General features: G+C 46.6%; 3 protein-coding genes and 1 pseudogene across 8 annotated transcripts; 3 read left to right on the top strand and 1 right to left on the bottom strand.

The window, feature by feature from the left end:
• Window positions 1–4,531: 4,531 nt before the first annotated feature.
• Window positions 4,532–11,781, top strand: LOC147957450 (glutamate dehydrogenase 1, mitochondrial-like). Of its 6 annotated transcripts, none has more exons than XM_087535723.1 (8): window positions 4,533–4,996; window positions 5,717–5,932; window positions 6,091–6,166; window positions 6,264–6,383; window positions 6,905–7,042; window positions 10,589–10,727; window positions 10,874–10,986; window positions 11,079–11,778. In XM_087535723.1, the coding sequence occupies exons 2-4, from the start codon at window positions 5,826–5,828 to the stop codon at window positions 6,348–6,350; spliced, it is 270 nt and encodes an 89-aa protein (XP_087391849.1). In that variant the 5' UTR covers window positions 4,533–4,996; window positions 5,717–5,825; the 3' UTR covers window positions 6,351–6,383; window positions 6,905–7,042; window positions 10,589–10,727; window positions 10,874–10,986; window positions 11,079–11,778. The 6 variants fall into 6 exon arrangements, 3 of the variants coding, with proteins under 3 accessions (XP_087391849.1, XP_087391847.1, XP_087391848.1); XM_087535721.1 differs by having other exon boundaries at window positions 6,264–6,326; window positions 11,079–11,777; XM_087535722.1 differs by having other exon boundaries at window positions 4,534–4,996; window positions 6,264–6,448.
• A 6,719-nt stretch (window positions 11,782–18,500) lies between these two features.
• Window positions 18,501–20,043, top strand: LOC147957449 (uncharacterized). Its single transcript, XM_087533152.1, has 5 exons — window positions 18,501–19,064; window positions 19,138–19,283; window positions 19,354–19,360; window positions 19,440–19,796; window positions 19,888–20,043. Exons 1-5 carry the CDS (start codon window positions 18,501–18,503, stop codon window positions 20,041–20,043), a joined length of 1,230 nt encoding a protein of 409 aa, XP_087389278.1.
• A 1,857-nt stretch (window positions 20,044–21,900) lies between these two features.
• LOC125548721 (protein FAR1-RELATED SEQUENCE 5-like) lies at window positions 21,901–24,645 on the bottom strand. The gene is made up of 3 exons (XM_087535928.1): window positions 24,555–24,645; window positions 22,146–24,284; window positions 21,901–22,064 (listed from the first exon to the last, which is right to left on the bottom strand). Exons 2-3 carry the CDS (start codon window positions 24,276–24,278, stop codon window positions 22,041–22,043), a joined length of 2,157 nt encoding a protein of 718 aa, XP_087392054.1. The 5' UTR covers window positions 24,279–24,284; window positions 24,555–24,645; the 3' UTR covers window positions 21,901–22,040.
• A 23,692-nt stretch (window positions 24,646–48,337) lies between these two features.
• LOC147957448 (tryptophan decarboxylase 1 pseudogene) lies at window positions 48,338–50,040 on the top strand (annotated as a pseudogene).
• The last annotated feature ends 10,908 nt before the right edge of the window (window positions 50,041–60,948 follow it).

Raw genomic sequence — 60,948 nt, 5'->3', positions numbered from 1 at the left:
GATAGACCTGGAGAACACAAATCTCACAATCTCCTCGACAAGGCCAGACTGGCAACCTCGGTGGGAACTGGAGCCGACATATTGAAACACACATCCATGTTGTCTGCGCCATAGGAGCAGGCGAACGCCACCTAGACAAACCTACTGGAAAAATAAAGACAGACCCGGAGAACCAGATCTGGGAACAGACCATCTTTCACATACTTCATCTCACCACCGTCATTGGGATACCAACCCCTACAAATCCCTAACTGGTACCACCACTGAGCCGAAGCACCGGGGTCCCCGCCACTCCCATCACCGGAGCGACAGGCGAAGAGAGAGGAGGGGCCGTGGTCTCTTGGGGGTGGGGGGTGGGGGGGGGGGGGACTTGTAGTTCGGCCGCCACCGTCCTGCCTATGTTGAATGACCAGAGAAAATGAACGACCCATAAATGCACAAGCTCTTTTTTGTTATTCATATTAGTTACTGCTATGGAAGTGAGTCTTCGACGATGTCTCTGACCATCCAAAGCACCTTCCTCCTCCTCGGCCAAGTCACCGCGTAAGTTGCTCACTTTTGGAAGAAACACACCATAAATATCATCTTCCTCAATGCTTATCTGAACTTTAGGTTTGTTTCAACATAACTACCACCCATTACACCCATGCATTTTTTATTTCGTGAATAGAGTTGGCAAGCTCCTTGCCATTAGCACCAACTGGAACCCCCAACCTAGCTGCCCTGCAAGCTATAATCTCATCCAGAATTGACAAAACGGACCAACATCTTGCTAAACTGCATTCAGATACATCATGCCCAAACCGGTGTGTGGCTGCTCTCATTTGCAACTGCGTGTTTTACCACTAAAATTACAAGTGTGCACCAATGTAAACCCGGAAGATGGTCCATATTTTCTTTCATTATCTTCTAAATTCTCAACTCCTCAAGTGACACACTATAAGTTCAGCGCAGAATTTGACACCTTGTAGCCTGACAACTAGCAGAAGGCGAGCGAATACCAACATGTTAAATGGTCTCGAGATATATATAACAACGCACGGCAGGTGATGACCCAAACTCGCATTTGCCGTTATTCCAGCCAATCTGAAGCCCTTATTCCGGCCAATAATTACTCACACTTTCTTTGTCAGTGACAATCCGAGGAATTAAGCGAAAAATGCGACAATTCTGCTATAAGTGCATCTATCCAGCTCATGCCAATCCTCCCCGCATCTTGACGGTCATTCTAAAAATATGTTACACCGTGCTGCATATTTGTACATAATCATTGGATGTCACATGCCAAGAGCTTGGTATGGTGAATCTGGATACATCATGCACGAATTGGTCTATTGTTACTCTGGTAGGCACCATTGTGTTTTACGGTCAAAGTTTTGTGAAGTGTGCACCACTCCAGTGGAGATCAAGAGGATGGTCCACATCTTCTTTCAGTTTCTGCTAAAGTCTCAGCTCTTCAAGGAGGCACCACAAAACTGAAGCATCAAATCTTGTTCAACACCTCGTGGTCTTACAACAATGGGAAGGCAGTACCCGCAAGAAAAACCGAAAAAAAAACTATGGGAAGGCAAGAGAACAGAACAGAAGCATATAGCAAATGGTCTAGAGATATATAACAGGCCAGAGTTAGCGACCCCCAAAACCTTTGTTAAATAAATCACACAGTAAGTGTGATGTTGCAGAATTGTGCAACTCATGACTTCTGAAGTAACAGTAACAAGCATGAGCAGTTGACCATAATGCAGCAAGGGCATGAAGGATCATACATGTTATACGGCAGGGCACTACTGATGTGAGCAGTAAAGGTCTAAGGCAACAATAGTTGTTATCGTCTAGATTTACATGCCCAAGAAATTAATTAAGCTCCTGGCCAATGTGCACGGTTAACCGGCAGCTGCCGTTGCATATCACGTACCTTGGGTAAGTAGTAAGTTGAAATTCAAGCAGATCGATGCGTACGGTCATGAGCCAGAGACCAAACCTCTTAGTTTAGTCTATAATGAACCACTGGTCAACCATTACTATGATCCAAGTAGGACGTCCGTAACGAGAACAAATGATCGCATGTACATCTGGTCAGTGAAGTGAAATTAAGATCAAGGAAACTCATCACAGCAAAGTGGGCTAGACTTTGTTTCTCGTCTGGCTGTGTGCTTGCTCACTCTCGAGTCTTGAATGCGACACACAAATTGTAAGTGTGACCCGTATGTTTCAAGTTCTTTATTTTTATTTTCCTTATTTTATTTCACGTTTGTAAATATGTTCTCTATATTTGTGAATTAAAAAAATATCTTCATAATTTTTAAAAAAAATACTCACATCTTCTTTTTGAAACTAGACCCCATGTTCATAGTTTGAACAAACTTTTTTATAGGAAAAGCGGGAAATCAAAAACACCAAAAAACAGTGGGAAACCGGAGATCGGACAAAAAAGAGAAAAAATGAAGAGCCAAAAACCAAAAACAAAACATAGAAGCCCAAAAAAGCCGGAAACACAATTGTGCTTTTGACCTATTTTTAAGAACATTTGTAATTTTCACTTTTAGGGAAGCCGGAAATACAATTGGGCGGCTTGGGGCTTCTCTGACGGCGGTGGGGATGGGGTTGCGGCCTTGGTTGGCAGCGGCCGATCCGGGGCTCCTGCGGTTGGTGTAACTAGTTGCGGGCTATTTCTGTCGGGCAACGTTGATCTGGCCAGTGGTAGTGGATGGCGTGGACGGCACGCGAGCAGAGGGCCAACCTCGTCCGCGTTGGTGCTTGCCATCACATTTGTGTGATTTTGTCTTTCTACTCCGTTGTGTTGCCGGTCCGAGTTGGTGCCCGTGTTGCTACAATGCCGTTGGTCAGAGCGATGCCGGTGGCCTCGGGTGTGGCGGTGTCTGAGCTGGTCTCGACCAAGGTCGGGAACTAGTGTTGGGGCTTTCTCGGCGATGGTCGTTGGTAGCTACTAGGTTGTGTCCCCCGGTCCATAGGGACTGGCTGGGGACGCTGGCGTGGACGCCTCCTACTGTGGAGGCGGGCACCTAATCCGGGTGGCTGATGCTGGGCTAGGGGAATGTGTCTTCCGCTCTTCCCAGCATGGTCTGCACGATGCAATGGTAATGGCTGGTAGCAGCCCCGTGGGGAGTCTGAAACATGAAGGTTGCGAAAGGTGGCGAGTCACAGCAAGTGGAAGTAGCGGCACATAGAGGTTGGAGAGGATGTGGTGACACACAGGGGATGAGGGGAAGCGACGGTAGATCGCCGAGGACCTGGCTAGTCGTTATATAGGTCTAGACGGGAAGAGAGGAGCAGTAGTCGGTGAGAGGAGGGTCAAACCCTAGCTATATAGGAGCGCGAGGGTGCTGGGAGGGGTTACATGCAAAATAATTTTTATTTGTTTCCTCACGAGTTAATTTGCCAATAACGATTAATCAACCCGATAACTGATTAATCGGTTTGATGTGAGTTTATTGGACTGGCAAGTTAACGCGATGTATAGGTGTTACTCAATTCGGCCATCCTACGTGTAGCGATTGACTGGTCCATTAGCTGATTAATCGGACGAATGCTTGAACAGTGTAATTATCTTTGAACCCCAAGTGCCACGGCCTTCGAAAATACTCCCTTGAAGTAATATAAACGCTCTTATATTTCTTTGTAGAGGGAGAACTATCTTCTTTGGCCTCGCATCTGGTACTTGATTCCATATCCATTCAGGAAGCTCACAAAATAATATTATCGGCTCTGAGATATAAGAGAGAAACTCCATTATTATCCCCTCGCATATAGATTCTAGACACTAATCCACCTAAGTGGTCGTATCTGTGTCCCACTTCTTTTCAAAGTATTTCGATCACCATAGGGCTTTGTGTTTGCTTCCAGCTTTAGGTGCATGTCAGCAAAAATGGTACAAAGACATCTCAGCTAACGATGAGTCGTAGGGGGACGACATTAACAGGTTCTTGCAGAGGCTCATCGGCATCGTTTGACCACACATGTATCATGGAGGCGAGAACAATAGCAACTGCAAGTAGGGTTCATACATTGTGACGGAAGCATAAGTTGATATTGATGGCTTTAGCAATCCACCACGAAATCATCACAGCTGCATATACAAAGGAGTCAACTTGGCGAAAATGTCCTCAAGCATATATCATGAGGGGTTAACACCTCCCTCCATTGGCAGCCTTCGATTTCAGTTTTCTCCAATATCTCATATGTTATTGTCACAACATATTTTTTTTTTGAATGAAGCAACTCATCGAGCTGGCTATACTTAATATATACGTAGCTACAACCATGTGACCAAACAAAATACCTCAAAACTGGTAAAAAAAATTACAACTGTTAAGGTGATTGGCGATTTTACGAACCGTCCATCCAGCCTAATCTAACGGTGGGAAAATAGGAGTTACAGGAGTTATAAAACTAAAATTACAGGAAATTACATATAACGTGGGACCAGTACATAATTTTAGTAGGACCAATTAGAATTTTAAAGGGTAGATCCGTCATTTCTTTATTTCCGCTCGCAATATATCCATTCGTCTCAACCCCCGATCCAGTCTCATCCCCGATCCACTCATCTCCTCTCACCACGGCGTCCGCCGCTTGCCACGCCATGGACTGCCGGTTTCTCCCCGCCAAGTGCCCCACCACGCCGGCCGCCGGTCTCCACGCCGTCGACTGTCACAGTCCTTCGTCGCCGGATGTGCCCCGCGAAGAGCCCCGCCCCGCGCGAGCCCTCCGCCGCCGGATGTGCGTCGCCAAGTGCTCCGCCCCGCGCCAGCCCTTCGTCGCCGGATCCCCGTCCAGCGTGGCCATGCCCGCGTCGCTGGATCTGCGCCGTCAAGAGCCCCTCTGCACGGCACCGCAGCCGGATCCCGGCCCCGCGGCAGTCCTCCCCCGCCGGTTGTGGCCCCGCCTGGAATACTCCCACCCAGCAAACCTCCCGTAGCGCCGAGCCGTCTTGCTCATCGGTGCAGCGTCCATCGCCCAAGTGTCGGCTCTTCAGGTCAGCGCATCCCCCCATTGCTAGTTTCCATCGTGGTTTGACACGGGGAGTTCATGACATTTTGTTTATTTACTTATGTGGATTAGGTAAACGTGATTAGGACCAGTGGATGAGTGAGCTGACTTGGAACTCGCCGGATTAAATTCATTTACACCGATTTTGTTTACATTTTCTCTGCAAAGTCAGTATGGATTCAGAACCTACGCGCTGTGAAAAACAGTTACAATAGGAGATTCAGGCCATGTTCTTCTGATTCTGATTATGCACTGGACTATAGCCATTTTCCCACAGCGGCTCATGCACTATTGGATAACCACCATGTAGCTTGTTCACTTTAGATGACCCTCTTGCTGATTTCAATAGTTCTCTATGCTGAAGCTTCAAAATGGGACTAATCTGTATTGGTGAATGTAAGATTCAGAGAAAGTGAATATCAAGTTGTTGGTGACTGCAAAAATTTGAAAGAAATGACTCTGATTTCTTCTAGTGAATGACATTGTTGAGGTTGATGTTGGTTTGTAATCTGAGTAGTTCCATGTGTGATTCATGCTGCAGTTTGGTTTACAAGTCTCATGCTACTGACAAACTTTTACACTTCATACATGCTACTTAACTGCAGCAACAGACCAAACAACTGATGAACTTGTGAACTCAGTGTTTACACAAGGGAATAAACAACTCACAAGATGGCTCAGTTTCTTATACATGCATTTCTCGTAGGTGATAGCTGGTGATAGCTGCTGATCGTAGGTATGAAAAAAGATAGATGTTGTCAAGAACTCCAATGGCATTGACATAGCCAAGCTGATCAAGCACTCGGCAGAGAACCATGGGATCAAGGGCTCCGACAAAAGGCGACGCCGTCGATCCGACCTCGCTGCTCACGGAAGAGTGCGACGTGCTCATCCCGGCAGCTCTGGGAGGAGTCATAAAAAAGTAATCTTCTTCTTCCTCGTCCCAGCTCACTTCATCCTATCTTCTATCAGATTAATGCTCTGAAGTTCAGTTAGAGTATCCTCCTGGCTGCTATTTTTTTCTGTATCTGAAAACATTTTTGTTAATAAATAGTCCTTTCGATTTTCTTCTTCTACTAGGGACAATGCTGATGCCATCAAAGCAAAGTACATCATCGAGGATGTTAACCACCCAACAGACCCCGAGGCCGACGAGGCAAGAACACCAACATTTTGCCAGAAAACTAAGCTGCATTTGTTGACACATTCACACATTGACTGACAGCAGAGAAATGTTCATGTTCGTGGTGCAGATTCTAGCAAAGAAGGGCGTGCTGATCCTACCGGACATCATGGCCAACTCCGGCGGAGTGATGGTGAGCTGCTTCGAGTGGGTGTAGAACATCCAGGGGTTCATGTGGGATGAGGAGAAGGTGAATCGGGAGCTCAAGACATACGTGACCTGCGCCTCAAACATAGTTCTGAATATTTAGGAAATGTATGGCACTGTAGAAAATGGACAGTAGTTATGTAAAGTATATCTTCGAAAACTAGAATTGGCTCAATTTGGAAGAATGCCCACTTCATATGAATTTCTTGCCCGCTTTGCACGTGTTGCTACATGTGCATTATCATGCCTCAGCCATATCATTGTTTAGGATCTGTTTGTTCTTTGATGATCTTATGCTGGTTGCCTGGTTCTCATTCTCGTCCTAGCTGTCTAGTTAGTAAGCATAACTCTGTTAGAGTAAACCTAGCTGGGACATCTGTTTCAGTATTGTTACCCAAGAGACTTAGGCCTAGATTTATTAGTTGTAAATTCGTTAGCTCCATGTATCGCATTAGTTTCGATGCAAAACACAAGCTGCAATGTACCAACTCTTGTCGACATGTCTATATCAGTATAAAAATGGTACATGGTGTTCCTGATGATATTCCTTCTTATTTTCTGCAGGAGAGGCTGACATTTGACAATACGGTTCTGTGTGTTCATTGACTGCTGGTGCTGCAGCCTGAAATTTTTCTTGTGGAGTCGACTGAAGTAATCCATCGAGCTAGCTGCATTATTGATTCTATTCTTTTTGCTGGCGAGGTAATAATCTCCCACTCAACTCGTGATGTGAGAAATAGTAGTGTAACCATGATATTTACATTGCTCATGTGTTTTATATGCTATGATTTTTCTTCCTTAATTACCCTGCCTCAGCCATAATCATCATCCACTTAAACCAGAACTGTATACTTACGCAGTGTATGGCGCCGTTAGAATGGGGAGCATGCGTTTGTAAGTAGTCACTTATGCTAGTGTTTTAGATGTAAGGTTACTCCGATGCAGAAAGGTATGGATCAGATGGTGCAAATGATAGAAGTGGAACTTGCAGCTCATTAGCTGGGGTTTTTCTAAAAAGAACCAATGAAAAGTCAAGCATTTGGATGTACATAATCATACAAATAATATGCAAAAACATTAGAACATAAGTGTAGTCTTTAATTCAAAGAACATGCTATGAAGATCAATCATTATGATCTGCCCTTGAAGTGCCTCTCCGTGTAGCCCATTCATGGCTGTACGAATGGGCTGGACACGACGTTTGATGGTTTGCGCTTGCGTCTTTTCGACTCCAGTTGTTTAGCGATAGTCTCTGTGTCAAATTGTTGTTTTACTGGATTACTAGGAGGGGCATTCTTCCTCGGGCGTCCACGTTTACGCTTTGGGGCACCGAATGTGTCTGGTTTGTTTGTAACATCAGGGTTGCTGACAATCGTGACGTCATCTGCACCTTTTCGTTCCTTTGGAAAGCTGGCTTCATACTCGTCCTTCTATAGAGGAAATAGTGGTGCGTTACATGCAATCATGAAAGGTAGGAACTACATGACATGAAATGCTAGTTGTGTAGAACTTACCTCTATAGGATTCTTGTATGATTTTTTCCGAAGCTTGTTGCAATCCGACCGCAGCAGGCTTGAACATATTTGCCAGCTGAAAATATGTATTTCTGCCTGAATTAGATAGCGACACATAGGTTAGGATAGCGGTGAAGCATAGGTAGTGCATGATTGCAAATGTAATTTATTGTTCGGCAGACCTGTGTGAAATCCTCAATAATTTTGTCTCCGTCCCATGTCAACATGTATTTGAGTGTGTACGCCCCACATGAGTAACTGTGATGTAAAGTTGAAGTCAAGTATTGTAATGTAGGTGAGGAATCATGTTGCTGCCTATACGTACCCATCCGTCTGTTGTGGTATGTTAGTATAGCAAGTGGTTTTCCACTGGGTAATATTGATGGGTTTAGGCGGTGTTACCAAGCCATCCTCGACCGCTTCGTTGATACATGCCTGAATGGACTCCACCTGGTGTATGAGGAGGAATTCAAGGGATTGCGTCAGTGCTTTTCAAAAAGTGTCACATGAGGTAAGAGGAAGCAAGAGAGCAAGCTTACCAGTGCAGTTTCCTTGGCAATGTCACGATATGCTTGGATGGAGTTTAGGACCTGGATCTCTTCTTTATCTAAATTAAACACGAGTAATAACCAGTGCATGTTGTGCACATTCATTGGGACACGTACCTGGCAGAAAATTAAAGCGGACTCAATTTAGGGAAAATCAAGATATACAATTAAATAAGTCAGGAACCATGCATACCATTTTGCGTCCTACAAATTTCGTTGCTACATTAGCAACATGTGGGCTTTTGCATCCCATTGGAATACCCCCAAATTCGCCTAGCAATCTTCTGCTTTCTATGGTGGAAATGAATGATGTAGCATCAGTTGCAACATTGCTAATGTGTGCATATGCATTAATAACCTACAAAATTTGTAGTCATGTAATATGGCACAATTTAGAATACTTGATGTAGATTGCCGTATACGGGCCATATGTCATCGACGAAGAATAGTTTGCTAACATTTGGCTTGAGTTGATGAACTGTTAGCACAATGTCTTCGATGTGAACTAGCTCAACAAGGTCGTGACTCCCTCGGATGAAAAGTGCAGCCTCATAGTCTTCATCTGTCAATATGTAAGCATTGTTGAATACAGGCTTCCATGGTGGGATGTCTTGGTCCAACTCCTTGTTTTGCACCACAGGTTTTGCACTAGGTGTACCAGCAGAAGTCCGTGCTTTCCATGCGTCAAACACAGGAGTTGATGAAAACTTGTCATTGCTTGGTTGCTCTTGTTCCTAAAATTAGAAGTTGGTCAATGAACAGAAATTAGCTCATGTTAGCAAGATGATGGGCCATAGTTATCACCTGTACGTATGCATTCCTCTTCGTTGATTGTTTGTTTGTTTCACCTAGGGATCTTAATTCCTGTAACATGAAATGCATAGAATGAAAATATAGGAAGTTATGGGTAAAATTGATGTTGTAGTGTCACTTACCTAGAGTTCCCTTTTGAGGTCTCCAACTTCCCTTTTGAGATCTCCAACTTCGTCCTCCAGCTTGGACAACCTAGCTTGAGTGGCAATTTTACCCCTTATGTTTATCACGTCCTCGGTCACGGTGATTATTCTTTTATCTAATTTGTGCTCCACTTCTACTACTTGTTTGACCAACTTTTTCTCTTGTTCTGCAAATAGATCGTTCTGGGTTTGAAGTATCATGTCCATCTGCATAAAAGAAATGTCAACTCGTTTTGTTAGAAGAAAAATAAGTATGGTTAGGTGTGACCTTTGTTGTGTTATTTAAAAGGATGTGTCTTGGAGCAACTTACTTGTTGGCTACTCATAGTTTGACCTCGTGGTTGTGGTCGATAGCTAGCATCTTCATGCGCATGTGTATCTTTGTTGGTATGCTGGTCATTTGTAATGTTGGTTGGCTCCAGATCGCCGATCTTCATGATAACCTTTGATAAGATATAAAGAATCAGTACTAACAAATAAATATGGTAAATAAAGAAGTCAAGTCTAGAAAGGTACCAATCCATTATACATGCCTCCTTTCAAGTAGGCCTCATGTCTTATTTTAGCTGTGGCTTCATCCCACCGTGCCATCAGCGGACGAGGTATACGAGAATACATAAGCGAGCCAGCACGGATGTGTTCCCAATACCAAAACTGCAGGAAACATTAGTTCAACAATGATAGAGATATATGCATCATATGAATAATAGTAGAATGACAAATAGTGTTGTAGCACTTACTTGGAGCAAAGCTAGATTTCCTTGTAGATTCACTTGGTCCACATAGTTAAAAGTATTGATGGATGTCAACAGATGGTTAAGTGTGAAACATCCCCAGTTAAAATAGGGAATTCTTGCGACGTCTTGTACAAGGACGAAATATTTGGCGTCTACATAATCCTATACCGTGGGTGCTAACATAGTGCCAATAGCATACAAAACAAACCGCCTGATGAAATGATCGTCTGGAGTTTTGGAGGCTTTAATTTTCTTCTCAAGGTCACTCAGCTTAAGTCTTCCGTCAGTTTGATAAACGCTTAACAGGTTTACATCTATTGGTTTTCCCATTTCCATATATATATATATATATATATATATATATATATATATATATATATATATATATATATCTTCCCACTCTATCGGAAGGTCCATTAATTCATACACATCTGTTGGAGTTATAGGAATGTCCTTACCAGCAATGTGAATACTCTGCTTTTTTCTGATGTAGCTCTTGGCTAGCAGCACCAACGTAATACGTCGGAGAAGCACTGACTTCATTTGCGTTAGCCCTCCAAGACCAGTTTTAGTGCAGATGGCCTTTTGGTGGTCGGGATCTAATCTGTCGATCATGTGCACAATCCTTGAAGGTGAGCACGATAACCTCATATTTGCATGTTTCACACTGAGTTCTTCCAAAAAATCCTGAAATATGTGTAATTGGTAAAAGAACTATGTGTTTTCAAAGATTTTAACCTAACTGGGATTAACATACCTGATTGGTTACGTCTGGTAGTGGCAATTCTGTGTCAGCATAACTACTGGAAGAACTAGCCATTCCTGCAAACTATGCACAAAGATAGACTGAATCAATTTTCTCTACTGTCGTTCATGTGAATATAATACCTGGTATGTACTGAATCATTCTGCCATTTGATATTTGTATACAGTTTTGGATTAAGTTGACCTCACTTGTTGACTAAAGGGTGTAAAAATATCAGGCGTTCTGATGCTAATGGGTGGATGAAGAGGAAGCAGTACCGTCGTATCACACAGGCCAGATAGGTGGTTGACACCGGCTCGGATCCCCTGGGTGTGCCTGGCGGCTCTGATCGCGCCGGTGATCCCCTGGGTGATCCTGACGGCGGCAGCGGCGTTCCTGTGGACGTACGACAGTTGCTGGGCGCTCCAATTTTGATTGTCCACCTAATTCATGTAGCTGCGGGCGGTACCCATGGCGCCAAATAAATGCACGTTCCAACATAATCATGTACGAGCCTGTTTAGATGACAAGAGCCGGCATTCTCACCTTAAATACGAAGTGTCGATGAAGAACAAGCAGCGACGTCGTATTCCGCAGGCCAGATGGGCGGTTGCCGGCGGCTCCGTTCTCGTGGGTGAGGACATCGGCGTTCGATGGGACTGGCTTTGGAGGAGAAGATCGCGTGTGCGGCGCATGGAATATGAGTGGAAAATGGCGATCAAGCCGGCTAGGCCAGTTGGATAGGAGGTTGTTGCAGATAGTGCGGGAGGTGGGAGGTGAGTTTGGAAGGGCCGATGGATACGCACGTGATAAGTGTTAATCCAATTCTTTTGGCACGTCTGCTTCTTTTTTTAGAAGGGCCCATGGATGGGTGGTCCCACTAGTAACAATACAAGTAGCCCTTTTCACAAAATAAAAACAACAAAGTAGCATTGACGTGCAAGCACTGCTACTCACTATATTAGTATTTGTGGGTCATCCACTAGGGGTATTCGCCGGCTGCCGAGCTCCAGCCCACGCCCGCCTCCCTCCTTCCCATACCACCTACGCCCCAGACCCGGTAGGGCTCTGGCTCCTACCAATGATGGGTTCGTCCGGTTCCTATAGCCCATTCCCATGTTTAGTTAGTCGAATGGACCGGAACCCACCAATCCCAAAAAACAGAATATTCGCTCTATATGCGGAACCGAGGGATACCTCTGATTCGGCCGGACGACATGGAACGAGCCCCTCGCACGGACCCAGCCCTGTCCCCTCACGCATCGCCCCCCGATCTTGATCTGTGCCCTCCCCGCTCCCTCTCTGGCGTCGCAATCCCTCTCATCCCCATTGTCTCGCCTCCATCATGGCACGCATCGGGATCTTGGCGGTGACCTAGCAGAGGGTGGGGACTGGCAGCAGGGTGGGGGACTGGCAGGGGCGACAATTGGCGGCGACCTAGCAGGGGTGGCCACTTGCAGCAGCAAGGTGACCTGCAGCGGGACGGCGGGAGAGCAAGGAATGACCGGTGCGGCTGCTGCATAGCAGTGAATGAGCAGTGAAGGCGGAAACTGGCTGCTAGCAGTGAACTTGGCTCCTCAACCAAACACACCCTACATGTACTCCTGAGCAGTGAATGAGCAGTGAGGGCGGAAACGGGCTGCTAGCAGTGAACTTGGCTCCTCAACCAAACACACCCTACATGTACTCCTGAGCAGTGAATGAGCAGTGAAGGCGGAAACTAGCTGCTAGCAGTGAACTTGGATCCCTTTTTGCACAATGGGTCATTCGGAAATGGTAACACCATGAGTTGCCCCCAACGAGTAAGACCGATTATCATGACAACAACTGGCTATCACCACTATGGGTAGTCCGAACCCAAAACTACTTTCACATGGGTGGGCAGCTGGGCGCACAACAAAAGATTAGGCCTACTGTGACGAGCCAACAAATGTCATCGAACAACTAATAACGTCACAAATTACACCCGAGTGACGTTGTATGGGCGTCACAAGCATCGTCACGGAATCCCCGTCACAGATTACTCCTGGTGACGGCGCATGTAAAACAATGTCATTGAAAATGGGACCTTTGGTGACGTTTTCGAGAACGTCAACAACTTGCTATTTCCATGACGATGGATTAATGTCACAAGTTAGGAGCAAAGATGCCATATTGTACAATATTTAATGATGGAGCAACGTCACTGACTTTATGCCATGTCAACACCCGCACAGATTACCCTACTACTAGCATCACTACTTTCATTATTGATGAAGATGATATCATCAAACTATGTTTACTATATTTTGAATAATTTGCAATGAAATATGAGCTCCACTATATTGCAAATGCATATCAAAGTATTTAATTCACATCACATTTTATAAATAAGTTATGAGCCAAATCACATTATAAATTGAAATGGGAGACAAATCATATTATATATTCAAACTCTTAGCCAAATCATCCTCCAAATAGAAATGACAATAATAAATAACATTGACTCAAGTTTGACACGACAATAGACAAGACGATGGATTCTTGCTGAGTTGCTCGAGCCCTTAAGAGAAAAACCAATATCATGTTGCTTCTTTCCCCAAGCTTCATTCTTCTCTTGTTGGCTCTTCTTCACAGCTTCCAATCCTTCTTGATGCTTCCTTTGAATCTCTTCAAATGTTGTCATGTGCTTCAAGTCTCACGGCTAACTCCCCTCGATGCCTATAAATTGAGGAAACACAACATCGTGTTGCATCTTAATGAGATGAAAACATAAGATAAAAACATATAAAAGTACCACTAAGAAGCATACAATCTATCAAATTATGGATCTGTGTACATTATTAACTAGATTTGCGGGTATGCAGATGGGACAATAAAATGGTATATTAGTTTGGCAAAACAAGAAGACACAAACTAGAATAAAAAGTTGTCAGTCAAAATAATTTACATGGACCCATGCTGCACTTTTAAGTAGCATGTGAATGACTAGTGAGTCCACTAGGGCGGCGTATGACAATGAATTATAGTAATCTACTGAACATATTTCATAATTAGTTGCATAAGTATAGTTGTTTGACGCTTTGGTTACTACAAAAGTTTAGATCGGCACATCACTAAGAAAACATATCAGTAATGTACTAAAAAACCGCAGACCAAAACACCAAAATGTTTCTTTTGTAAGGAGTGACATCCATTCATCCATTCGAATAATGCAATATCTACAGGTAATCACCCAACCACTACAGGCCACCTTATTCCTATTAACTGTGCGTTTTCTCGTTCTGAAATGATTTGGACATGCTATGAATTTGGTTGTTCATCATCTCATGTAAAACTAAGTTCCATAAGCAACCACTGTCAGTACTGTCTACACTATTTTAGTCAGTTGTGAGCTTACTCACCTTCCCCAGCAACTACAGCTAATTGTGTACTTGCACTGCAGTTGTACGATGCTTCCTCGATCTAAATATAACAATAAAAATACAAGTTATGCACAAAGGAAGGGCACGGTGAGATTAAATCCAGGCATAGACAACCACGTAAGGAATTGTCAAGTACTGGACTGGAAGGAAAAAAAGTGGAGAAGCAACAAGCAAGTAGAAAAAGATTAAGCTTCAAACTTTACCAACATAGCAAGGTCAATACAATTATCCTGATATTGCAAACCCAGTTCTGCTACCTACAGTGAGCAGTCGATTAATGCGCCTGCGTTATAGGGGAAAAACAGAAGAGAAGCAATATACTAACAAGTGTTCACATGGATAAAAATATTACAGAATAACATAATCATTTCTCTTTCACTGAGCAGTATTAGCATCTGAATGGAACTTTTAGTATATATATTTTTCAGCATCTAGCAACTACGGTATGTCCCATGATACGAGCCCTCGACATATCTTTACCTTGTTAACTATTATCACAGAATATTGACTTCTTGTGCATAGTAACTGATAAAAGGCTATTAGTACAGCTTCACTGTTAATACTCTGAATGTAGAGTCTAGTCACATATTAGATGTTCTTGAGCATGCTGGAGATTGCATAATCTTGCAGCTTAAAGGGGAAACTTGAGTTGAAATCATTCATTGTAGAAATTTAGAGACAGTCAACAACATATAAGTATAAACCTTAGATAAGAACAAAGGACATTGATCTTACTCCTGATCTAGATGAACTACAACTAGAAAAAGGAGATTTCAAGTAGGTGGTTAGAAGAATCAAATTTCCAGATCACAAATCTTACATCAGGAAATTATGGAAGAAAAAGGAAGCAGCAAAATATTACCCTCGAGTAGTTGGAAGGGGAACAGATCTAATGGTGCTGTAGCCGAGTTACTTGTAGAGTTTTCGACTCATTCCCTAGCCTATCTGCATCATCGGCTTGCCTCTCCCAAACCTGGTGTCTCCCGCCGCCGCCGTCTTGTTGGTCGCTGGACGAAACCAATCTTCTAAATCACCATATACATCTCAAGTAGTGGGTGAGGAAGGGGTGGTGAGGCAGCGTCCAGATCTTGGTGAGGCACGAGGTGAGAAACGAAGCTGGTGAAGGCGTCGGAGATGGAGTTGGTGATGGTCGACAAGCCATTGACGCTGGAGGCAGCATGGAGGTCGGACCAGGCAGCAAATGGGGCAGGTCGGCGTCGGTGTAGTGGTGGCTGGGGATGGGGAACCGGACATAGAGGGTGGGGCGGCAGACTAGAGGGCAGCGACGGGGAGAGAATTCGGGTGGAGCGGCTGGCGGCGAGTGATCTGCAGCTGCCGCCGGTGAGATGAGATTTGAGTTAGGTGCGAATGTACAGGTGTATTTGGGGATTTTTTTTGGGCTAGTGTTTTATATGGAGGCACACGGCGTGGCGTGAGACCTAGTGCCAAATGGGCCGACCCACGCACGAAGCTGATTTTTGTTTTGTTTTTTCTCTGTGGTTGTGAATTCTTGGCGTGCCATCGTTTTAAAAGGTGGGTGATAAGAATTAAAAAAATCCAATCAACTCTCATATTTCCTTTTTAACTTTTGAGATAGAAATGTAACAACATTAGCTCACGAGTGCGCCATTGAAGGTTTTTTTGCATACGCACTAACTATTTATTATATTATACAACATGAAAGTAATGTTCACTCATTTCCTCTTGGCTCCTATTTTCATTTTTATATTCGAGATAAACAACATCAGCTCACGGACGCTCACTTTGAGTTTTTAGCCCAACCACTACCTATTTATATTAGAAAGAAGAAAATAAGTTTTACCTTTATAAATAATAATGATTATTAGTATTTCCACGGCCATTGCCTATTTATATTATATCAAGAAAAATTACAACGCTCGCTAGCTTTTGAAAAAACTATGGCAATCTCACTGCCAACACTGACGCATGGACCCAGTCACTCAATAACCCAAGAACTAGCTATGGTTGGTCTGACTACTATACGTAACATGACAAAAATGATATTCACACATTCATAGTACTCGGTGACTCTAGCGGGCTCGTCATGGAAATTACGAAGATGTCACAAAAATTGGGAGCCAGGTGTGCTGAAAGGTCGAGGCAATTCGGTGACGCTTATCGTCACCGATTTGCAGTAATTGGTGACGCCACCTATGACAACATCATACATTAGGAATTTATGTGACGTTGTCCACCATCGTCACGAGGATTTTCGTCACAGTATGTCAATTTTGTTGTAGTGGCGGTCCGACTGGTAGTTGCGGGTCATCCGCTACAGGTAGTACCACGACCATGGCTCTTTACGTCTAGTACTATGGGTCATCCGGATACTCGTCGACGTAAACTTTTCACCGCGATCTGTCCAAGCGCGAACCTTCAGCTTCTTGAACGCTTCAAACGCGCCATCTTTAGATCGTAGGAGACGTATCTCGAGTAGTCATCTACCACAAGGAAGAAGTACTTATTTTCTCTGTGATATGTTGGGGTGATAGGGCCACATAGATCACCATGGAGCTGCTCGATTGCATCACTTGCACGATAGGTAGACCGAGCAGGGAACGGCCTACGGTGTTGTTTTCCAACCAAGAACCCGTCACATACTCGATCAATATGGTCGATAAATGGCATCTCAGATACCATGTCCATCTTCGACATCTTCCTCAAGGCGTAGAAGTTAACGTGTCCAAATCTAGCATGCCATAACCACGAATCATCATCACTCTTAAGCCAACACCATGACACGTTCTGGCTCCCGGATAACTGCGGCATTACTTTTTTCTCATGAAGTAGCACCTATCGGTTTGGTTTGACAACCTATCTTTGGACGAGATCACAAACTTCGGCCATTAGAAGACATGGATGTTCGTCTTCCTGCTTCGTCAAATTTGTCTTGATCTCCCGCTTGTTAGGCTCCGAATAATCCTTCGCACGCTGTAGTTGGCGTCGGTAAGCATCGGGTACTGGATGAGGATGTTGTGATGCACCAGTACGTTGGCACCGCCCGTCCTCCACCACTGGTTGCTGACTTGCCGCCCTTCTTCACCTTGTTGCCATTCTTGTACTGTCGCCGGACTTGACCGACTCCTGATCGCCGTCCCCCATCATTGATCGTAGATCGTCGAGGCTCTAGATACCAATGTTGGATTTAGAACGCTAGATTAACTCGTCGGCAACTACACATACACATGGAAGCACACAAGCAGGCTGCTTAATTGATTTCTTCTTTTTTTTAGTCCATACACACTCTCATTTATTGATCAATATCCAAATACATAGGAATACAAGATAAATCCGGGGTATTAAGTAGCCAGAGATGGCATCCCGGAGAGAGTCCCAAAGTGTGTTTGGCGAGGTTGTGCACCTCAAAGTTTGTCTCGCGCCCTTCGAAGATGAAGGAGCATGCTGGAAACTGCAAACCTTGGGAGATGATCTCTTTAACAATGCTCGCGTAAAGGCCGCCCGTGCCCTTGTGTATGTCCGCGACAACCTCCTTGCAATCTGAGGCTACCAACACATGAGATAGTGAGAGGTCGAGGGCAAGGGAAAGAGCTTCTCTCCACGCCAAGGCTTCGAGTGTCGCTGGATCGTTAATACCTGTGTGTCTTACTGCTGATGCACCAAGATACTTGCCCATGTCATCCCTGCTTAATTGATTTCTTCTGAATCAAGAGCACATGCACGTACGATATTTGATCCACGTGAGCACAAAAGCCCATATAGTACTTACGAGCCCAATCCAGATACGTAATATAATTGCCCATATAGTACTTACCAGCCCGACTTACCAGCCACGTTCACACGTACGTAAACCTAGCCATAGAGGCAAATCCCATCGGGAGCAGTTCATCAGGCGGCGGCGCCCTCTCCTCCACGTCCGGCGACGTCCTCTCCTCCTCGTCGGCCGGCGACGTCCTCTCCTCCGCGTCTGGCGACCGGTGCCCCACAACCAAACCGTATATACACCTATGATGTTTCCTTCCCTCTTAGTAGTAATGCGATTCAATTAATACGGTGGACGCGGATGGTGCCGCGGCGGCCGATCTTCGGATCCTTCTAGTGGCACATAGCATGCACTGAACTATAAATCAGAAATCTACTACTTTCTCTAAATTGCATGCTCGTACGTCTAGTGGCACATAGCAGTATGGGAGTTAGTAATTGGATTTAATTAATAGGTATTCCAATTTCCATACATATTGTAACTAGCATTGTTATGTCAGGCTGCTGTAGGGACCATGGATGATGACAAGTACGTGCATCAAATGCGTCAAGAGATGGACAAGAATATGCAGCGAGAGCGAGAGGTGATGGACAACAATCTGAAACTGGAGCGTGCAACCGTGGACCGCATGAGGAAGGAGGATCGTGCAGCCATGGAACAAATGATGACGGCGGAGCGTGCAGCCGTGGATCAGAGGTTGAAGCATTTCCATGATGATATGGACCTAAAGTTGAAGAAGGAGCGGAAGGACCTGGACCGCACTATACAGCTCGAGCGTGGCAAGATGGAATTCAATATCATGCAGGCGCGTGCGAACAGGGATCTTATCTTGCGGCAAGAGCGTAAGGACATGGATCACAAGGCCAAGATGGATCAGATCCGCTTGGAAGGGAATATGATGCAGGACCGCGTTGTACAGCTCGAGCGTGGTAAGATGGACGTCAATACAATGCAAGCTCGTGCGGATATGGAGCGAAAGTTACAACAAGACCGTAGTGATCTAGATTACAAGGCCAAGATGGAGGACATCCTCATGGATGGGAGTATGATGCAAGACCTTGCTAGTACAGGCACGAAGGTACGTTTCATTATGTACCTATTATTCATTAAATTATCCGCAGGAGCAATCTGTCTCATCAGCACCTCTACAGGCACAACGAGACATCCCTAGACCGAAGGAATCTATCTCATCAGCATCTCGACAGGCACAACGAGACATCCGTACACCGGAGCAATCTGTCTCATCACCACCTCCACAGGCACAACGAGACATCCGTACACTGGAGCAATCTGTCTCGTCACCACCTCCGCAGGCAAAACATGACATCCCACCACCGGACAATCTGTCTCAACACCACGTGGCCCAGTAAGTATGTTTTACCAATGGTAGGCACATCCTATGTATGAACAATTTGATATTGTGCAAAAACTGATGTCAACTAGTCATATGTAGGTAGTCGTAATGCAATTTATTGTTCATGTGGACTATGAACTTTCTCATGTTCCTCACGCGTACCACAACGGGAGACCTGGTATGACGACAATAGTTGAACCCGGCAAGGTGGACTGGCAGCTAATGGAGAAAAATTTGCGTTGCCAAGGGTACAAAGGGAAAGCAGATTTGTACTACATCAAGCCTGGGTGTGTACCACCAGAAGGAATGGTACAGATTTCAGGCCAACATGATGTAGATGAAATGCTGCATGCTTTAGAAGGGCTAAAGAAATGTCATTTGTACATTGTCAAGAATTGTGCAACCTCAGATGATGCACAAGTCTCATATGATAGTGACGATGACATGTCTGAACAGGTTGGTTATATTGCCAAGTTCACTTATTATACAAAAAATGGCCACATCATTTGCATGTTAATCTAAATACCTTTGGTATGCTTTTGGACAGGACATGTGTGAGGAAGACATATATTCGTGTGGGTACAAGGATATCGGCAAGAGGGACATGGGCGAATATGGGTCATCGCCCAAAAGGAAGAAACTTGCAGATAACAATTCGAAGAAAGCATTGGATTTCGGCAGCAGTGACGAGCCTCTTCAGTAGGCTTTTGTTTTTTCTACAATTTCAAGCTTTGGAGCTGAATTATTGTCCGAAGTAGTGTTTATATCATTTTCCATCCAACAATCACTTCATTCAAGTGACAATTGTGAGACTATGTTTACAATAATAGGCTTTCAACTTTGAGTTGTTGCTCAATTTTTAGATGCCACATACTAAATTGTGGCTTTTACTATTTTTTTACTGCATATGCTGCACTAGTCCAAACCAGTGTTATTTCACGCAACAGTTTGGTTATTTCTGATGCTTTAGCTTATTGAGAACCAAAGAATCTGTGATACGGCTATTCTGTGTAAAGGAAAGATATTTCCATGGTCTGCACATTTATATAACAGAATTAAGAGATGCTTTTGTATGGCAGTGTTAATAATTACTCCAGCCGTAAACTAATATAAGAGCGTTTAGATTGCTATTTTAGTGATCTAAACACTCTTATATTAGTTTACAGAGGGAGTAGATATCAAGTGTCATATTGTCTGGACAACTTGCATTAAGGCTTTAAGATGTAGTAACAACGCTTGGTTCGCAGAAAAGCCACGGCTTCTGACTCCAATGCATTCCAAAACCGTAAGGTTGTATTTGTTTCGCTCGCAATGTCTTTCATAGCCATGGTTTCCGATACAGGACTTAACGAAACTGAAGACGCCCAGATCGGAGCTGATTGGAAAACGGGAACACATCTGCGCCAACCAAACGAAGCGCGGTTTCGAGTTAAATTAGTGTATAGGCTAGAATTGTCTTGCAGAAGTTGTACTAAAGTTGTTAGGCTGATTATCAAATTAGGATATGTACTGTAAAAACTTCAGAAAATTTGATAGGATCATATATAAATTTCTGTTCACCACTGTCACATGCGCAGGCTAACTCAAACATTGTGTACATACATCTGATATAATATACTCCCTCTGTCCCATAATGTAAGACGTTTTTTGACTCTACTGTGGTGTCAAAAAACGTCTTACATTATGGAACGGACGGAGTATTTTATAAGGATAGCTTTGTTCTACAACTCTTGTATCTCACATTTTTATGTCCAAACATAAATCAACCGCTTTACTAGAAGAGATGCATTACAACACAGAACTTTCAAATTCCAGTATATCCTAGCTTACGCAATAGCTTGAGCGCCATCCAGCTCCAATCATCATCTGAAGATATCTTGGGCTGCAGAACAAGGCAAAAGTGGATGCAACTTCAACACTAGCTTGTACAACAATTTATTTTCTCTACAGATGAGCTTGCAGCTGAACATGCAGACAAGAATACCTGAAAAAAAATAGGAACATCAACTATTTTCAGGTGCATATCCAAGACAAAAGGTCAACAAAATTATCTTGTTGGATAAAGTTTAATTTATGCTAAAGGCCTTGTGAACGATACTACTTAAGATTTGCATGCTAGATCATGGCTAGAGTGTGGATTTGCAACAAGAAAATAAATCATGAACAAGATAATGACTAGTAATGCTTTCAGAAATTTCAGTTGGGCATCAAAAGTGGAGTTTCATTTTGAGACCAAAAAAGTGAACCAGCAGAAAAACACAACAAATATAATCTACTCCAGGCGGCCACCTAAAATGGTTTTACAAGGTCCTTTTTGTAAAATGTACCGGCGACCACCTAATGATAACATCATGTCCATCAGCTTTTCATCCAGTGGCTCAGAATCGCTCGGAGCATTCGTAGCACGAGTTCAACCATAGCATTGGATACGTTCTCGTACTGAACATGCTATAGTATACTGACGACCAGCAAAGAAAAAAGACTCATTCAGGTGCTTCAAAATTATCAACCGAAGAAGGAAAACAATCACAAAAATGCACTGTTGCTTACATGTGCAGGGCTACGAGGAGGTTGAGGCATCGCAGGGGACGGATCGGCAAGATCGTGGAAAATGAAATACTTGCGGAAATTAATATTTGAAAAATGGACCACAAGGGCAACAGTTTCCTACCATGAAACCCCTTGCAGAGATAGCTGTAGCTAACAGTTTGCTGCCATCATTTCCTACAGAGCACCAAATATAATTAGTGCACTATATTAATGAGTAAAGCAGATGCAAAAATTAAAAATGGACATATTTGACACCTCTTGCAGTTTAGTGCAATTACGCCGATCATGACCTGTCACCCCACAGTAGCCACATTTCCTCTTTGATCTTTGCTTCTTCATCTTTGCCTGCAACCTTTTCTTCGGTGCACCTCGGCCTTGCACATGCATTGGGTCTAGAACCTTTTCCAAATCTTCACAATCAATTTCCGTCATCTGTGGCAGCACCGGACCAAACCTAATGCATTCCTCCTGACCACGGCTTGATTCCTTGCTGCCATCTTGTCCATTCAAAACCATCTTCAGACGCTGATACTCCTCACTGGATTGACATGCCCGGAAACATGCCGCGTGACTCAAATTCCGCAACTCACGGTACCTCACAAGGCTTTCTGAATAGTCATACATCTCGCTCTTTCTGGTCGGAGGGAATGCAGTCTTTGCACTCATCGTCCACCTCATGGGAACACAACACCTAGGCAGCAGTTCCACTTGACGTATTCCCAAGATGTAGAATATGTGAGAGCATGGTGTTCCCAAGCACTCCAGCTTACGACAAGAGCAACTGATCCTGTACAGAGAACCTTCCTTCAGCTCACAACGCACTTCGAACTTCTTCTCTCTTCTATCGATCTTAGCCACAACATATGTAGTCAACTCCAATGCATCTAGTATATCGCTGATAACATATTTGCTGACGGCATTTATGCTCCATCTGACCAACTCAAACATACAAGGAGTGAAAACTCGGGCAGCATGTTTCTCAAGACTTGAAGCATCCGCGTCTGTAAATGGAACGGACTGCAAGGCCACGATGTCTAGGATCGCCTCATTCAAGCGTCGTCCCGAAAGGCAACGCTCATAGTGCTCTAGCATATCAAACAATGTCATCTTACCCTCAAGATGTGTATGTAGCACGGAGTTTAGGCTCTCACTCCGCTGATTGCTGCTCAATCCTAAGAAACAACGCCCCACCAGGTATGGAGCACACCACAACTTCCTCATCTGATACATTTGATGCAACCACGACTCCTCACTTGTCACTTCATTCCTTTGTAAGAACTCTATCCATTTTCTCTCATGCTCTTCAATACAAGACGAGTCATATATGAAAGATCTAAATTCTTCCCTAACCTCGTCATCATGCAAATGGCGTACGATGTTCTGTTGAATGTGCCATACACACAGTCTGTGGTATGAGTCAGGCCACACCACCCTGATCGCTCTCTGCATTGCAAGGTCCCCGTCAGTGATTACAGATATCGGATGCTTCTGCGCCATGGATTCAGAAAATATCCACAACATCCACTCGTACGCCTCATTAGTTTCATGAGAAATGATCCCGCATCCAAAGATAACTGTGCTGCGGTGGTGATTCAACCCGACAAACGGCACAAATGGCAAATTGTACTTATTGGTCCTGTATGTGCTATCAGAAACCACAACATCGCCGAAAGCCTCATAGTCAAGGCGAGATTGAGTATCGGACCAGAACAATCCCTTCAGATGCCCATCTTTATCAACCAAGTATTTGAAGAAATAATTTGGGTCTCTCTCTTGCCGCGCCATCATGTGACGGATCACCGTCTGAGCAACACCAGCAGCGACTGTTTCCTGCTTGTAGTGATGGCAGAAGTTATAGATGTCCCTCGTCGTGCATCCAACCTGGTCATATCCACCATAATGCATGCACAACACATCCATGATTTTGTGTTTCTGGATTCCAACACTTTCCATCTCTATAATGTCCGCTTTCTGCTCGTCGCTGATTCTTCTGTGGGAACGCAAAAAGCAAGCAAGGTCTCGTGGGGCCAGAGGATGGTTGTGTTCATCGATGAAATCCTTCACAAACCACCGCCCTGTTTTGGCGACTCTTGCAATGACAAATTTCGCTTTACACCCCACACGAGTGATATTTCGTGGCTTCCTATTCCTATCTTCTCTCTTCCTCTTCATGTGCTTCTCTTCATGGCAACCTTCACGACTACAGACAAATTTCCTCAGAATTATCTTCTCGTTCGCTTCATCCCACTCAACATAGCCTTTTCTCACACTAAAGCCTTTCTCAAGAGCATACTTGTTATAGAACTCAAAACCTTCATCCTCGCTATGAAACATCCTGCTGACAATGTTTACGTACACATCCAAACACTCAGCACTTATATCGGCCATCTATTCCTGCATATCACATACAAATTAACAACTGGTCTCAATCATGCACCAGAAGTAAAAGAATTTTCATACTCACATATTCCCCTCAAGGTAAGAGCTTCAGAGTTTCAGAAATTCATCAAGGCTTATTTTGTTCAGCATATCTTCGGAAGTGAATTAATACTATGGTGTACAATGAAGCTAATTATTCTAGTCAACTGGCCACATAGTCTTTTTACCATCAGAATCAATGATAAGAGATATTCAGTGGGTTGGAACATGTTTATAATAAATTACCTTTAAAACAAGCTCAAAGTATCCAATATCAAAATCCATTTTAGTCGGAGTAAAAGGCTTGACTACTTCCTCACCAGTACCATCCTTCCTTCTGCAACCGGTTAACAAAATACAAAAAACGGAATCAGAATATTCAACTCGCTCCATGTACCAAAAAGAATGACCATAACTCAACATCATAACCGTACACCAGGATATGAACAGTACAAATGGTCAGACCTGCATCTTATATATTGGCCAATTGCAAGGCCCGAAACAGAAGTATGTCTAGGGAAACAAATTTGAACTTGGCCACATTATGACTGATCTGTCTCTTCTGCACAAGATCATAGAGCATCCATTCATTTTTATAGTATACACAAACTTCAAAAGCAGTAACCTTGAATGCGGCAAATAATTTTGTATCCACGAACTGATTAATTAAGCTGGCATGCTCGCTAGCTCACCTAATTTAGGCTGCTTTTTTCATGGTGGGGCTAGTTAGTACTGATTCTTTAGACTATATATCTCACGATTATTCACAACAAACTGATTGTGTGTTTTGTACTCTTCATGTACTATTGGTTAATTAAGTTAGGTCATTTGGATCCTATGATGTCATATGAAGTTTGACAGCAAATTGAATAACACTGCAACTGTTATGTGATCACTTCAGTTTGTTTTCTTCTGCCTCTAAACTCTCTAGCTAGCTACTTATTGACATTTTTGCCATGGACAGGAGTTGATGTTGAGGCCATGGTGGATCAGAATGTTTGGAATGTTGATCGTCTTAGAGACCAGAAGCGTTTAGCACCTTGTAAGGGTCCTCTGGATCTCTTCCTTTTTCGTATATGTATGTATATATGCCTCACAATATTCTCACACACCTCTGTTTCACAAAACAGGCTCTACTCCTAGCACCAAGGATATTCGAGAGTGAACGCGGCTGTGAAAGGCTTGCGGAAGGAGTAACTTGTGTTGTGGGCGGTTGCAATAATCCATATACTACTACCAAGTCCGCTGTGACCTTGTCAAGCTACCGTCTCGCTAGCTACCTGAGAACTGCAGTTTTATCAGAACAGGCGCATGTACATTTATGCAGATGTCAACTAGATAGATAGAACAACACGAAATACCACTGCTCTAGAGTCTCCAGAATTCTTGCAAGACCTGTGGATAGTGCTTGACCCCATCCCTCTTACCATTTGTTGCCGCTGGACACAATTTAGACAAACAAATCAAAACATCTATACCAAACTGTCCCAAGGTTGTTGGCTTTTAATCAGAAAAATCCTCTGACAGTCGGCGGACTGTCTGACTAGCAACGCACGGGGCGGGGGGCGGGGGGAGGGGACGGAAAGGCACCTGTCCACAAAGTGCTCGCTGGCGTTGCTGGGCGTCGCCGGCTGCTTCACGGAGGGAGGCGTTGCAGTCGGCGGTGGGGTAGGGGAGACTTCGTCGGGCTCGGCGCGCCGCAGCGGACGGACAGCAGTTCCTGGCGTTGGGCAAGGGCGGCGGAACACTGGTGCTTGATTGGATCGGGGCCGCCGCCAGATCTCTTGATCGGAACGGCGGAAAGGGCGGCGGTGGCGGCTATGCGAGCAGAAACGTGCGGGGGCGCGGGAGGTGGGGTGGGGGCGGACGAGCTAATTTTCTTTGACCATTCTACCCTTTTGACCAAAAATTAAATTTTTAACTGATTTTTCAGATCCGACGGTTAAGAAAAATCAGTGGTGGAGTTACTCAAAAGTACAACTTGTAACCCGCCAATCACCCTAAAAGAGCTCTTTGCAACGGAAGCAACCATGAACGTGTGAAGTAGAATGGAGGAGCCCATGAGCAATGTGATCAAGTAGCATGACCAGGAAATAGAAACAACATGAAGAAAATCACGATGCCTTCCATTTTTGCATGAAAAATACTATAACACTTTGATTTTGGTTGCGAGGCTTCTAGTGTCTAGCATTATTAATGGAACATTTTTTCTGTTTTGTAAAGTACAAAGCTTGCACTGATGTATTCCATAGAAGAATTAGTTCGTTATATGACCAGACACCACATCAAGTAAAAAAAACTTGTGGCACTAACAGCCATGCCTGACGACTCTTGTCTGGTCCTCCCGTTCTCCAATATGCACACATTTAACGTCCTTGCTCCATGGACCACTTCTGCATATACATGTTTTGACCCAAGAATCTACGTACAATTATACATTTAATAAAGTTACAAATAATGCAAATAGAAAGAACAAAGGTCAATTGTTATACGTATCACTTTTGCATCTTGCCATCGTGAAAAAGAATGGAATCAGCAAAAACTGTTGACGGTAGTAACAAAAACGCACACAGTTGCAGCAAAAAAACATCATCTCTCGCAGTCGCCACTGCCTCGTGAAGAATGGAAGTAGCAAAAGAAATCTTCAGTAGTAGCAAAAGACGACGATTGTTGCAACAAAACGTCGTCGCGGGGTCGCAGCTACCATGAATGATTGCAGCAAAAAAAGTTGCCGGTAGTAGCTTCATTCATCGAAGTATTGCAACATTCTTATTCGCTTGTTCCCAGCAGAACGTCGCGGCCGTCGACCTCTCTTTATAGCAAAATCTATAGACGATACTAGAAAATGGCGTTACAGGTTCCAGCAAAACAAAATGCCAGTAGCAACACGTGGCCCGCAGCGGTTGCAGCTTGTAAACAAAAAAAATCGTGGTCCCCTCCCTGAACAACAGCTCGCGGCCATGGCCGTGGATGCAGCACGCAAACACGCGAGTTCCAGCGACGAGAGAGACAGTTGCAGCATTTGTGGACTAGTGGTAAAAAAGCTCGCTGGGCATGCCCACGGGGGTTGCGGTGATGGAGGAGGAGTAGGCCATGACGACGAGCATCGGGAGAGGGGAGGATGAGTGTGGCCATGGTGGCACACATGAGGAGGGGGAGAGGAGTCCGCGACAGGAAGAAGAAGAAACGAAGCGGAAAAGCTGTATGTGTGGGCCCGCGAGAACGTGTGGCACGCTGGCGTTGGTGGGTGTGTGTGGCTCCACTACTAAGGAAAAGGCTAGCAGTAGCGCCGGTTTTAGGTATGTCAGTAGGGCTGCGTGGCGCGCTACTGATTCAGCGCTACAGCTAAAGTTTATCAGTAGCGTGTGCTTGCCCGCTCTACTACTATACGTGCTTAGCCATAGCGCTTTTGGTGCACAGCGCTACTGGTAGTTACTAGCAGTGCGCCTCCCTACCCGCGCTACTACTATTGTTGGGTATTTATTTTTTGTTTTATTTTGTATTCATGCGTCATTATACAAGTTTTCATACAGTAGCAATTTAGAGATTGTTTTTACATCAGAATGAGTTACTACATCATTGGGTGAAAGAACCGTGTATTAGTTTCAAGTGCTTGGATCCAAAGTGACCGTGTATACAAGTTCTTTCACCCAATGACATAATATCTCATCATCATCATCATATCATTAACAACTTATCATCATAATACATCATTGTCATATAACACCTCCTCATGATCATCATTTTTATCAATGAGACATCATATAGCAAGTTGGTCAGTAGTCATAATCACAACTCCTCCTCATCATCAACTCTAACACGTTGTACCACATAATAACACATTGTACCTAGGACCTACTTCTCTCTCATAGGACCTACTAGGTTCTCTTTGGTAAAATAGCACAAAACAAGATAGACCCTGACTCTCCATTATAGAGAATGGAGATTATCCTGTCTCCAATTCTTACCCTTCACCTAATGTTGCTTCCAAGTAGCTCCCTACGAGTGACCATACATTTTTTCCAATCTTTAATTGGCATGTCTTCATTGGTTTTAGAAATCCGATATGAACAGGAGTGATTCGTAGGATCACCTGGCTGTATATTCAAAACATCAAGGCGGCCTTTCTGAAACATCAGATGAGGCACACACTCCTGCGGGATTATCTGTTGAAAAAATAGTAATAACTTCGTAGTTAGCAGTGTAGTTCAGTTTTAGAAGAATTTATGCAAAAGATGCACAAATGTTGTAATACTAAAAATCTTACCATGACATCTCCATGGATGTTAGCATAGTTCAACACGTGCACTAGTGGCACATATTGACCATAATGTGGAGGAGTTTGAAAATAGATATTGTAGTTCTCAAGATCAGTACAAAATATGACCAGATGATTTTTCTCCTGATAAGTTAACTCAGAGCCATCGGTGTAGTAGGTTCTGTCTACCATCTTCCGCACATTCTTTGAAGAATGAAAATAAGCTGTCAATAGAAATAAGCTGTCAACTATTTTGAAATAAATAATATAAATTACTTAATAACTATGTTTGAGAAACTCACAGTGCGGGAGAATTGGAAGCGTATCAACAAAGACCCAAATGTCCAAATTGTCTTACTCGATGTCAGGATCACCAAGATCCATGGTGACAAGCATACCCTCTTGAAAATCATACATCTTACAAAGTGCTTCCCAATCCGGGCAACCAAAATGGAATATGCTCTCAAAATTATATAGATTTACCTCAAAATTCATATCATGATGGATCCTTGAATTTTCTTTGTTTCCATACACTCATGATCTTCAAAATCCATCCTCTCCAAGACATAGCGTCTTGCATGGCATGAGATAAGCTAGTCGAATTGAAAAGGACGAAAGTTACACGTTGAAGTAGTAGAAGTCGAGCTTAATTACGAAAAAAACACTTTGCGTCATAGAATACCGTTTCAACATCGAAGGCCTCCTGGAGCCTAATGCTGAAGCGCCGACCTTCTACCAAGTGAGGCCTGTCGCAGAAACCCCGATTGTCGCCGCACCAGGAGCACTCCGCGAGACTTTCGTCCGACGACATTTCCTATGTTCATAATTCAAATATTAAACTTCTAAAATTCAATATATGTAATACAAAAACTAAATTAGATCATTATTATTCAGCACGGGTTGACTATCGGTCCGTCGAGTCTTTTTTTTAAACTCTCAGCTCACGTGGTGTATATATTCGATCGTTGGTGATGGTCGCTCCTCCCTTCGTCCCCGAGTGCATTAAACCAATATATGATGCAGACTTTCTCCCTCACTCATTTTTTGATTGTCATGTATGGAGCCTCGATAGACTTAATGTCAACACGAAATGTCGTTTAATTATCTTTCTAGAAAATCCAGTTCACTCGATATTTTCTATATATTCTAGCACAAGTCATGCCAAAATTCACGGAAAAATCTGGCATGACCTTTGCTAAAAAAGGACGTATTGAGCGCCTGAAATTTGCCGGAACGGAAATTAATAAACACTCCGGCAAAACATAGGCCACTAGTGTTACCTGCAAAGATGGCCACTTGGGCAAGCACATGTCCTATTTGCATTCAAACTTGATGATCATTGCATTCAAACTTGATGGTCATTGCATTTCAATGGTTAAAAATATGAACAAAAACATTTCAAAATATCTTATAGGACTCATATTGACATGGAGATTTGGCTAGTCTCACCTCGTGGTCGGAGGGGGCCTGTGACGGGGATGACAGCGGCGACGACATGGAGATTTGGCTGCAAAAACAAAATAGTATTCAAAATAGTGCTCTCCAATTTGAGCATTCAAAATAAGAGTAATTCTCCAATTTGAGCATTCAATAAGCAAAACTAAATCATAAAATAAATTAGTATTCAAATTAGCATGCATTCAATAAGCAAAACTAAATCATCTCTTGCATCCGTACATCATCAAATATTATCACTAATACATCTCGAATAGTCTCATACATATATCCTCACTAATACAGGTAAAACCCTAGCGAACGACGGGTATCGGCCCGGGCGGTGGACACCCAAAGAGAAGGAACCATCACAGGATCATAGCTCCAGTGAGATCCCTGAAGAACCTGCCAGGTATTGGAGAACCTGCCCTCCAACGCAACCATGTAGCGACGGACGTGCTCGTCCTCCTCGCTGACAAGGTGACGTACCACCTCCACGGGGTCCTCAAGCCTCCACGCCGTCACTGGCCCACGCGACCGCCACCAAAGAAGGCTCGGGTCAATGGCGGACTGGCTCCTCACCAAGCTGCGCCTCCCGGAAGGTAGCACATCCCAGTACCAGCCCGGCGGAGCCCAGTCCCGGACATGGCCCCTCTAATCAGGCAGACCTCCTCCGCCGAGTCGATGACGAGGATGCAGGATAGGCATCGTCGACGTCGATGCGGGAATAATTGTTTTAACTAAAAAAGTAAACTAGTTCTATTAATTTTCGTACTAAAAATAAAATAGTTGTATTAATTCAACTAGTTCAGTTAAGCACTTACTAAAAATAAAAATAAACCAGTTTTTTTACTAAAAATAAACTAGTTCAACTAGTTCTATTAATTTTCTTACTAAAAATAAACTCGTTTTAATAATTCAACTAGTTCTTACTAAAAATAAACTAATTCAACTAGTTCTATTAATTTTCTTACTAATTCTATTAAACACTTACTAAAAAAGTAAAAAAACTAGTTAGATGAACTCTAAAATTTAACCCTAACTAATTTAATGAACTCTAAAATTTAGCCCTAACTAATTGGATGAACTCTAAAACTAATTCTATTTAACAACTACAGCCCTAATTAGCATCTAATTTGATGAACCCTAACTAATTAGATGAACTCTAAAATTTAACCCTAAGAACCCTAGCTAGGCAGAGGTAGGGGAGGAGGAGGAGGGCGTGCTCACCTAGGGCGCCGGCGGAGTTAGGGAGAGGGGCACGCGGCGTGGAGGTCGGGGACGGGGTCGGAATCGGGGCGGCGGGCGCACGTCGGAGGGTGGCGATGTAGGGGGGCGTCGAGGCCGGGGTCGGGGGCGGCGTCGACGGCGTGCGGAGGGCGACAGGAGAGCGCGCGGCGGCCAGGTGACGACGGCGGCGACAGCAGATGCGCGCGTGTTGGATTTGGGGGAAGTGTTCGTGGGGAAGAACCGCGCGTGGTTAAGTCAAAAGTAGCAGTAACGCGTTCGAGATAAAGCGCTACTGCTACATTAGCTATAGCTAAGTTAGCTGTAGCGCCGGATAGAAACAAGCGCTACTGCTAACTTAGCTATAGCGCCTGTCCAGAAAGCCCGCTGCTGCTACGCATTTCTTCTTTATTTATTTTTTTCATTTATTTTCATTCATATTTTCCTTTTTTTCCTTCCCCTTTTTCTATTTCTTTCATTTTCATTTACTTTTCTATATGTTTTTCATTTTATTTTCCTTTCCTTAGCAGTAGTGCTTCCTGTGTATAACACGCTACTACAACAATCTTAGCACTAGCGCGCTTTCCTTAGGCGTGCTACTACTATAGGTAGCCTGGCGAGAACAGTAAAGGGAATTGTAGTAGTAGCACTTCTGCTGTCAGACGCGCTACTGCTCGAACTTAGCTGCAGCGCGTTTAGGTTACACGCGCTAGTGGTAAATTGTAGTAGCGCTTCTTTTTATCCCGCACTACTGGTAAGTTTCTGTGTATAAGGTTTTCCCTAGTAGTGCTCGTGGGAGCGAGCGATGCAACCACATAAGCTTCCGACCGGGAAACGTTTCCCTTTGCATTCCTCCACAATAGAGAAAATTAGTCTCTTTCATCAAACTCCCTACACTAAAAGTGTTTGCTAAACTCCAACAGAAACTGACGCATCAGTTTGATTTACGATCGAAATTTTGTGTAAGTCTACTCGGAAGAGATAACCAAATCGTCCACTTCTCTATTCACTAGTTTCTTCTAATATCTCACTCATTAACGAATGACATATAATTAATCATGACCTTTTGCAAAGTCCTAACACTCATGACCTGACACCCCAAGTCTTGCTATATGGGCAAACCTGCAACAAGTCATCCTGTCCACTGATGCTATAAGCTCCTTATCTGGTGGTCTTCATCGAGTGTTAGGCTGCAAGGAGTAAGTATAGGAAAACTCAAAATTCCTTGGTAATTCATCTCTCGCGCGCGCGTGGAAAGAGAGAGAGAGATGAACAAAAGAGCCGTTTGATAAAGTCTAAACACCGTTGCAAAGATCCTTAGAATAGTTCAAAACTGATGCACAACATTGGATGGTTGCGAGCAATGAAAATGGTGGCTGCTAGGCGTGAACCGACAGATTTTCCCTCAAAATCAGTGAAAATCAGTCGGCTCGTTAGTCGTCGGATCTAACAGCTTAGATCGCAACTAAGCCCAAGTTGACCCGTCGTCCTCTCTAGTATTGAATCCTCAGTCGTTCATCGCCAGCGCACCCCGTCATCCTTCTCGTGCAGCCGTGCTGGCCACATAGCATCACCGCTCTGCCACAGGCCCCTCCGGTGGTCTCCCCCGCAACCCCTGGTGACTACTATAACCACCCCTGCCGGCGAGATCTGGGTCACAGCACCACACACGTGTGGCATTGCATCATCCGTTGGCAGCGAGATCCGGGTCGCAGCAGCACATGTGTTGCATTGCATTGCAGCTCCGCAAGCGGCAAGATCCGGGTCAAAGTAGCACGCCCGTTGCATTGCAGCTTCGCCCGGCGTGTTGAGTAACCTGATTGTATTAGAAAACATAAGTTAGACTATGAAATATTTTGGCTTGCCTTATACTCCAAATAGATCATGTACTCCTATATATATGCCCACAAGGCTCAAGCAATACATCAAACTATTCCACCAATCTTCCTCTCTTCCTTTTAACATGGTATCTATCGCAAGTCGATCCTAAACCCTAGCCGCCGCCGCTTCCGCACCAGCGCGCCGCCCCCGGCGCGGTCGTCCTCCATGACCACCGCCGGGGGCCGCGCCGCCCGTACCTAGGGTTCGTCCACCGGTCGTGTTGACTCGCTGCCCTAGAGAGTCTTTTCCGTGAGTCTTGCTCCGGGGTTTTCTCTCTCCCGTCGGTCATCTTGATCGCGCGGTTTCTTTTTGGTTTTTCGATCTATTTTTGATCGTTTTGCGTCGCCCATCGCCACCATCGACCCCGAGCGCCTCTACTTCGACCCTGGCGCGACTAGCCGGCCTCTCCTCCGACCCAACGGCCACGCGCGCAGAGGCGGCCTGCTAGGGCCAGCCGCCGTCCGCACATCGGTCCGCCCGTCGCCCTGCGTCGGCCGTCACCCTGCGCCGGCCATCACCGCCCTGCTCCGACCGGGACACCTGCATCGCCCCGACCCGGCGGCCTCGCGCATTACGACGGCCAATCATAGCCGTCGCTCGCGCCCGGCCCGCCCATCGATCCACGTCACCCGCCTCCGCCGCGTCTGCACGACAGCCCGGCAGTCTACCTCGCCGACCTCGTCCTCGGCTGCGTCAGGACAACTACGTTAGGCTCGTCGGCTGCCTCAACTTGGGCGCCGCTACTCCGTTGGTCGCTCGGGCCTTGCTGCCAGGGCGCTGGCGCTGCTTTGGCAGCCCGGTGCCGGTGCTGACAAGCTCGTCCGCACGACGTCCCACGTCGTCCGTCGTCGCCGGCCTCATCTCGGACTTCGCCGCCACCCTGCCTCCACTGAGCGACCTCCCGTGGTATGCGCCGCACCGTCTCCCTAGGCGCGGGAACGTCACCGTCCGCGCCGGTCTTTGTCACGCTGTCAGGGTTCTTCGTCTACTTCGAGCACCGCCGCCGCACTTTTAACCTAGCCGCCGCCGACGTCAGGCCGCCGCCGCCGCCGCTCTTCTTTGGTTGCCGCCGCCGCTACCTCCGTAGCCGCCGGAGCCGCCTGTCCACCCCCTTCATCTTCGTCCAGCACCAGCTCGTCGCCAGCATCGCCGTCATCTACCCAACCGCTTCATCTACCCTGACAAACCGCTGGCGACATTGGCCCCGCGCCGATTGGCGCCACAACCGTCGTCAAGTTCTTCTCTGCTGGCCCCTCCGACTTCTCCGACATGGCGTACAGCTCGTGTAGGTCCCTCGTCTACGCATGCTCGGTGCTGGCAACACCGATGCGTGCCTTCATCCATGACGTGTCCCCGAGCATGGCAAGCCTGGTCGGTGCTTCGTCAACTTCGTCTTCGTCCGTCTACGCATGCCCGGTGCTGGCAACATCGGTGTGTGCCTTCGTCCATGATGTGTCCCCGGACTTGGCAAACCCGCTGCGACGCGTCGTCAACAACATCTTCTCCCTGGCGCACCACTACTTCGACACCACTGCGCCCATGCTAACTCGGCGCCCCCTTGCACCCACGGCTCCACGACGACTTCCTCGACACCGGCCACCCCGACTCGACATCAACCACGACTTTCTTCACACGGCTACCTCGACCACGGCTCCACCACCCACGCTCTCAGCTACATCGACAAACGGCACAAAGGGCTACCGCCTGCTTGAGCAACCTCGTTGGTTTCCACTCCAGCCACGACTCCGCGATGCGTCAACCGTTACGACTGTGGGGGGATGTCCGTCGGCTTGCCTTCGGATTCTTCTCCAATCTCACCGTCTGCGTCGCTACCGTTGTGACTGCGGGGGGATGTTGAGTAACGTGATTGTATTAGGAAACATGGGTTAGACTAGGAAATATTCTGGCTTGCCTTGTACTCCAAGTAGATCATGTACTCCTATATATATGCCCACGAGGCTCAAGCAATACATCAAACTATTCCACCAATCTCCCTCTCTTCCTTCTAACACGGCGGCAAGATCCAGCTCGTAGCAGCACACACCTTGTATTGCAGCTCCTTCGTCATTGTTTTTTTGGGAAAAATCTGTTTATTTTTACCATGATTGAGAAAATATGTTTCTTGATAATAAGCGTATGTGCATGCGCATGCATATATAGGCATAGTAAATGACGTATGTTTTCTTCCATCGATACAGTAGTTACCTATCTACTAAGTCATACTTAAGTGAGAAACAGAGAATATTAGTACAGCTCTGGTTCGATGCTCACCTCTTTTCTTTTTTGAAAAGGAGGATATACCCCCGGCATCTGACCGACGCATGCAGTCATTTTATTAATTATTCACAATGATCATACAAAGTAATACTACATCAGTTCGCCTGAAGCCATCATCTGCTACTCCTATTCCCTTGATGAAGGTGTGCCAACGGTTCGATGCTCACCTAACTAATTGATATTTTAGTTTAACTCATGTGCAGTCAACGCAGTCGGGTGATTAATTCTGGCGGTAGAAACTAATCTTCTCACACACGTAATCTTCTACCCCTCTCACCAAACCTTCTCTCTCCTCACGGACATAATATTTTTCACCTATCTCCTTACTTCTTTTTGGGTTGCATAGGTCACCGGACCACTTTGGCAGAGGTTAGGGAGCAAAATACGGGGTGTTGGTGTTGAAGTTAAATGTCAAACTTATCTTTTATATACTGAGGTTCTGTTAACAAAAAGTAACTTGTTTGATAGTAGTTCGACTCCATATTTCCGGTATAACTGTTGCAACATAATTTACTTAAACGGCCATTTCTACTCGTTTCCTAAGAGAAGTAATCTATATCGTACTGAGAAAAGTAGGATGACGTACTTACTTTCACAAATCTAAACATTAGTCAACATCAAACACTCAATTCAGCTAGCTAGCAAAGTAATTCACGAAAGTAATCTCAATTGTTTTCACGAAATCACCTTTGCCCGATATGACCGACGATTTGAGAGGAATCAACCACACGCACGCGCACATGAAAATGGTTTCGGCGTAAGCGATGGAATTTCCATTGTGCACGTACGTCCAACTAGCTCTAGCTTGTTCCATGTGACATTGACCACAGGGACTTGCACGTACCACACGTCTTGAATTCTTTACTAAATGCAAGCTTCCACGCGTGCACTTTGGTAGGGCTCGCGACCAGGGCCCGTCCAACGCCCACACCGCCACGCCGCTTCCCGCATCCAGAAGTGCTATATATACCACACCCAACACCAACGACCAACTCCATTCACCACATCAAGCAGCAAAGCTATAGCACTACTTAGCGCACCTCTGCTTCTGCTTCTTGCTCTCCGGCAGCAAAGCAAAGCGAGCTAGCTGCACTTCATTAAGCCAACAACAAGCCTCACACCTCCTTTGCTCGGAACATCATCGAGGGTTAAGCCTCCTAAAAAATGGGTAGCTTGGACGCCAACCCAATCTCCTTCTCACTACCAGAATCGCCCCCTATGCCGTCGGCATAGCCCTGAGTCCCGTCGGGATAGGCCTATGCCGACGGCCCCCGTCGGCATAGGGCCGTCGGCAACATATGCGTCGGCACAGCCAGGGAGGCCGTCAGCATAGAAAAGCCGTCGGCATATATGATACGCCGACGGGGGCCGTACATCTATGCCGACGGCCCTGGTCGTCGGCAACTATCACGCCTAACGGCGGCCGCCGTCAAGTCTGCCCAACGAACGGTCGCCACGTGGCATCACTATGCCGACGGCCTAGCCATCGGCTTAGTCAAAAACTATGCCGACGGCTCGACCGTCGGCATAGGTGTGCCACATGGCGACCAGCCGCTGCTCTAGGACCAGGGCTATGCCGACGGCCTGGCCGTCGGCATAATGTGAAACTAAGCCGACGGCCAGGCCGTCGGCATAGTCCTTCATACAGAGCTCCCAGTAGCTGACACGTGGGCGCCTATGCCGACGGCCTAGCCGTCGGCACAGTTTTTAAACTAAGCCGACGGCTAGGCCGTCGGCATAGGCGCCCACGTGTCAGCTACTGGGAGCTCACGCTAGCCCTATGCCGACGGCCTAGCCGTCGGCATAGTTTGCTTTTGCTTTTTTTTTTTCTTTTTTCTGTTTGTTTTCAGATTAATTCAATTCAAATAGCAGCACATATCAGCAGATATATATGATGAGATAGACATATAAAACACAACGGGATATCATCCGGCACCATCACAACAATATATGCATAAGCATCATCACACACAAGTCTCTAAATGAACATCATCACAACCAACATAAGCATATAGAGAAGCACACAAGTCATCTAAATGATCATCACCACACACAAGTCATCTCAAGCATCATCACCACACAAGGATCATTGAGCACCGCGGAGGTCGTCACCGCCAAGACGGCCAAAGCCCAGGTCGTCACTGCTAGCGGCAGCGCTACCGCCAAGACCGCCTCCGCCTCCGCCTCCGTGGATCGGAGTGGTCGGGCTCCGTGTCTCCGGAGTGCTGCGAAGACCGCCGCCAATGGTAGATCCACATGTTCCCTGGATGTTGAAAAGACATATGCACGGGATATATGACTGTGTTGAAATGCATGACATGCTTTGGGTGAATAGATTGGGGATGAACTAACCGGCGAGGGGCCAGCGTTCTGTGCCACAAACTCCTCAAAGCTCATCAGCACTGGTTGTGCTGGAGGGCATTGTGCTGGGGGGACTAAGGACACCTGCCGGCCGCCATATCCTGAAAAGCCTGCTGCATCTGGCTATCCCTCTGCACTTGGTGTTCATAAAGCCTCTGATGCCACGCCATGGTCTCCTGACGTGTGTACTCCATGTAGGCCTACGGTATGACATGATGGAACTCATAAAACTACTAAATGCGGAAAATGAAGTGAGCAATGAAGATAAGAGGGAAAATACTTACAAATTGTTGCTCCTGAAAGAGGGACTGTGTACTGGTCACTGGCTGGCTCATGCGCTGGCTCAGGCTCGGGTCGATCCGACGAAGCTGTGTGTAGGAGATACTAGGAGTGATCACAACATCGAGAACCGCCTCCCGACCGTGCTCCTTGGGCCCCATGCTCACCACCGCCCTGTCGTCCAGAGGCGCCGCAATGGGGTCAGGTGTGTCAGGATGCAACTTCAGATACGCTTCGGAGTAGGCCTGCTTCCTCCCCGCGGTCTTCTTGCCGTAGTACTGGGGCTCGCCAGGCTTGGAGTCCCGCGTATGGGCGATCTCCCACGCCTGCATGTCTGAGAGCGGCCGCTTCAGTTTCTCCTCCTGCACCACCAAACAGAGATTAGTCATACATAAGAAAGTGATGGTAAATAGAAGAAGAAGAATGTTTAATGGGGTTAGTCATACATTAACTGCCTTGTGGAGATAGTGGTTTCGGTTTCCCTGAGCATGTACTCCCTCCGTCCCTCGGTTAGCCTTATTTTTGGTTCTCATAGCCGCCCAGGCTCCAGCCTCATCACACCAAAGATCCACCAATGCCGCCCAGGACTTGTCTTTTCCATAACACCAATTTGGACACACCTACATAATAAAAGCATAATGGCATGTAGGTGTGTCCAAATTGGTGTTATGGAAGCATAAAGCATAAAGCATGATGTACCACAAGGTAATGAAAGCATAATGAAAAATCTTTTATACTTACCGCCAAGAACTCGGGCCTCTCCAAGGTAATGGCCATCCTCCGTGCTTCTTCCTTGGTCATCTTCACACCAAGATAGTCGTGGTAGTATGTGGAGATGGCCACATAGCGCACCTCGTACTGCATCTGGCGGGCCTTCTTCTTGCATTGGCGCAGCACGATCTGGTCCGACCTAGCCCTGTGCTCTGGAAGAACTCGATAGAATGTCTACAATCATGCATGAAACAAGAATGGAAGAAGCCATGAGTTAAATCATTCATGAAACTAGAATGGACTTGTGCTTCTGAAGAGAACTCACCCAGAAAGTAGTGATCACGGCCTTGGCATGGGTCTCATGGTCCGCGTGGTGGGCCGCTACCCAGTGGTCCCAGCTCGTGGCCAAAACCCGACGGTCCGGCTGCCTGACTGGATCAGGACAGTACAACCCCGGCCAATATAACTTCAGCAAGACGGTGATGAGGCCGTTGGGAATACGGACCCCTTTAGAATATATCCAGTTGCTGCAAAAGAATGAACTATTAGCATGTGACAAGCAAAATAAATAACAACCGGAATAAGCATGTGACAAGCAAAATAATGAACCACTTACTCTTTTCCCGTGGGCTCAATGAGCCACTTCTGCTCCTCAGTAGCAGGAACCTGCTTTGGTAGCTTTGCGTTGCCACGCAGCCACCCCTTCTTGTCAACCCCCTTCCCGTCACCACCATCATCCCCGCCACCACCCTCCTCCTCGCCTGCCTCCCCCTCCCCAACCTCCTCCCCAACCTCCTCCTCCTTGCCTGCCTCCTCCTCCACCTCCTCCTCCTCCTCCACCACCACCTCCTCCTCCTCCTCCTCCCTAGAGTGTACCTCACTAGAGGAGGGTACCTCACTAGAGGAGGGCCTCGAAGACAACACCCCTAAGTCGGTAAGGGTGCGCTCTTTCTGGCCGCGACCCCCTGTAGTGGCTCTCCCCCCAGCACCTCGTCCTTTAGAGGCTCTCCCCCCCTCCCCCTCCTCCTCTAGGGGCACCTCTCCCTCGACCTCCCTGTGAGGAGTCATCGTCAAGTAGCCGAGGGGGAGGATTACGTGCTCGACCACTCCGACTAGGCAGGCCGACGACCTTGCGTAGGAAACCCACGCCGTCGGCCTTTCCCTTGCCCATGTTCCACGAACCTGCATTGAAAAGAGAAAAAGCAATTAGTAAATTAATGAAATGAAGGAAAAGGCATGATAATAAACACATTAATAAAAATGCATAAAAAGGCATATTCCTAAACTATAGAAAAAAAATACTTGAAACGTACATCTGCTAGAACCCATATGAATCATCACTGTTGTAACCTCTTTCTCGGTCCGTCTCATCATCACTATCAATCATATCATCTTCGTTGTCCTGCGGAGGTGGAGGCTCTTCCTCGTCGTCAGCGTCTTCGTTTAACTTTTCTAGCATAAGTATGTCATTTTCATTGACAATGGTCTCACCATCATTCTGTGCATCGTCGACGTTTGGGTCCACATCATCATCACCCAATGGTCTAGCGTCATCGTTTCTAACCACATCATCATCATCATCCAATGGTCTAGCGTCATCGTTTCTAACCACATCATCATCATCATCAGGTTGCTCTTGATAGAACACTCCCTCGTATGTCATGGGGTTAATGTTGTAGTAATCGTCTTCATTCGGGTCTGGTAGCTTACCATGTGGCGACACCTTGAACACAACTTCCCAACCCTTTAGATACACTTTCTGGCATGGGTAAGGCAGATAATATACTTGTGTAGCTTGGGTAGCCGCAATGAAGAGATCGGCTCCGGCATAGAGGGTTGATGGTTTAACTTTGACCAAACCAATGGAAGGCATATGTTTTACCCCCTCCCGCGGATCGAACCATCGGCATTTGAACACAGGCAGACTTAGGGTCTCACACCCCTGGCGGAATTTAACCTCGTATATATTTTGTACCCTTCCGTAGTAGTCTACTAAATTTTGACCGGGGGTGTACACTCCAGTATTTATAGTTTTGGGATCGGGGCGGCTGTTTTGGTGCTCCTCTGTATGGAAGCGATACCCATTCACATCATACTTTTTACATGTCATGACGGCAGGGTCAAAACCCATGGAAACCTATCTCAATTCATCATCCATAGATATGTTCGGATCTTTTCCCTACAAGTATAATGGAAATTGTTGCGTGCATTAGTTCGGTTAACTAATAAATGTTGAAGTAGGTATTTAATAGGGGAGTGTGGGAAATTACTTTCTCCATGAACCAAGCAACAAAATTTTTACGTCCAGGGTTTCCATGACGGAGAAGAGTAAGTGCCCCCGCCTCACTAGGAGGATTCACTCCCGTCCATTCCTCTTGAACGAAATCACTAAAAAAAGATAAGCGGTGTTAGACCGGGACTAAGTGAGCATGAAACATGATGATGTGGAAGACATAAAGGAATGGTGTAGTGGTATTACCTCATCCACACTTCCTCAACTTCCTTGATGTTGTGCAAGATATAGAACATGCGGTCCTCCCACTCTTGTCATGGCATGTTATAAGATTTTGAGGCCCCAGCCCTCCCACCTTGCGCGTTGAATAGATCGAGCCTGGGTTGATACTTGGGCTCTTCTATATTGTATCGAGGCACCTTGTTATGCAGATGGGGAACGTGGTCTGGATAGTATGATGTCCTGAGGTCTGACACATCCTCTAGGATAACTGCCTCAGCTATGGAAGCTTCAATCTTAGCTTTGTTTCCACATTTCCGTCGGAGATGCTTGTTCTGCCTCTCAGGGCCGTACTGCCAGCGATTTTGCACAGGGCCCCCCAACAATACCTCGTTCGCGAGGTGCAGAATGAGATGTGTCATCAGAGTAAAGAAGCCTGGCGGAAAGATCTTCTCTAGCTTGACTGTCAACTCCGGTGCCTTCTTATGCAATTTTTCAATCACCTCTTTACTTACTTCTTTAGCACAGAGCGTGCAGAAGAAATGGCTAAGCTCGGAAAGCACTCGCCAGACATGCTCGGGGACATATCCTCGAACCATCACCGGCATTATCCGCTCAATCCATACATGGTAGTCATGACTCTTCAGGCCGGTCACTTTGCCCGTTGAAAGATTGACTCCCTTACTTATATTCTATGCATAACCATCGGTGAACTTCAAAATTTGTTTCAGCCAGATAAGTACATCTTTTTTTTCTGGCGGTTTAAGGACAAAGTCAGCATCTGGCTTGAACCAGTTTTTTCGACCGCCTGTGGGGGGTTCATGTTCAGGCGTGGTCTATCACAAATTCTCTGTTGATCGTCTCTAGCTTTTACGTTATCCTTCGTCTTATCAGGAATGTTGAGGATCGTGTGGAAAAGGGACTCTGCCACATTCTTTTCGGTGTGCATCACATCAATATTGTAAGGAAGTTTGAGGTCCTTGAAATAGGGAAGCTGCGAGAAGGGGGTAATGTGCGTCCAGTTGTGCGTCTCACCATATCCCTCGAAGCCTTTGGCTTTGGCTTTGCCTTTGCCTTTCACTTTAGGCTTGAGAGCTTTTAGCTGAGCAAGAACATCTGCCCCCGAAAATGTTCGAATCTCGGTTACTTCATGAACAACCCGGCCTTTCATGAAGTTCTTCTTGTCTTCCCTGTCTGGATGGTCTGGAGGGAGGAACTGTCGATGCAGGTCAAAGGCTACATAATTGCCACCCTTACTCAGCCAAATCATTCGCAGAGCCTGCATGCACACTGGGCATGGCATCTTACCACTTGTACACCATCCGCAGAATAGAGCATAGCCGGGAAAGTCATGCATGCAATAGTGCAACCAAACTTTCATCAAGAAATTTCTCTGCAGATCCCGGTCGTATGTCAACCTCGAAAAGTACCAAGAATGGTGCAAAGCATCCACAGGCGGCTGCATAAACACACCCAATTGCTTCCCCGGGTAGTCAGGCCCCGGAATGATGAGCGACAAGAACATGGTCTTCCGTTGCATTAGGGCACTGGGAGGAAGATTGAGCGGAATTACAAACACAGGCCAGCAGCTGTATGGATTGGACGACATACCATATGGATTCAACCCATCACCTGATATGGCTATTCTGACATTCCCAGCCTCGGCTGCTTCCTCGGGGTATTCTTCATCGAATGACTTCCACGCTTCCCCTCCCGATGGATGTATGATTTTTTTCGGATTGTACCTTATACCTTCCTTGTGCCACTTCATCATTTTGGCAGACTCCTTCGTGATGAAAAGGTGCTGCAGTCTTTTTATAAAATCAAGATACCGAAGAACCTTAACGGGGATGGTTAGCTGCTTTTTCTCACCATCCTCACCGACCACCTCAATGTACCGAGACGAACCGCACTTCCTACAGTACTTGTCATCCGCATACTCGTGCCTAAACAAAAGGCAATTCTTCGGGCAAACATCTATTTTCTCATAATCCATAGAGAGTGCCTTCATGATTTTCTTTGTATCATACATGCTTTTCGGCAGTTCATGACCCTCAGGGAGGCTGTTAGCCCATACTCCCAGGAATGCTTCGAAGCATTTCTGGCTACAGCCGTACTCAGCCTTGACTGCAATCAGTTGCGAGATGGCATCCAGCTGAGATATTTTCGCACCCGCATAAAGAGGTTTCTTCGACGAGGCAAAGACCTCCAAGAAGGCCTTTGCGGTTGCCTCCGGCTCCTCCGGTTCATTCTCTGAAGGTGTCGCATTTGCCGTTTCTACAACAATGACATCATCTAGCATGTCCCTGACCCCGTCGTCCTCATATCCATCGATGTGTTGTCGCATCACCTCCTCTCTACCACGGTCCTGCTCGGCTATGTTTATCGGCGGCATGTCAAAGTTTGGCATATATCCGTGCGTGCGAAGGTGCTCACTCATGTCCGTCTGATTTCTACGGTGACATCTGGCACATCTCGCATAGGGGCATGGTGGGATAATTCTCATTGGACGACGGAATATCTCCTTCAAATACACATCGGTTTTCGCGATCCACTGTGATGTTACTCGATTCCGACGGATAAAACCACTGTACATCCACTAATTATCTGCCATCCTCTGCTTTTTTGCAACCCACACAACATAATTAAGGATTCACTTAAATTAATCACATCAAATTTTCAGTTTCTACCACGTTTAATCCACCTACATCTCTAATAGGTAAAGATGGGTCCTAATCCCACCCGAGGATGTGTAGATTGAGTAAGTTCTCCATTCTACCCCGTTCCGAGACAAAATTTCGGCAGCACCTCCCCGCTGTTCTCCAGATACACGTCTCGGCAAATAGCCGAGAGAATGTGCTCCGGAGAACAACGGGGAGGCGCCGCCGAAATCCTATCTCGGAACGGGGTAGAACATGGAGAACATACCCAATCTACACATCCTCAGGCTGTCCGTGGAAAACGCTGGACAATCCGAAAGAGCTGCGGTGATAAATATGCAATTAAATGCATATTTATCGATGCAAACCTTTCGGACGGGAGACGCCTAGGGTACGCCAGTTGACTTGAAAATGAAATCTAGTGACATGATTAAAAGAGCGTAGGAGGTGTAGGTGGATTCGTAGCTCACCCTCGGTTGTAGAGGAAGTAGTCGAACAGAGGAGGGACGATCCTTGACCAACAACTCTGATGACGATCACTCCACCGACATGAAACTCTACAAAACCTGCAAATTCCAACGCGACAAAAATTTAGAACATCACAACTCATAAAGCATATTCATCATCAACTCACAAATTTAGGTGCATTCATTTATTCTTGAATCATGTAGGGTTATTTCATCACATATTCATCATCATCATCACAACTAACAATATTAAATAAATATTCATCATCATCATCATCACAACTAACAATATCAACAATATATTCATCATCATTGTCTATTCATCATCATCATCGATTCATCTCATCGAACAAAAAATTTATCTATCTATATCTATATATCTAACAATCTATCTATCTAACAATCTATCTATCTATTGATCTATCTATCGATCTATCTATCTATATATCTAACAATCTATCTAAAAATAGAAAAAAAAAAGGTGGAGGTCTCACCGGAGCGGCAGGGCCGGGGCGAGGCGGAGCCAGGCAGGGCCGGGGCGAGGAGGCGACCGATGGGGCGACGCGGTGGTGGAGGGCGGGCTGGGGGCGAGGTGGCGGCCGGCGGGGCAGGGCAGGTCGGGGCGAGGTGGCGATCGGCGGGGCAACGACGCGGAGGAGGGGACGGAGCAACGCGGGTGGGGGGTCCGACGGAGGGGGGTGGAGATGGCGGCGGCGGAGAGGGCGTCCGACGGAGGGGGATGGAGATGGCAACGACGCGGAGGAGGGGGCGGAGGAGAGGGCGTCCGACAGAGGGGGGTGGAGATGGCGGCGGCGCGGCGCGGGTGGGTGGAGATGGCGGTGGCCGGTGGCGGGGCGAGCGGCTAGGGGGGCGTCGACGGCGCGGAGAGGGTGGCGGCGGTTGGCTGTCGAGGAGAGGGAGTTGGATCGGGGTGCGAGGAGAGAAACGAGTGGAGGAGGAGGGCCGGGTCGAGGATAAGGTGGCCCTATGCCGATGGCCAGGCCGTCGGCATAGGAGTGGTCCCACCTGACAGCGAGAGGGCCATCGAGTGGATAAGGGTGGCTCTATGCCGACGGCCAGGCCGTCGGCATAGATAGGAGGCCTATGCCGACGGCTATGCCGTAGGCATAGATGGCAACTACTTTTTTTAAAAAAAAATAGTCCCACCTCGCCGACGGAAAAGCAATTAGACCTGTTTAAATAGTTCACTAATTCAATTATTACATTTTTAGATTCTTAGTTTACCGTTTGTATGGGACCCGGTACCCCGCACCTGGAGGGGGGAAACGGACACTTGGGGCACAGCATGCCGTTGGGGCTGAGGTCTCACCAAAAATTATGAAAAAATACCATCGTTCCTATAGCACATGTGCCCGCGTCGTGCAAAAAAACTCATGATTTTATCGCGCTCCGAGTATTTAGTAATATTGACGCCGCATCGTTACCGCAGAATGTCTACTACCGTGTCATCGCCGTCCGTGAGGGGGGGGGGCACGCCCCGGAGATGCGTCCCGCCTCTTCGGACATGCCACCACACCACCCCGCATGTATGAGGGCCCGGTGCGACGCTCCGGTGGCATTGCTACCCCCCCCCCCCCCAGTGCCCCCGTCCCGCCTAACCCTGTAGCGTTTGACCACGGGATCTAGCCCTTTGACTTTGCACGGACGGGCTTTGACCAGTGGACCTCCCCACCCGGTTGTGTTAGGTCAGCCCATAGGAACACTTTGGAGCAACATCCGGGCCAGACCCACAGCAAGATCCCCTCCGTGTAGACCCCACGCGTCAGTTTCCCCCCTCCAGGTGCCGGCGGCGGCGCCGTCCGTGAGGGGGGGGCACACCCCGGACACGCGTGCCGGGCATTTGCAACCGCCACAACACTTCCAGACTCGTGAGAGGCCGCCTACGCAAGATTTGGCGGCATGCTAGCTCCCGGAGGCCGCCGGCCACAGCCGTAGACGCGCGAAGGGCAATCCGCATAGAGGGAATTTTTCGGATACTTCTCCATCACCAAAAATTATGAAAAAATACCATCGTTCCTATAGCACATGTGCCCGCGTCGTGCAAAAAAACTCATGATTTTATCGCGCTCCGAGTATTTAGTAATATTGACGCCGCATCGTTACCGCAGAACGTCTACTACCGTGTCATCGCCGTCCATGAGGGGGGGCCACGCCCCGGAGACGCGTCCCGCCTCTTCGGACATGCCACCACACCACCCCGCATGTATGAGGGCCCGGTGCGACGCTCCGGTGGCATTGCTACCCCCCCAGTGCCCCCGTCCCGCCTAACCCTGTAGCGTTTGACCACGGGATCTAGCCCTTTGACTTTGCACGGACGGGCTTTGACCAGTGGACCTCCCCACCCGGTTGTGTTAGGTCAGCCCATAGGAACATTTTGGAGCAACATTCGGGCCAGACCCACAGCAAGATCCCCTCCGTGTAGACCCCACGCGTACGTTTCCCCCCTCCAGGTGCCAGCGGCAGCGCCGTCCGTGAGGGGGGCACACCCCGGACACGCGTGCCGGGCGTTTGCAACCGCCACAACACTTCCAGACTCGTGAGAGGCCGCCTATGCAAGATTTGGCGGCATGCTAGCCCCCGGAGGCCGCCGGCCACAGCCGTAGACGCGCGAAGGGCAATCCGCGTAGAGGGAATTTTTCGGATACTTCTCCATCACCAAAAATTATGAAAAAATACCACCGTTCCTATAGCACATGTGCCCGCTCGTGCAAAAAAACTCATGATTTTATCGCGCTCCGAGTATTTAGTAATATTGACGCCGCATCGTTACCGCAGAACGTCTACTACCGTGTCATCGCCGTCCGTGAGGGGGGCCACGCCCTGGAGACGCGTCCCGCCTCTTCGGACATGCCACCACACCACCCCGCATGTATGAGGGCCCGGTGCGACGCTCCGGTGCCATTGCTACCCCCTAGTGCCCCCGTCCCGCCTAACCCTGTAGCGTTTGACCACGGGATCTAGCCCTTTGACTTTGCACGGACGGGCTTTGACCAGTGGACCTCCCCACCCGGTTGTGTTAGGTCAGCCCATAGGAACACTTTGGAGCAACATCCGGGCTAGACCCACAGCAAGATCCCGTCCGTGTAGACCCCACGCGTCCGTTTCCCCCCTCCAGGTGCCGGCGGCGGCGCCGTCCGTGAGGGGGGGCACACCCCGGAGCCCCAAGACGGGCGTCTACGCATGCATGAACACTTTCACATATGCATCGAGACCCGTGCGATATTTCGGTGACATAGCTACACCCCGAACCCCCCCCCCAACCAGAATTCCTTCCGTGTCGACCGTTTCCCCCCTCCGTGACACGGCGATAGCGACGTTCGTAATGGGGGGCAATCGATATACCATCGGGTTTGTTTTTTTAGATAAGGCATAATTATCCTATGCAAAAGCAAAAACTAAAATAAAGTAAAAATAACAAAACAAAGTAAAAATAAAAAATTAAGTAATGCCCACGTATGCCGACGGCAAGGCCGTCGGCATATATGTGCACATAGGGAGGTTGTCCCATGGATCGGTGACGTGGCGTGGCACAACGATCGATGACGTGGCGAAGGGGCCTATGCCGACGGCTGTGCCGTAGGCATACCTCTGCCATAGATAAATATAAAAATTAAGTAAAGTAAATATATGTCGACGGCAAGGCCGTCGGCATACCTGCGCACACATGGATCGATGACGTGGCGTGGCACACGGATCGTTGACGTGGCAGAGGGGCCTATGCCGACGGCTATGCCGTAGGCATACCTCTGCCAAAGATATGCCGACGGCCGCCGTCACCACTCGTCGGCGTAGGTTAAACACCGTCAAATGGTCAGCGCTGACCGGGCAGGTGGGCCCGTGCTATGCCGACGGCCTGGCCTATGCCGACGGGCCCCGTAGGCGTATCTCGGGCGGTCCCGACGGCCTCGTCTATGCCGACGGCCCCGTCGGCATAGATTGATTTATGCCGACGGCTTTCCTACGCCTACGGCCTATCCTTGGCCGTCGGCATATGTCCGGCGATGCCGACGGGGGTCGTCGGCATATATTTGGCCGTCGGCAACCCCAGTTTTTCTGGTAGTGTCTCCGCCTTCCCCGACGACAAGGCGGTGTTCGAGCCGCTCAACCCCGAAGATGTCCGTGCATACCTCCACAAGGCCGTCGACTTCATCTCTAACTACTACACCAACGTCGAGTCTATGCCGGTTCTGCCCAACGTGAAGCCGGGATACCTGCAAGACAAGCTGAGCGCGTCCCCGCCGACCCACTCCGCATCATTCGATGTCACCATGAAGGAGCTCAGGACCTCCGTTTTCCCCGGCATGACACACTGGGCTAGCCCCAATTTCTTCGCCTTCTTTCCCTCCACCAACAGCGCCGCTGCCATCGCCGGCGACCTCATCGCCTCTGCCATGAACACGGTCGGATTCACGTGGCAGGCCTCGCCCGCGGCCACTGAGATGGAGGTCCTCGCTCTGGACTGGCTTGCGCAGCTCCTGCATCTACCCACCACCTTCATGAACCGCACTAGCACTGGTCGTGGCACCGGCGGTGGCGTCATCCTCGGCACGACCAGCGAGGCAATGCTCGTCACACTAGTCGCCGCCCGTGATGCAGCTTTGCGTCGGAGTGGCTCCGTCGGCATGTCCCACATGACACGCTTGCTTGTCTATGCCGCCGACCAGACCCACTCCACATTCTTCAAGGCGTGCCGCCTCGCAGGCTTCGACCCCGCCAACATCCGCTCCATCCCTACCGGGTCTGAAACTGGGCTCGACCCAACCAAGCTTCTCGAGGTACTGCAAGCTGATGTCGACGCCGGTCTCGTGCCAACATATGTTTGTGCCACGATAGGCACCACTTCTTCCAACGCCGTCGACCCAGTGGGGGCCATCGCTGACATTGCCGCCATGTTCAATGCGTGGGTCCATGTTGATGCTGCTTACGCTGGCAGCGCGTGTATCTGCCCAGAGTTTCGCCACCATCTCGATGGCGTCGAGCACGTGGACTCCATTAGCATGAGCCCACACAAATGGCTTCTCACATGTCTTGATTGCACTTGTCTCTACGTCCGCGATGCTCACCGACTGAGTGACTCGTTGGAGACAAACCCGGAGTACCTCAAGAACGACGCTACCGAGTCTGGCGAGATCACAGATCTTAAGGACATGCAGGTTGGCGTTGGTCGACGCTTCCGTGGGCTCAAACTTTGGATGGTTATGCGCACCTATGGTACCACAAAGCTCCAAGAGCACATCCGTAGTGACGTCACCATGGCTAAGATGTTTGAAGATCTCGTCCATGCCGACAACAGGTTCGAGGTGGTCGTACCGAGGAACTTTGCTCTTGTATGCTTTAGGATCAAGCCAAGTGGATCCATGACAGAAGAGGATGCCGATGAGGCAAACCGTCAACTAATGGAGAAACTGAACAAGACTGGCCAGGTTTATCTTGCGCACACGGTGGTTGGTGACAAGTTCGTTCTCCGGTTCGCCGTTGGGTCGTCGCTTCAGGAAGAGAGATATGTGAGGAGTGCATGGGACCTCATCAAGAAGACTACAAGCACCATAATGGATTAAGCGGATTGACCTACTGTTACAGAAAGTTCCTGGAGCTGCACAGATCCCTATATTTAGGGCATTGATATTCTTTTTAATTTTTCTTTTTTTCTTTTTGTTCAATTCTGATTCTTATTTCGTTTTGTGATCTATGCCGGCCGAGGGTATATTTGTAGCATGCTGATACAAAAAAAAAGTGATTATAGACTGTAAAAGGGCTTATATTGAATGAACAAGAGCTATTGTTTTTATTTGTTACTGTACTCTGGTAGCGAATGAGAAATGCATGCCCACGCATCTCGATCAATTAAGAAATATATACGTTTCAGTCCGTGGGTCGTACGTTTCAAAATGCCAGACCGAAGCCATACAATTCCATCTCCATAGTCCAAATTGACCATCTACTTGCATGTCTGAATGGAGTTTGCACCGCAGCAAACCAGCAATAACACAGCAAATTAAAACACGGCCACACGGGGCGTGTGGCCAGAGTTTTGACACGGATGCAAGTAATTGACTGCCTGACTTAATTTGCGTCCAACGTTCCATGTGTCCAAATCTTCTTGATGTTATTGTGTCGCGCAGAAATCTCGATGTGAGATATTTGATATCTACATGCTGTTGCTCTGCATTGGGAGAGGATTTCTGGCACGCAAGTCTCAAGGCACCGAGTCCCTCGCGCAAGGTTTAGTTTTTGGCTTCTGATTTTCAAACTTTCATATCTTTTGAATGAAAAGTATGAATTAAATGTTGTTTTGATATTCGTGTTTCTTGTGATGAGGGCTTTCAAATAATATCCATTTTAAATATGTTTTGATGAACTTTGAAAATAAATATTAAGTTTCAACACTTGTAACTTAGTACGAGTATAAAATCACGATTTTTGTGCCTACGATCGACAAAAAACAGTCTGCAACTTGGTAAGAGTGAGCGAGAAAATCATAAGTTTCAGTTGAATAATCATAAGTTACAACAATTGGGTGGGATCGCAGCCTCTCGGTCCGTTTCTGGCTCGATCATTGGGTGGGATCGCGGCCTCTCTTGTCCCAATTCCAGGATCTTTACGCTCTGGCTGTCAACCCGGAGCAAACAGTTGCGACGGCACTTACCACCACCCCCCCCCCCCCCCCCCGGCGATCCATTTCCGTAGAGAGTTAACGGGGCTAGAACAAGCACACTTAGAGGAATTGCTTGGCCTCACCGACTCGCTGTCGTTGTCTACTTTCGCGAACACGGTCATCTGGGCCCTCACCCCATCCGGCAAGTTTACGGTTAAGTCTTTGTACCGTAGGTTGTGCCAGGGCCCGTCCTTCCAGGTGCCGAAGGGCTTGTGGAACTCGCGCCTTCCGCTTAAGATTAAGGTGTTCTTTTGGCAATTGTTCCGCAGTAGACTGCCCACGTCGGCAAACGTCGCCAAACACAACGGCCCGTCGACCGGCTTGTGTGTGATATGTAACGTCACGGAAGATGCAAACCACGTTTTCTTCCGCTGCCCCCTGGCGCGTTTTGCCTGGAATGCCGTCCGTGCGGCGGCCAACACCTCCTGGGACCCTCGCTCGGCCGTCGACCTCGCGGCCATAGTTGACTCGGTGCAAGGAGGCAACAAGCGTGTGCTTCGGAGTTGCTTAGGAGCCTTGGCATGTGCTATTTGGCTCACTGGGAACAAACTAGCAATCGAGGGAATCTTTTCATCTCACCCTGCTAACATAATTTACAAATGCAACCTTCTACTGCAGCAGTGGAGTCCGTTGGCGAGGCGCAAGGATGCTGAAAAAATGAAGCAAGCTCAAGATCGTCTCCGCCAGGTCTACGTTTTGGTTAGGGAGCCATCCGCCACTTCTACGTCGTGAAGTGGATCTTTTGTCTCGCGAGCGAGCCTGCGTGCTCTATACTCTGGCCTTTGGCCTGTAATAGACTCGTTGCGTACTTCCTTTGGCCTGTTCTAAACTTCTCGTGCCTTCGCGTACGCGTGGCCTGAGCCTCCGCGCTCGTTTCGATGTTCTAAGACTACTCTGTTACGCTGCCTAAGTTGTGGGCTTTATTAATTTAAAGCCGGACACTTCTAGCGTCTACGTTCTAAAAAAAAGTTACAACAATTGAAACTTAAGATTTACTTTGCCCTCGTGCGGGATCCTACTTCACGAATCGCGAAACAATCAAGCGGCTGGGCAATGCTTGACAAGTGTGTGCCCCTGCGTCGGTGCACTTACAGCTTGAGAAGAGGGAGTACTTTTTTTTCTGATGTATTGAAGAGTGAGTACATTATTATATGACTTGATCCGTACTGACAATATTTGGCATCTGAGCCTGGCCAGCCGCAATCAGTTTGCATGCAATCTCTCTCCACGCATTCCACGCTGCGCGTTTTCCACGAGGGACTCGTACGAGACGGAATAACCCATACCAAACTTCTGGCTCTAGCAAATGATCCTTCAGCAGCCTCCTCGGGCTCCCGTGTGTCAGTGTGGGCCACAACAAGTACAGAAATAACACTTGTGGCACTAGCTGTCAAAGCCCGAACACTCAGTCAGGCTTTGATACAAACGGTTCAGGCCGCTGGATCGTCGAGACGACCCTCATCCAGATCTCGGGCCTTTGCAGTTCTTGCGCACGCAGAACACTTCCGCATCTTTCTCCCCCGCCAATAGTGAAAATGATTCTCTTTCCTGGGACAGCATGCACTAAGCGTTTGCTAAACTGCAATATGGAGGCGGGACTCCAACCAGAATTGGGGTCTATTTTGCAGCAGTTTGATTTACAGCCGAATTTTTGTCAAGTCCACCTGGCAGGGGCAACAAAATGTTCCGCTTCTCTATTCAGTTCCTTCTAAAATCTCAGCCCACACTTGCGAATGACATATAATCATGGCCTTTTGCGCGAAGGCATAATACTCATGACCACAAGAAAGTAAGGCAGATACAAACTGTGGTAATGGTGTAGAGATATATAACGAGGCAGGCTTGTCGATGGGCACAACTTTCATTAAATCAACAGCACAGTAAGTGTGCAGGTACTAAATGGATATAAGTGTGTAACACATGAGGTGGAGTAGCAACCACCATCAAACGTTTTTACCAGGCAACGGTGTAAGCATGACCACAGTTATATTCAAGCAATAACAGACGTCTGATAATTGCATGGAATTCAAGAGGCACTAAGGCAGCAGACAAGCGACTGGTTGTGGTGCCTGCAAAGGCGGAGCTATGTAGGCCCCCCAACATTGAACCAAGTTGTGAAGAAAAAAATTATGAGGGCTTATATGAGAATTGTTTTACCCTTCGCCCCCACCCCAAACAATTCATATTTTACCTTCCACCCCCCGCCCCCAGCTGATTCTGTCTAGCTGCACCACTCGGCGCCTGAGTCATCTCGTAACATATAGATCAAACAGAAAGGCGTTCGTGGTTCATTAATTCGACCACTGTACAAAATTTGTACGGGTGGGCTTCAAATGTATTCATTGGAATGCCTAAAATCATTTTTTACTTTGCAAAATGGACAAATGCCATATATTAAGGGCCTGTTCGGATCTCCTCCAACTTAACAAAACTCCACAAATCGAGCTTCTCTTCTTGGCTTCTTGCTCCACTAGTAGAAAAGGGGGCAAAGGTCCAGGCCGGGTCAGCCCATTAGTCTCGGTTCAGTCCAGAACCGGGACCAATGGGGGCATTGGACCCGGTTCATGAGCCCAGGGGGCCGGCCGGGCCACGTGGGCCATTGGTCCCGGTTCGTCTGGACCTTTGGCCCCGGTTGGTGGGACGAACCGGGACCAATGGGCCTCGCTCCTGGCCCACCACCATTGGCCCAGGTTGGTGGCATGAACCGGGACCAAAGGCACCCCTTTAGTCCTGGTTCATGCCACCAACTGGGACCAATGGTGGTGCCTATATATACCCCCTCGCGCAATAGCAGAGCACACTGCTCTGTTTTTTCTGGCTGAGGGGGAGAGGGCTTGGTGGTGCTCTAGCTCACCTCCTATGCACACAAGGTGTTCGATGGAATGCCCGAGCCACAGTACATAAGCTTTCTCCTCTCCAAGCTCGACCTCCAAGCTCCATTTTCCTCAATATTTGTCTAGGTTTAGCGGTCCGTCATGCCCCGTCCCCGTCTTCACCGCCGTTGATCACCCATGCCGAGCTCATCGCCGGCACCACCGTGGTGAGCCTCTTGTTCTTATCTTCTTTCTGAAAAGAAAAAATATTCTTACTTGTATGTTTACATAGATACTTGTATTATTTTCTTACTTTTATTATTGCATCTTATATAGTGCGATGGTTTTGGTATCCGCCCCCGTCGGCCCTTGTCCTGTCTATGATTCGGATGTGGTATATATATTATCTTTATAACTATTGGTTCATTTATTGTTTATGAAAATTATGCCGACCAACATGACATAGATTTTATTTATCTAGGATGTATGTGAACCGGAAATTCCAACCGACCCTATTGTCGAGAGGTTAAATTTAGTTGAAGAAGAAAACAATTTCTTAAAGGAAAAAATAAAAAAAATTGAGGAGGAGAAGATGATATTGGAGTTGCATGTTGCGGATGTCGTCGATGATCACAAGATCAAGATGGATGCAATGCGCTTGAAGATTATAAAGATTAGAAAATATGCCATTCATACCGAGGCTTGGTATCATTATGCCGTTGGATCAATTGTTACCTTGGTTGCGATTATGATCGCATTTGTTTTCGCATTGAAATGTTTTACATAGTTTCAATGTATGGTTTAATTAATTAGATGCTCTGGAGAGCTATATGTTGTTAGATGAGAACTACGTATGTACTTTGGTTTTAATGTGATGATGAACTTCTATTAATTTGGACACTTAATTATATATAATGCACGCAGATGAACCGGCAATGGATGTACGGTGACAGACACACCTCCGAGTACATTAAGGGCGTGCATGAGTTTCTCGATGCGGCTGCGGCAAACAAGCAGAATGGTTTTATGTGTTGTCCATGCACTAAATGTGGGAATACGATGTCCTACTCTAACCGGAAAATCCTTCACACCCACCTGCTTTAAAGGGGTTTCATGCCACACTATAATGTTTGGACGAGGCACGGAGAAATAGGGGTTATGATGGAAGACGACGAAGAAGAAGAGTACGATGACAACTATGTGCCCCCTGAATACGGTGATGCTGCAACGGGGGGAGCTGGTGAAGATCAAGAGGAACCAGACGATGTGCCCAATGATGCTGCAACGGGTGAAGCTGCTGAAGGTCAAGAGGAACCAGACGATGTGCCCGATGATGATGATCTCCGCCGGGTCATTGTCGATGCAAGGACGCAATGCGAAAGTCAAAAGGAGAAGCTGAAGTTCGATCGCATGTTAGAGGATCACAAAAAAAGGTTGTACCCCAATTGCGAAGATGGCAACACAAAGCTCGGTACCGTACTGGAATTGCTGCAGTGGAAGGCAGAGAATGCTGTGCCTGACAAATGATTTGAGAAGCTACTGAAAATATTGAAGAAGAAGCTTCCAAAGGATAACGAATTGCCCGACAGTACATACGCGGCAAAGAAGGTCGTATGCCCTCTAGGATTGGAGGTGGAGAAGATACATGCATGCCCTAATGACCGCATCCTCTACCACGGTGCATACAAGGATCTGAACGCATGCCCGGTATGCGGTGCATTGCGGTATAAGATCAGACGAGATGACCCTGGTGATGTTCACGGTGAGCCCCCCAGGAAGAGGGTTCCTGCGAAGGTGATGTGGTATGCTCCTATAATACCATGGTTGAAACGTCTGTTCAGAAACGGAGAGCATGCCAAGTTGATGCGATGGCACAGTGAGGACCGTAAGAAAGACGGGAAGTTGAGAGTACCCGCTGACGGGTGGTAGTGGAGAAAAATCAAGAGAAAGTACTGGGATGAGTTTGCAAAGGACCCAAGGAACGCATGGTTTGCTTTAAGCACGGATGGCATTAATCCTTTCGGGGAGCAGAACAGCAATCACAGCACCTGGCCCGTGACTCTATGTATGTATAACCTTCCTTCTTGGATGTGCATGAAGCGGAAGTTCATTATGATGCCAGTTCTCATCCAAGGCCCTAAGCAACCCGGCAACGACATTGATGTGTACCTAAGGCCATTAGTTGAAGAACTTTTACAGCTGTGGAATGGAAACGGTGTACGTACGTGGGATGAGCGCAGATAAGAGGAATTTAACCTAAAGGCGTTGCTATTCGTGACCATCAACGATTGGCCCGCTCTCAGTAACCTTTCAGGACAGACAAACAAAGGATACCACGCATGCACGCACTGTTTAGATGACACTGAAAGTATATACCTGGACAAATGCAGGAAGAATGTGTACCTGGGCCATCGTCGATTTCTTCCGACCAAGCATTTCAAAGGCGAGGCAGATCACCGGAAGAAGCCTGCCATGCGTACCGGTGATCACGTACTTGCTATGGTCAATGATTTACACGTAATCTTTGGAAAGGGTCCCGGCGCACTAGCTGTTCCGAATGACGCTGAGGGACACACACCCATGTGAAAGAAGAAATCTATATTTTGGGACCTACCCTACTGGAAAGACCTAGAGGTCCGCTCTTCAATCGACGTGATACACGTGACGAAGAACCTTTGCGTGAACCTGCTAGGCTTCTTGGGCGTGTATGGAAAGACAAAAGATACACCTGAGGCACGGGAGGACCTACAACGTTTGCACGAAAAAGACGGCATGCCTTCGAAGCAGTATGAAGGTCCTGCCAGCTACGCTCTTACGAAAGAAGAGAAAGAAATCTTCTTTGAATGCCTACTCAGTATGAAGGTTCCGACTGGCTTCTCGTCGAATATAAAGGGAATAATAAATATACCAGAGAAAAAGTTCCAGAACCTAATGTCTCATGACTGCTACGTGATTAAGACGCAACTGCTTCCGGTTGCATTGAGGGGGCTTCTACCAGAAAACGTCCGATTAGCCATTGTGAAGCTATGTGCATTCCTCAATGCAATCTCTCAGAAGGTGATCGATCCAAAAATCGTACCAAGGCTAAGGAGTGATGTGGCGCAATGTCTTGTCAGTTTCGAGTTGGTGTTCCCACCATCCTTCTTCAATATCATGACGCACGTCCTAGTTCATCTAGTCGACGAGATTGTTATTCTGGGGCCCGCATTTCTACACAATATGTTCCCTTTGAGAGGTTCATGGGAGTCCTAAAGAAATATGTCCGTAACCGTGCTAGGCCAGAAGGAAGCATCTCCATGGGCCATCAAACAGAGGATGTCATCGGGTTTTGTGTTGACTTCATTCCTGACCTTAAGAAGATAGGTCTCCCTAAATCGCGGTATGAGGGGAGACTGACTGGAAAAGACACTCTTGGAAGTGACTCAATAATATGCAGGGACGGATATTCTTCGTCTCAAGCACACTACACAGTTCTACAGAACTCTACCTTGGTGACCCCGTATGTCGATGAACACAAGAACAGTCTGCGCTCCAAACACCCGGAGCAGTGCAACGACTGGATTACATGTGAACACATCAGGACTTTCAGCAGTTGGTTGGAAGCACGTCTCAGAGGTGACAACACTGTTTGTGATGAGTTGTACTTGTTGTCCAGGGGACCATCTTTGACTGTATTGATTTACAAAGGATACGAGATAAATGGGAATACATTTTACACGATTGACCAAGATCAAAAGAGCACCAACCAAAACAGCGGTGTCCGCTTTGATGCAACAACCGAGAAGGGAAAGGACACATATTATGGTTACATAGTGGACATATGGGAACTTGACTACGGACAAGATTTTAAGGTCCCTTTGTTTGAGTGCAAATGGGTCAATCTGTCAGGAGGCGGGGTACAGGTAGACCCACAGTACGGAATGACAATAGTGGATCTAAAAAATCTTGGGTACACTGACAAACCGTTCGTCTTAGCCAATGATGTGGCACAGGTTATCTATGTGAAGGACATGTCTACCAGACCGAGAAAAAGAAAAGATAAGGAAGCGAATACATCATACGAGTGGAGGGCAAGACAGACATGTCCGAAGATTATGAAAAGTTTCATGAAATTCCTCCCTTCAATGTCAAGGCTGACCCAAGCATCCTGATAAACGATGAAGATTATCCATGGTTACGGCGCAATAAGCAAATGACACAAGCGAAGAAAAAGTGAAGACTTTCTCCCGCAACTATTATGATGATATCATGCCAACTTTGTAACAGACGAGTATGCTATGCCAACTTTTTCAGAGTTCATTTGAAAACTATGAATTTAGGTCGAATTTTCTCTATAGGTGCATCTATGTTCATTTTTTTAGTAAAGTTAATCACAAACTTGTGATTCACACAAATTTCAAAGAATTCAAATTTAAACTATTCAAATTTTAAAACTAATGGCACTAACAGAAAGTTTATAATTTTTGTGACCTAAAAGAAAAAAGAAATCACTAAAACTATAAGTATTTAGTTCTAAGTAGAGATGAAAAGATAAATAGCAAAAAAGAAAAAAAAATGCCTATAATATTTGTTATGACTAACTAAAATTACCAAATTGAGTATAATGATAAAACACAGTAATATTAAATAGAAGAAAAAAGAATGACTCAAAAATCAATTTTTATAGTAAGTTATTCATAAACTAGTGATTCACATAAATTTTAAAAAATTCAAATTTAAACTATTCAAATTTTAAAACTAATGGCACTAACAGAAAGTTTATAATTTTTGTGACCTAAAAGAAAAAAGAAATCACTAAAAAACTATAAGTATTTAGTTCTAAGTAGAAATGAAAAAATAAATAGAAAAAAAGAGAAAAATGCCACCTACTGGGCCAGCACGGCCTGAATACGACTAGAAACCCAACCATGGGCCAGGATTCAGGCCCATGCACGAGAAAATAGAATATATTCTATTTTTTCTTCTTCTCCTCTATTCCTTTCTTATTCTCCTCTTTTTTTCTTCTTTTTTTCTTTGATCTTCTCCTCTAGCTATTTCTTTCTTCTTCTCCTCTTTTTTTTCTTCTTCGTTTTCTTATGTTTTATTGGGTCTGTCGTCGTCGATATACCCCTCCCGATAACTTCAACACGAGGGGGGTGGATACCCCCTCCCCGATAATATTATTTTCCCATGCACGTATGTCGTGTCGATATAAACTCCCAATAACTTCAACACGTGGGGGGTGGGTCGATATACCCTCTCCCGATAACTTCAACACGTGGGGGGGTTGATATACTCCCTCCCCGATAATATATATTATTTTCCCATGCATGTATGTATGTCGTGTCGATATAAAATCTCGATAACTTCAACACGTTGGGGGGGTCGATATACCCCCTCCCGATAACTTCAACACGAGGGGGGGTCGATATACCCCCTCCCAATAACTTCAACACGTGGGGGGTCGATATACCCCCTCCCCGATAACGTCAACACGTGGGGGGGTCAATATACCCCCTCCCTGATAACTTCAACACGTGGTGGGGGGGGTCGATATACCCCCTCCCCGATAACATTATTTTCCCATGTATGTATCTCATCGTTGTCGATATTACCCCCTCCTTGAAGCGTTCTCGAGGCCACCCCTAACCCTGAAGCGTTGTCGAGGCCACCCGAAACCCTAGAGAAGCAGCGTCGAGGCCACTAATTAATATGATTCCTTACTGTGATTAGCTAGCTAGTTCTACGTTTACCACTAATATATCCATCTGTCATGTTTGAATAATAATTGCCATGTTGTAAATATTTGTAGAAACTATGGACACCGCCCGAGATGAAGCAAAAGAAGCGTTGTTGAGGGACATAATCGCACAAGGAAGTGATGCCGTCTGCTCGTTATTTCTCAACGACACCGATGGTCTGGAAGGAGAGGGTGAAGAAGCAGCTAGCTATGATTATGATGGCTCCGATGACCCAATGCAGGTGCAAGAAGGAGACCGTGAGGATGGCTCTGGTGACCCAATGCCGGTGCAAGAAGGAGACCGTGATGACGGCTCCGGTGACCAAACCGAGTCCGGCCAGGTATATATATTCGTTAAGCCTATGCTGACTAGCTAATTGATGCATTCATTGTTTTGGTATGTACACATATTAATTAAGTCTTTGTTCTTTTTTCTAGCCCTCCGGATCAAGCACAACTTCGGTAAAGAGACGAGGCCCGAAGAAAAAGTTGAGCTCGGATGAAAGGTTTGAGATCATAGCAATCGCGCCCGACGGCCAACCGATTGAACCCATCCGGACAAAGAACACATTTGTTGCTCAGTGCAGGGTTCTGGTTAGGGACAAGATCCCGATCAGCATCCAGCAATGGTTAAAGCCAGCTACAGAAGACCCTGAGGTGTCTTATGTCAATGATATGCAGAAAAATGATCTTTGGACTGAGCTGAAGTCAAATTTCATCCTACCGCCAGAGGATGATCCGGAGAAGCCAGTTAAAGAGGAATTAATCAAGTCTTTTGCTCTTAAGAGGATGGTAGACCTATTCAGGAGGTGGAAGAAAGAGCTGAATAGGTTTGTCGATAAAAAAGAGACACCCGAATTCAAGGGCAGATATGAGAAGATCAGAGATCACTGGCCCGCATTTGTGGCCCACAAGACATCAGAAAAGAGTAAGAAGATGTCGGCGACAAACAAGAAAAATGCTGCGAAGAAGAAGATTCACCATCGCACGGGGTCAAGTGGCTACCTCGTAGCCCGGCCTAAGTGGGCCAAGGCTGAGAATGATCCGGATGATAAAGGGATCGAACCAGAGACAATGAACTGGCCAGACCGTTGCCGGACTTGGTTCTTCGAGGCTGGCGGAACCTTGGACCCTGTAACTGAAGGAAATATGCCCTAGAGGCAATAATAAAGTTATTATTTATTTCCTTATATCATGATAAATGTTTATTATTCATGCTAGAATTGTACTAACCGGAAACATAATACATGTGTGAATACATAGACAAACAGAGTGTCACTACTATGCCTCTACTTGACTAGCTCGTTAATCAAAGATGGTTATGTTTCCTAACCATGAACAAGGAGTTGTTATTTGATTAACAGGATCACATCATTAGGTGAATGATCTGATTGACATGACCCATTCCATTAGCTTAGCACCCGA

This window comes from Triticum urartu, chromosome 7A, assembly GCF_056163025.1.
Source record: "Triticum urartu cultivar PI428250 chromosome 7A, HENAU_Tu73, whole genome shotgun sequence".
Lineage (NCBI taxonomy): Eukaryota > Viridiplantae > Streptophyta > Magnoliopsida > Poales > Poaceae > Triticum > Triticum urartu.
The sequence above is the reverse complement of the archived record's forward strand: the minus strand, read 5'-3'. Positions and strand labels throughout refer to the sequence as shown.

Excerpts from the sequence above, each read along its gene's own strand:
- LOC147957449 (XM_087533152.1), top strand. The coding sequence starts at position 18,501 with ATGGATGATGACAAGTACGTGCATCAAATGCGTCAAGAGATGGACAAG. Across the intron at positions 19,065-19,137 it reads TTGCTAGTACAGGCACGAAG|GCACAACGAGACATCCCTAG; the intron begins GTACGTTTCATT and ends GCACCTCTACAG. Across the intron at positions 19,797-19,887 it reads ACGATGACATGTCTGAACAG|GACATGTGTGAGGAAGACAT; the intron begins GTTGGTTATATT and ends GCTTTTGGACAG.
- LOC125548721 (XM_087535928.1), bottom strand. The coding sequence starts at position 24,278 with ATGGCCGATATAAGTGCTGAGTGTTTGGATGTGTACGTAAACATTGTC. Across the intron at positions 22,065-22,145 it reads ATTGCACTAAACTGCAAGAG|GAAATGATGGCAGCAAACTG; the intron begins GTGTCAAATATG and ends GGTGCTCTGTAG.
- LOC147957450 (XM_087535721.1), top strand. The coding sequence starts at position 5,826 with ATGGGATCAAGGGCTCCGACAAAAGGCGACGCCGTCGATCCGACCTCG. Across the intron at positions 6,167-6,263 it reads CAGACCCCGAGGCCGACGAG|ATTCTAGCAAAGAAGGGCGT; the intron begins GCAAGAACACCA and ends TTCGTGGTGCAG. Across the intron at positions 6,327-6,904 it reads CCAACTCCGGCGGAGTGATG|GAGAGGCTGACATTTGACAA; the intron begins GTGAGCTGCTTC and ends TATTTTCTGCAG.